Below are 70,125 nucleotides of genomic sequence, written 5' to 3' on the forward strand. Positions count from 1 at the left end.
TAAGCTCAAGGATCTACTGCACAAGAAATTTGCCATCAAGGATCTAAGTATTATAAAGTAGTTTCTTGGAATCGAAATTGCCTATTAAAAAGGGGGCATATTTCTTAATCAACGAAAGTATGTGTTGGATCTTTTGCGTGAAGCAGGAAAGCTGGGGGTAAAACCATCTGATTCTCTAACTGACAGTGGAGCCAAGTTGGACAACACCGGTGATCTTCTTACTGACATTGGTCAGTATCAACGATTAGTTGGTAAACTAATATATTTAACTATTATCCGACCAGATATTTCTTATGTAGTAAGCTTGGTTAGTCGTTTTATGCATGCTCCAAGGACTCAACATATGAATGCAGTTTCTAGAATACTGCAATATCTGAAAGGATCGTCAGGCAGAGGTATTTAATTTAGATGTGGAAAAATGGGCATACATCTATTATTGCCTAAACAGATGCTGATTAGGCAGGATGTCCAATTGATCAGCGGTCTACTTCTGGTTATTGTACTTTTGTGGGAGGTAATTTGGTCACTTGGAAGAGTAAGAACAGAATGTGGTGGCTCATTATAGTGCTGAAGTAGAGTACAGGGCTATGACTTCCACCACCAGTGAAATCATATGGTTGTGCGCTCTTCTGAAGGATTTATATTTTGGTTTGCATCTACCAACTACACTTTACTGTGATAATCAAATTGCTATGCACATTGTTGCAAATCCAGTGTTCCATGAGAGAACTAAGCATATTGAAGTTGATTGTCATTTTGTTCGTGAAAAAGTGCAGTCTGATATTGTTACTACCTCCTTTGTTCGCAGTGACCAACAGCTTGCAAACATTTTTACCAAGGGACTTCTAGCATCAAAGTTCTATGATATACTCTTCAAGTTGGGCTCGTTGGATATCTTCGCACCAACTTAAGGGGAAGTATGGGAGAAGAAAGATACAGGGGGCGCGTGCGCCTTCAGGTTGTGCATGATGAAGAGGCATGCGTGCCCTATTCGGTTTGTGACAGCAATTCGATAAATTTGTGTGTTTCTATAAAGGGAAGATTCCACTCTTTTAAAAACACTACAGACGATTGTGCACTCATGTTGTGCCTATATAAATCCCTGTAATAGAATCCTAAATCATCTATCAAGCTATAAATCTCTTTCTTCTCCTGTGGACGTAGGTTGCCGCAATGACACCGAACCACTATAAATCGTGTGTTTTGTCTCGTTAATTGGTTGTTGTTTTCTACAATCAGGAATTCAGGAATCTTCTTCATATTATCGGGCACTCAAGAAACTACTTGACATTGTGATAAGTGAGTCCTAAGGTTATCACCTATAAGGCACTCGAGAAACTTTGCACCACCGTGTGTGAAAAGTGAAAACCTTACGAGAGACAAATGTTAGGAGGGTAGTATAACTATTTATTAAATTGGAAGACGTGTATAACATGGCACAAAATCTAGTTTTTAAGGATACAGCCATGGACTGTCGTGTGGCCACTAGCCCACTAATTTATACTGTTTAGACAAAGTTGCTATATGTAAAACCAAATGAACATGACATAAACTTACAAATTATGCCAACAGAAGTACTCAAATGAACAAGTTCATCTTTGTATTCTAGAATTTTCTCGACATGCTAATTAAGATGATGGGTAGGTCTCTTCAAGTAGATGAGAATACGTCCAAGAAGATCACTAATTTCATTCAAATACGCATAGCAGCAGACTTCAATTATGAAGAACTAACCATTATTGCCTACACATCGTGAGCTCCCCTGTTAGAGATATGCCAGGGCCTAGAATGTATACCACTGAGGCACAGAGTTGGTACAAACGTTCAATTAAGATTTCAGTAACTTCCTATCACCACGACACCAGACCAAAAATCAATAAGCATGCCATTGAGTAGCTAATCATGTATATGGTTTCACCCCCTCATGAAGGCAAACATTGGCAGACATGGGCTGCTCGGACAAAACCTGTTACTGCCGAGATAACAAAGGTTCAGTTTGCTCATCTCAATGTTTGTCAAAACGTATGCTATTTTATATGGGCATCGAGAAAATTAAAGTGTATGATATATCTGTGCCCATGAAAAACTTGATGAAGATTACTCTTATAGTCAACATATAGCTATCAATTCTAAAATCTATAAAAGAATGTATGGTTTACGTCCATTGCTCATTTAAAATTTATTTTTAAGAGTTGTATATAGTTACTAACTTACTATAGTTGCTCTATACCCAATGAAAATTATATATAGACCAAGAAGTGGCCTCCTTTTGGACCATGGAGGCCAACCATCGCAAAGTTTGATCTTAAAGCAATCTGGAGGCCACCAGCTAAGCATTGCATCTGAAGATATATATAGTCCACTACAGCAACTTCTACATGTAGTTTTCGTCGTCATCTGGACCTAGCAGTCGCTGACTTCCCATTTTGCAATTGTTCTGCAAGGCATAATAACTTACATGTCACAACATTTGGTGTTAACTAAGGGTTTTCAGGAATGCATATCATTAACACTAGATTATATACTTAGGAATGGACTCTACATATATATTCTCTCCATCAGCACTTTACGTTCTTAATGTAATATGTTTTCATCTGTGAAGAGAATACTTGGGAGATAAAAAATGAGAAACAAATATAACGAACCTAATTAAGAGTGTCTGAAACTCCAAACAACTTTAGAAATAATGCAAGGAATATATGCCACACACCCAGTAGTGCAATAGCTCCAGGTGCATGGCATGTTTCTTCTTGAAGGAGTCAGCCTTGGGAATTTACTTTCTGGGCTAAATTAATTATTTACTTAAAACTCGGTTTATAAACAATCTGTCTAGGTCCAATATTGAGTTTAGTTATATACTGGTTCCAACTGAAGGAGGAAAACTAATAACAACAGCAACAACAAAATCAATCAATAGCTAAGTCTACCCAGAACATCATTCGCCTATATATCAACGACTTTTAATATCAAAAGTCATAGATATCTCTGCATTTTTTGGTTTTTCACCATAACAAATCTTTTAATGAGAAAGAGGGGCACTGCACCGGGTGGCAGGAAGGGGGGAGGGGGGAAGTGTGCGTGGATCGAGTGCAATATTCTAAAATGCACAGACTCACCCACACACATTGAGATATATTTTCTAAACGTACACACAGTCACACACAAACTAAGAGTTGTATATGTAAACAGATTGAAATGGACGATGGGGCAGCCAGAGGGAAGCCAGGCCCTTCAGGCTATGGTATTGCTGTTAGAAATCATAGAGGTGGGTTCCTGAGGTTGTCTGCAAAAACTTAGGCAACAACACAAACTATTGGGCGGAAAGCTTGGCCTTAGTGGAGGCTATGGAGCTTGTTGTCGAAGAAGAACGGGATAACATGCAGATTGAGTCTGACGCTGCAGCGGTGGTCACAGCAGCCAAGGAGGGATCAATGCACTGGAAACTCAAGGGCAGATTTGAAGTTTGTAAAAGGAGAATTGCAAGGCTGCACATCTCTCACACTGAGGGAAGCAAACTTTTCAGCTGACTTGGCAGCTAAGCATGCTTCTTGACTTGATGAGTTTGAGAGTTTCTCTTGTAATGGGAAGCCCCCATGGATCCATAAATGGGAGGCCTCCTATGGTACCTACTTGAGAGTAAACTAGTCTGATTCTTGTGGACTTAGCAAGTTCGTGACATTGTATCTTCCCTTATACTACTTTTAATTTAACTTTTAACTTAGCAAATAATAAAAGATTGAAATTAACTTTAGACTGTACCTCGGCATGCTTGAAGATGCGGAGTGTTTCGAGATTTGTTAGCATGTGCTGAAAACCTACTTCCAACAAATTGAGATGTACAGGAATATGTCTGTTTCTGCAAATTGAGACGTCCATTATTTGATTGCTGGAACGATGTTGAGACAGATTCAGACATCGTATCACAAAGATGAAAGGTTCAGGATATATATATAGTTCCGTTTACCAGAAGTAAGTGCTAATAATTTGTAGATATGATCTACTAACTATAGATAATATCTCCACAAAAATTTATCTCATTTGAAAATCTCTAACCTAATTAAAAGTTGTTGTAAACTTTGAATTTTTTTTAACGGTTCAGATTTTTCGATTTTTGCAATTATCTTTTGACATAGTTAAACATTATCAAATGAGGTGAAATTTTATAGAAGTGATCTTCATAGACAATTGAACACATCCACAAAATACTAGGTTATAATTCATGTTGTAAATAAAGTTGTGGGACATAGTATAAACTATGGTATAAAAAATGTGGTAAACGGAACATGATGGAAGAATATATATATATCAATCAATTGATGGAAGAATGATTCCTATTTTAGGGATCATTTTTCAACAGCAGCTGTGTATATATAACTAACATAACTACATTTCATTACGAAAACAAATTTCTGAAGCCACAGCGATCAGTTATTAAAACTAAGGGTACCCTAAAACTAATCGTATTGAACTGAACCATAACTTAAACATATCTGAGAAGAACGTATTTTAGGCAGGACGTCAGTACTGCTGATAGATGAATTTCCTGAAGCCAAACATAAATAAAGCACAACAAATCATGAGAAGATAAAAATTGTTATAAAAACATATAAGAAAGTACACAAAGGACCAACTCTTACAAATACTTGTTTGTATAAGCACTTATGTTTGCAGGATTCTCTTTCGCTTCATGTGTATCCTCAGTATCTTGGATCAATTTGTCACTCCCTACTTGACTTGAATTAATTTCATTAGTTTGGGATTGTACAGACAAACATGATGATCCCGTATTTAAACAAGGACTCTTGCTATCTATTATACGCGAGCTGTATTCAGACACCTCATTCAAAAAGATTGGAGGCTTAAGAAAAACAGCCCCTAGACGGGTCTCAAAGGGATACAACAAATGTTCATTCTCAATAAGGACACCTTCTTTAGATTCAGAAGATGATTCTTGCTGGTGAAATTTTTTGACAAGATCTCTTGTGAACAACTCAATAGGCGTTAGAATATGATGATTAGTTTTCGACCTCTTTTTTGAAGGAATATAGAACCCCCAAAGAGATGTTTTAGGTGGACCTGCATAGGAAAACATTAGCAAAATTTTAGAGCATGTCGTTACTGCATTGGTGATATAACAATATATCAATATTTTGTTTACTATTTGAATGCTATGCACATCCTTCCAAAAGAAGAGTGAATTTACAACTGATGTTCTATCATAGCCTAACTGGTTCCCTCACATACATAAGCTAATTTTGAACAAATAAACATTTATCACAATTCACAAGGTATTGAGTGTCTTGCTTGATGAATACTACTCAGACAAGAGTTGAGTAGGACCCCTCAGACTCTAATAACTAAATATATTCATGCCATCACATTTATTTCCATCAGATAAGTTTAACCGTATAATTATTTTCAACATAATATATATCCAGCTAAACAAGTATGCATGCAAACATATAGTGCATATGATATATATAGCCTCCATGTTGACTGCAATACATGAGCAACTTGACAAACGCAAGCCTTGTGAACTATCCTGACCAAGAAATTAAATAAGATCTAGTTTCATAGTGTTGAGGAGAGGGTTTTGGAACTAGATGAAACTAAATAGACATTTACTACTTTAATATTTTAGAGAATCAGACTAAGAGAACAATATGTTACTCCATAGTCGTCGGAATTATAAGCATAACCCCAGTTTAAAATTTATATTAGTGTGTAGGACAATGGTGGCAAACCTGAGATATCAGTCCCATTCGAGCTTCCTAAATGAGCATTACTCATGTCAGAGATTGATAGTGCAGAGCCTGAACTAGATCTGTTGCTTGTATCACCATCAAAACCTGTATGATTTGGATAACTTGGTGCAGATAACTGCTTGTGTCCAATGATATTTTCAAAGTGCTTCTTTACATGCCAAGTTGTTGCTGAGTGCAACACTGGCAAGTTATTCTCCAATGAGTTGGGGGTTATGAGTAACTGAGCATGTAATGGAGTATAATTGGAGAGTGAACCCTTTGTCTTCCATCTCGATCCACATGCATTGCATAAAGAGGGCTTTCCTGGCGGTCCATTCCTCCAAAGGGGGGAGCCTGTTTTATTGGATACCCCTCAACAATTAGAAGGATGACGATCAGAAGGAAATAATGCTGAGTTAATTAATGAAGTCGTTAATCGTGAAAAAATTTGTGTCAGGCGGTAACACTAGTAAGATAGTATATATATAAGTATACTTGGTTGATCATTCTGTTTCTCTACCTATAGTTTCAGTTATAAAAACAACATAATTCCTAGCTAAGCAATTAAACAGGCAGAAACAGTTACCAAAGTTCAAATCACCGCAGTATGGACCAAAGACCTTGCCCTTAGTGCAACAGTAGGCAAATAAGTTAATTATGCCTTCATCAGATAACTACTACAGTCAAAATCTTTTTTATTATTTTCAATTTTAACAACATAAAACAGTTAAGACTGGAAAAGGTTTACCATGAAGGACACTGTCACTAGACCCGATATTCATATCAAGAATCATCACAAAATTATCGAATGAAACAACAAATATAACCATAATTCATTCACATTTTTGGGCCAAACAAAATAACTATGCAACATAGTTATATCCATCAAACTAAAAACAGAAGAGCGAAAACATAGCAACTATTTGCTTAAATCCAATTATGCAATCCAGACTTGTTAGTCTTGTTCTCTAACAAAAATACCATTTCAAATAAACAGTTACTATCACATTTTAGTTTCATGCAGTAGACAACAAACACTGAGAACCAAAAAGACACAAAAAAGAGGGGAAATAAAAGCAAAACTTAAGAACAAGAATGAGACTCTCACTTGTAATTCCACAATGATCACAAGGTCCTCTTAAACCCATGCAGTTTCTCTAAAGAACTTCTATCTCACTAATATTCTTAGCTGTTACCAACTAAAAACCATCCCAAAACTAGCAAAACTCATTGCAAGTTAAAACTGCAAACTAAAAAAACACATAAATGAGTAAAAATGAGCAAAAATAGAAGAAAACTTGGTGAGAAAATACCAATTTAGCAAAGATTAAAGAGACCCCACTTAGAAATGAACATGAGTTGTAAGCATAAACACAAGAAGCCAAATTAAATCAAACACTTACAAAATAAAACTTTTTCACTTCTTTTGTGTTGCATATCCCATTTGTCTGTGTTTTTCTGTACTATGTTTCTACATGTTACCTATTTTTTTTGAAAAACACTTTTTTCAAGTCAAAACTAAAAGAGTGACAACTTACTAAGATACCATTTTACAAAAACAAATCACATAGAAAAAATAAAGAAATAAAAACAAATAGTGTTGGGAAAGGTAGAAAACAAAAGGAATCCACATTTTGGGTATGAAAAATGAGTTAAGACTTAAGAGAGAGAAAGATAGATATTGGGGTGGGTTGGTGACTTGGTATATTGTATTTGCTTTCTTACTCTCTTTGTCTTTCTTGGTTTATAAGATTTTCTTTGTAATCAGTGAAGATTTTAAATGTGTTGAGTACTTATGTGGCAAGGACTACCAATCATTAGCATTCTGGTTTGTAGAAGGATTTTGTAAAATTTTGTTTTGTCCTTTTCTTTTACTAAAAATAAGCTCATGTTTTCTTTCATATGGACTACTCCAATAATACCCTCAACATTTAAAAAAATATGTATGTTTTTTATAAAAATTTTAGGAAAAAGAAGAAACAATAACTAATCTATAATTTTGGTTTTTAAACAATTGTTTTTCTTTTAGTAGGAAAAATGTGAAAAAAATAATAATGTAGGCAATCAAAAACATGCATTAGAAGACGATGATAGTAGTTGGGGGCGTCTAGCTGATAAATTTAATGTCAATTACGTATAAGGAAAAAAAATAGTTATAATTATTGTAGAATTTAAATTTGCCGAACCTTTATCGTTTAACGATCATCAACTGCTAAAAAGGTAAATTCATATCAACAGAATTACCTGACAGAAATAACAAGCGATATGTACACGTGAAAACTCGATAGAGGATGGGATAACAAAATTAATCATTTTAATAAATATAGTATCTAACATTCGGTCATTCGCAATCAATTCAAACATATTGCAACACGAGTAACATATATTATCTACATTATTTTTTTTTTTCTCTTATTAATTATTTCAAATACTAGCACGATAAGGCGAGTAGCCTTGTGAATTATATTCCTCGTTAACCCTTCTCTAGTATCCTCACCCAAAATCAATATACAAAAAAATAAAAATACTTATATTTCAACCTCAATTTTTTTTCCCCATCAATTAAAATATCACACTTGGTATTCTAATGTTTAATTGACATAAATAAACTTGGTACTAAAAAAACTAAAATTTTGCTAAATTTTGTGGATGCAATCTCTTGTCTCCACAAACGGAATACAAATGTATAGTAGTCTCCAAATAGCATTGAAGATGAATGTCAACAATTCACAAGTCCGTACCTACTAACAACATTTAATGGTTTAATTGAGATGTATGCAATAATAAGGAAATATTAATATATTCTTAAATCTCAATCGAAGTGCGCCAACAATCATGAATTTGATTATGTGTCAAACTGTATATTGGTCTATGAACCCCTCCCTTGTTTCATTTGAGTGCCTCATAGTTATGGACACATGAATAGTTTTATGACATCGAAAGTGCTTCTATTGAGTACATATCCGTCTAGAATTAGAATTGGAGGTTAAATTTGATGCAAACTTGATTAGCTCATAGTAGGCTTTATTTTTTTGATTTGTTATTTTCTAGAGGAAAATTTAAAATTTTATTCAATATACATCCAAATGATAAAGTTACACAAATTTATTTATTTTGGATAAATCTATTTCAATAGATCATTATATATGGTCTTTTTTTGAAGAGGGATAAAAGGAAGATGTCATTCCGGATTTATTAAAATAAAATAAATATAATACTATATATATATATATATTTATCAAAAAAAGAATTTTTTTTATACATTTAATAAAGAGGCTCTTTAATAAAATAGATAAGAAATTTAGAAATCGTCTTAAAATCCTTCTTCCATCATATTAAATCGCATTATTACACCATGAGTTGTCCGTGAATATTATATCCTTTTTACAATAAGTGTCCAAATCTGGAACTAAATGTCCAGCCCACATGAAAAGCCCAAGTCTAAAAAAAAAGTCCACCCCAACACTCGAGAAAACCTAAATTTTGTCTCAATTCTCTAAAAATTTGGCCATTTTAATAATATGTTTATTAGATTCTCTCCAATTTTAATTTGTTTAGTTTGGTATAATGGAGGAAACTGAGACGCGGAAAATACGGAACATTTGCATACTTGCACATGTTGATCATGGGAAGACAACACTAGCTGATCAGTTGATTGCGGGTTCGTCGGGTGGTGGGTTAATACTACACCCGAAGCAAGCGGGTAGGTTGAGGTATATGGATTATTTAGATGAAGAGCAAAGAAGGGCGATTACAATGAAGAGTTCTTCAATAGGTTTGCAGTATAAAGGTAGTTATGCTATTAATCTTATAGATTCACCAGGTCATATGGACTTTTGTAGTGAGGTGTCAACTGCTGCTCGTTTGAGTGATGGGGCTTTAGTTTTGGTTGATGCTGTTGAGGGTGTTCATATACAGACACATGCTGTACTTAGGCAAGCTTGGATTGAGAAGCTTACTCCTTGTTTGCTACTTAATAAAATCGATAGGTTGATATCGGAATTGAAGTTGACCCCATTGGAAGCTTATACTCGTTTGCAAAGGATTGTTCATGAGGTTAATGGGATTATGAGTGCTTATAAGTCTGAGAAATATCTTTCTGATGTCGATTCCATACTCGCTGGTCCAGTTGGTGAGGTGGCTGATGAAAACGACGAGTATGAGGAAGATACGTTTCAACCTCACAAGGGGAATGTGGCTTTTGTTTGTGCTTTGGATGGTTGGGGTTTTACTATAAGTGACTTTGCTGAGTTCTATGTTTCCAAGCTTGGGGCTAGTGCAGTTGCATTGGAGAAGGCTTTGTGGGGTCCTCGCTATTTTAACAAAACCACAATGATGATTGGTGGGAAGAAGGCAGCTGGTGTTAGCAAGGTTCCCATGTTTGTTCAGTTTGTGCTTGAGCCACTTTGGAAGGTTTATCAGGCAGCTGATGGGGATATAGGTCTACTTCAGAAAGTTGTCAAATCATTTAACTTGTCTATACCTGCTCGTGAACTTCAGAACAAGGACCCAAAACTTGTGCTTCAAGCAGTCATGAGCCGCTGGCTTCCTTTGTCGGAGACAATCTTGTCTATGGTAGTTAAATGTCTGCCTGATCCAATTGATGCTCAGTCTGTCCGTCTCTCCCGATTGCTTCCAAAGATAGATGTTGTAGACGAGGGTGCTAATTTGGATGTTCTTACTGAGGCAAATCGTGTTAGGCAATCTGTTGAGACTTGTAACTCTAGTCCTGAAGCACCGTGTGTTGCTTTTGTGTCGAAGATGTTTGCTGTCCCATTAAAGTTGCTTCCTCCGAGGGGTCCTAATGGGCAAGTTGTCGACAATTTCAGTGAAGGAGGGGCTGGTGAATCAGATGAATGTTTCCTTGCATTTGCAAGGATTTTCAGTGGCGTTCTTTCTTCTGGGCAAAAAGTTTTTGTGCTTTCACCTTTACATGATCCACTTAAAGGAAAAGCAGTGCAGAAGCATGTGCAGGAAGCTGAGTTGCATTCGTTATATCTGATGATGGGACAGGGTTTGATACCAGTGGCCTCTGCAAAGGCTGGAAATGTTGTGGCAATACGAGGTCTTGGCCAGCAAATCTTAAAAAGTGCCACTCTCTCATCCACAAGAAACTGTTGGCCTTTCTCAAGTATGGTTTTTCAAGTTGCACCTACTCTAAGAGTGGCAATTGAACCATCTGATCCAGCAGATATGGGTGCACTCATGAAAGGCTTGAGGCTTTTGAATCGGGCAGACCCTTTTGTTGAGGTCAATGTTTCTGCCACAGGAGAGCAGGTGCTTGCAGCTGCAGGAGAAGTTCATCTTGAGAGGTGCATAAAGGATTTACAGGACAGGTTCGCAAGGGTGAGAATGGAAGTTTCACAACCCCTTGTTTCTTATAAGGAGACAATCGATGGGGAGGGATTTAATCCACTAGAGAAACTGAAGGTGTTGACAGGAAGCTCGGACTGTGTTGAGAAGACAACTCCCAACCAAAGATGTCTTATTCGCGTTCATGTTATGAAGCTACCGTCCATGCTTACGAAGGTGCTTCATGAAAGTTCTGACATACTAGGGACCCTTTTAGAAGGCAAACGCGGACAGATAGATAAAACCTCGATATTGCAGAAAGGAAATAATGGTGCTGTTGATGACAGTCCAATTGAAGTCCTTAAGAAACGCATAGTGGATGCCATTGAAAGTGAAATTGAGTCTGGTAGCAAAGAAATTGACAGTGATAGGGCTGAGAAGTATAGAAGTCTTTGGCGTCAGTTTCTTCTCAGGATTTGGGCGCTTGGGCCACGACATGTTGGCCCAAACATCCTCCTTGTTCCAGATCCGGAGATAGAGAGTGAGGATGCCTCTGTTCTTATTCCAGGTTCTTCTCATGCATCTGAAAGATTAGGGTTCGTGGGGGAACATGGTGCACAGAGCAATGGAAATTCGTCCGAAGCAATAAGCTCATTGCACATGGAAGCCAAGAGTCTGCAAAACAGTGTGGTATCAGGGTTCCAGTTAGCCACAGCAGCTGGACCCTTGTGTGACGAACCAATGTGGGGTTTGGCTTTTCTCGTTGAAGCTTACATTTCTCCATTAGGAGGCAGTACTGATGAGTCCGAACCTTTTACGATCTCTCGGACCAGCATGGCATATTCACAGGACAGATTATGACTGCTGTGAAGGATGCATGTAGGCAAGCCGTGCTTCAGAAGAAGCCTAGACTTGTAGAAGGCGTGTACTTCTGTGAGCTGAACACACCACCACTGAGTACTTGGGTGCTATGTATGCCGTGCTTGCTAGGAGGCGGGCTCGGGTACTGAAGGAGGAGATGCAGGAGGGGTCTTCATTGTTCACTGTGCACGCTTATGTTCCGGTTGCAGAAAGCTTTGGGTTCAAGATGAGCTGAGAAGATGGACTTCTGGAGCTTGTAGCTCTACTTTTGTTTAGCCATTGGGAGACACTTGAGGAGGATCCTTTCTTTGTACCCAAAACAGAAGAGGAGATTGAAGAGTTTGGAGATGGTTCAAGTGTTCTGCCAAATACAGCAAGGAAACTTGTTGACGCCGTGAGACGTCGTAAAGGCCTTCCCGTAGAGGAAAAAGTAGTTCAGCATGGTGCAAAGCAGAGAACCCTTGCCCGCAAAGTTTAAAGATCATTACAATAGTTAATACAAGATATATCTGTATCTGTTTAAAATTCAAATTCAATTTTGAGCATGACTTTGATTCTTACAATGTGACTAAATTCATGTTACCGATACATACTTTGAAAGTTCTATTCAAATAACTCTCGGTCTTAAGCATTGTTTCTCATGTTTTAATTGATGGATAAGAGTTTATGACTTATTGGATTGTACTCGTAGTTGTTTTAGTTTCTTACTTTCTTGTGCATTATGTTTGCGCCAATCTATATGATTCATATCGACCTTCTTTATCAATATATAAGTTTGTATACATATGACTGATGGGTTCAAGTTCTTCCATTCCCAACTTACCAGAATGATATGATCAAGAACTTTTATTTAATACATTTGTCATGTAACATATATGCTACTAAGTATGATGGGTTAAAGTGCAGAATGTTTTCTGTTGGTCGTCTTTCTATAATCACCTTGGTTCTTTATTCAACATGTTAATTTTGAAAACATTGAGGATCATTTTCTACTTCTGGCAGGCGACTCGTCCTATAGATCACTTTGTGAAGGATGATTTGGCTTCTCGAGAGGTATTCTCTCTTCCCTACACATGGATGGACCTATATCTTTAATCTCCTTTGTACAATGAACTTGAAAATTTGACTTTTCTTCCGTTTGTTTATTCTCTATTACTGGAAATAGGAGGAAATGACATCCTGGCGTGCAAAAGTTGCATCTTTAGAAGAAGATCTGCGTAGATCACATCAAGAAATGTCTGATCATCAGCAGCTTTGCCGTCAGTTAGAAAAGGTGTCCATTTTCTTTTGATATTGTTTGCATTTGGGAATTTCTTAATCCCTGTATAATTTTAATTTATTTGGATTTTTTTATATGGCCAGGAATTAAAAGACGTCAAAGATCAAGAGCAGCAAATGAAGCCTAAGTTACTACTTCTGCAGGTTAATGACTTTTAAATGGATTTCCTCTATTTTCGTGATTTGTGCTTAACTATGTCTGATATCATGATTTAGCATGCTGAATCATGCACCTCCTCTTCTTAAATCTTATTGGTTTCCTGTGATCCTTAATCATGGGCTCAAAGTTTGGTGTCTAGGATTTTACTCCTTAGTTTGAAAGTTTTCTTCTATCAGCAACTTGACGCCTTCTGTTTAGGGAAAAGCTAAGTTACATTCACGCGGATACGAAGTGTCTGACAAGTCAAAATATCAAAACTTTAGGTATATCACATACAATGTGTCCGTGCTGTGGCTGACATGAACACGTATCCCCTATCCGACATGGATATTTTTTAAAATATGGAGTGTCCAGGTAACATAGGGAAAAAGTCGTTACATGACATCGAAATGGATTATCTCTTTTTATTTAATTATTTATTTGTTTTGATCCCATCAGTATTCTATGATAAGCGCTCGTTTTGATCCCATCAGTATTCTCCCATCAGTATTCTTTAATTTCTAACGGTTACTAAAAAGGTATCTACTGATCCAACATTGTCCATTCTATTTGAATGACTTTGACTGGCATGTTCATATAAAAAAATCATGGAGAATGTTTCTCTTCTGTTGGAATGCTTCTTACTTAGAGTAGGCATTATTGTTCTCTTTGATGAAACTTATCTTGCGTGTCAGTTTGACTTGGAAAATTTCACTGATAATTGGTTGGCCTGTTTGTCAACTCTGATGCAGAGAGTAAAAGTAATACCTGATCTGTTAATATCTGTTTCAAAAGCCCAGAGACAAGAAGCAAGGGCAAAAGTACAACACGATTCTTTGAGGCTTGGCAATGTGGGAGTGATCAGGTAGAGTCCGTTACGTTGTTATGATAACAAGGGGAGAGTAATCTTAAAAGTTAACTTACATTATGCGTTGATTTCTCCAATTCTACTGTCATAATTTACGGACCCTATGGGAACTAAACGGTGATTATATGATAAATCCTGGCTTACCATCTGTTCATTTCGATATTTTTATTCTGCAAGTTCATCCCCATCCATGTAGTTGAGGATGCTCTGTATTTCTTTGGCCCGCACAAGTATTTTGAATCACTTATATCTTTGGAGAGTTTTGGGATTTTCCCTCTTGTACCAAACAAAGGAATTGCATGGCTATTTGAATTTGAAACATGCTAGTGATGATGCAGATCCTTCTTGTTTTTCCGCTAGTTAGTCAACACCAAGAAAAATATGCTCAATAGCCAAAGCTTTTCTGCTGATTCTAGTAACAAAACTTTAAGAGACAACTTATCTTACTCAGGTGCAATTCTTTTTGCGCTTTCAATGTACTTATTGTCTAGTAAGCATCCCTATCACTGACTTTACTGTTTTTTCTGCTTCTATGTGTGTCATCCTCTAATTGCAGAGCTGGAACAATTATTTATGAGACATGGGAGGATGGGGAAGCACTGAAGGATCTGAATTCACATCTGGTATGTATTTTTCAGCCCTTTGTTTCTCTCAAACAGTTAGGAAGTCTAGTCACATGCCTGACTCGGGTTATATTTATAATTGTATTTTTTATTTCTGAAAATATTCTTCTTGAAGGTGAGAAAACCTTTTGAAATTATATATCTATCTTGATGGTGGGTGATTATAATGAATGATTAATAGCTTTAGAAAAGAGCTTTACAGATGATGAAATGTATCCAAGATTAGGATCTCAATGAATGAGTGGCACTTGAGTGGTTTAGGAGTTGTACTGTAGTAGCTTAGATGGACGGTATGAAAGAGATTCTATTAGATGTAGTTTCCATGCGAACCAGGTCATTGAGATTTTTTCTTTGTTCCGGTTGGCTCCCTGATATGATCTGACACACACCCAATCATGTACAGATACACTATCACTCTTTTCCCTCGCTTCTTGAGGCATCATGTACTTGGAGCAGTTCCACTGAAGCTTTTTGGCCACCCGTATGCATTTGTTTTTTCATGAAATTTTATATCCCAAATGCAAGTTTTCTCTGTCATTCCATCACTTCTACGTGCACTGGATTCATAAAACCCAGGGATAAGTAAATTCAATTCTCTCAAACTTTCCTTCTCTAATTGGGAATTTTGTATGCCGTCGTTTTTTCTTCGAGTACTAGGGAGTTTTTTTTTGCTTTCTATTCACTTAGCTAGTCTTGCAGGCACAACATTGTGGCAAATATACCGTCATTAATAAAACAGAACTGATGATTTAAGAAGACATGACACATATTGGCATCTATGCTTTTTTTTTCATTTATTATTATTGATATTGTTATTTTATTTTATTTTCCCCAGAAGCAATTGTTAGAAACAAAGGAGACTATCGAGCGGCACCGGAAATCATTTAAAAAATGACAATCTGGTATGTTGTCTCTACCCCCTCCCTCCCATTCTATCCTCTTCTCACTGTGACTGTGGCTTAGTATAACCGAAATTTCACAGTCAAATTTAAATATTTAAGTCAGGAATTGTATGAATTTTGGCAAAAAAATTTCTAAACGTATTTTTCCCCTTTTCCTATTATGGATAGTTACCTTTTGTCTTTCATATGAATTCCACCGTTCTCTGATCGCTAATGTCAGTTTCTAATATATTTATATTTTATCTTCTTTCTTGAAGATAAGGGAGATGGAACTATGGAAGTGATGCTGAAACAGTACCAGAGGAAGACTTCCTCATTCAGGATGAGATATGTAAATCCCGTCTGGCAAGTATCAAACACGTAAGATTGCTCTAGGCTTAGTTAAATCCTGCACTAAGGAAAACTATATTGTTTCTTGGACTTGTCATCTGTAGGCTTACTGTTCTTAAACCATTTTAATGCATTTATTCAAGAAGATGAAATCTTTTTGCGAGAGAGGGATTGCTATGAACTTGAGAAGGGAAGGCTTATCCGTGAGATGAAGCATATAAGAGATGAAGATGGGTCCCATTTTAATAATTATCAAATTTTGAATCACCGATATGCTCTCTTAAATCTTCTTGGGAAGGGAGGCTTCAGTGAGGTTTACACGGTTCGACTCCCCTGCTTGTTTCCTGTTGTCCTTCCAATAATACTAGGAGAGCTTTTGAATTATCAGGCCTGTTTTATGAGAACTATGTAAGTACATAATTGCTGACAGAAATCTGTTTCGTCCTCTAATTTTAGGAGAACTTTTGAATAATTAGTCGGTTTTATGAGAACTATATAAGGCCACTATCGAGTAGGCTAATTTTGTTTTCCATTTTCTGAATATTTAGAATCACCTCCTTGAGATCACCTCTTTTAATCTCTCCAATTTATTCCCCAATCCTTTAATCATTCCAATTTATTCCCAAATACTGCCGATTCTTTAGGATTTGGAGAAATGTAAATTTCTATTAGAAGAATTTGGCAAATTTGGAACTCTCAATTTCAAATTTGAAATTTCAATGAGAGTTTTCTTTCAATGACTTTCTTAGATTACGGCTAAAACCAGGGAGTTTAGTTTTCTTATTCAACTAAGACCTAGTTTCAATTTGATGATCTAAACAGGAACTAAATCCGGGAACAAATCTGGTAAGAACTAAGTTCAATTGGTTGGTCTTTTCTATATTTTTTTAGTTTTGTGGTATTAACATGAAAAATTGAATTTTTTTGATGGTATAGATGGATCTTGATTATTCAGAGTCTTCACAATAGCTTCAGGGACATGTGGTGATCATTGAATTAGTTAATAATCGAGATATTTGCTCCAAACTTAATAGTAAGTTCTTTTTATGATTATTGTGATGTTCAATTGGATTGCATGTACATTTCAGCTTTTCATCGTATTCAGGGTTGTATGTTTGCCATTTTTTGTTTTAGCAATATTATCCGGTTGAATTGGTATGACTTTTTTACGATCAAGAAGTATTCCTCAGTTAAGTTTCTCTATTAACTGCCATTGTGGCAACTGTGGCAACTATTCCTTAATAATGCAAATCTAATTTGAATGAAGAGAAATTTAAGTTATTATCACAAATTATATTTTCTTTAATGTGGATTGATACGTTATTACATAGCGAGGATAGTGTTTGTAAGCTATGGAAATGGTATGCTATACTGTGTTGCCAGGTTAATGCATTGTTAAATAGTAATGTCGCCTAATTCTTATTAAGATCATCTTAGAATTTTATGATGCTCTGCCATATGTCATTTTGTGTATTTTAATAATGCGACATCCAAAACCTCCAAGGATGGTTTGTTTGTTTGAGAGTGATAATGGCGATTAAAGATGCTGATGAATTTTTCTATTCTCTGTATCCTCAGTAGTATGATATGCTCATGAAGTGATTTTCTTATCCAAAAGCTTTGAATGGTATTTTTTTCTTTTCTTATCTATCTCATCAATTGTTTTCTTCTTTGTCAAACAGTGAGTTCTGATTAAAATTATTGAAATTATATCACTTTATTACTTTGTGCGTTTTTTTCCCGTGAAGAATCAAAGATTTGTTTCCTATGTTTTATTGCAGTCGAAAGAGAGCTTCTACTGAACATACTGGCTTAATGTCTCTTCTTTGAATTTTAACTTGGTGTACGTGTATTAAGATTCATAAGCTCACATGATATGATTTTGTTAAGCAGGTACAAGTGATTGTTCATTCACTTAAGATCAACCATTTGAGAAAGTGATGTGTGAAGATTGACCTGACGATACTCAGTGGAAAAAGCTCCCAAGTAGATGAAGCTATGCAAGAAAGAATCATAGTTCTCAGGTACACTTGAGTCTTTTTCTTTGTGCTACATTACTTTGTTGTATGTTCATTTTGCATAATCATTTGACTTCTTATTGTGTCGGCCTTTGAGCGCTTTTGTGCTTCACTGCTTGGTTTTGATAGTGTGTTTCATTGTTGTTGATCTTAAAGTGCTTATTAGACTGATATATGCCTTTCTTATATTTGATTTTTATTGCGTTTTTCTTTTTTCCATTTGTCATAGGTACTAACAACTCAATGTTGTTCTTCACCTCTTTAAAGTCTTGCAATGTTTCTTTTTGGTTAGTTTGTTTTGTGGGTAATGTCTGTTCTTTGATTTCTTGGAATACATACTCTTACCCAAATTTTTAAGTATGTATTTTTTTAAATAAACGTATCATATGGTGATCATATAGGGCAGCTAGGTTCGCCTCAGAGCAATTAGATTTAACACTATCTCGAATATATGTTCTTACCTTCTTATCTATGTACTTAATGAAGTAGATTCACAGCATCACTTGATGAAGTAACTTTTCCATATTCAAGCCTTTGGTGGAAACTATGAACAGATGGTTGTGATCACTTAGTGTGTATATTGTGTTTGTGTGATATTATAATTCTCACTATTAACCAAGATTGTTTTATGTAGCTTTAAACTAAGAAGTTTAAGGGGCCATACAAGAAAGCCGAGATATATATATATATATATAGGTTTGGACCAAACTAACTATGTCAAAGGTACTTTGCTTTCACCATCTTTCTCTCCACTAATGATTAGTGATAAGCTTTTTCTATGTGCTTGTGTAGGTCTGTTTTCTCCCTCATCTTATTAGCATATTCTAAGACCAAATTTCAGCTCACCAAATCAAACTGCTAGCAAATAATCATGTATGCATAAAAAACACAAGCACAACTCTTATAGCACATGAACAACACCACTCCCAACTAATACTAATAGCATGTGCTCACTATAGTACTCATTCTCATAAACTTCACTGTAGTTCACTAGAGATGGTATTTTTTGTTCTCGGTGAATAATACTCATTTCGGAGATCCAGTTCTTAGATTAAAGATTGTCCTCTCAGTCATCATTTTTATAGCTATACATTCTTTAAGGCAAAAGAAACATCGTAGACTATTACCTGAATGGAAGATGCAAGATGCGTTAATGCATTTGTGTAGCTAAGCGTAATGAAGTTGCTCATTAACCTTGCTCTGTGTGGCTGCAGCACAAGAGCATTGTGTAGATGTGCATAACGTGTAATGCATAATAGCCCCCAGTTTCTCATTGTAATGCATAACGCATGATTGCAATGTTTTTTAGCACAATCAAATTATGCTATTCCTCCTTTGACTATGGTGTCAGTTTCTGTAGCTAAGCATTGATAACGTATATATGGTGATGACATCGAACTAAGTTAATAATTAAAATAGCATGCTGTCAGATCAACCCTATATGCATAGTTTTCCCTGTAGTTTTCTCTACTGATAAAATTATAAAAAGTAGAGAATGGTCATTTACTGAGTTTCATGTGTAAATTAACTGATGGAACATGAAATTGATTATTTGTATACCTATGGGATAACTCTTTTGATGATTAATTGGTAGGTCATGGAGGAATACCCATATTGAGATATGCTTTTGAAAGAAGTACCTAACAAGATGTTGATGGAGTAATAGCCTCAGCCAGTCTTTCTACCTGCATTTCAAACCCCTTAATGTGACCCGGTTATAAGTTGGAGCACAACTGAAATTTAACTCATTGGGAAACGTTGAATGACCTTTTCCCTTCATGGACATGATGTATAGGTTCAAGCCAGAACACCTGAAATATAGTTATCATCATCATTAGTTAATGCCTTAATGGATCCAAGTAGGGCTGGAAATGGTGCGGGTTTTGACCCGAATCCGACCCGATCCAAACCCATTTTAACGGGTTTGGACCTTAATAATGAGTCCGAATAAGAAAATGGGTCGGATATGGATTATCCATTTTTAATTCGGATTCAAATATGGTTTTACTCTAAATGGTTCGGATCCTCCGAATCCAAAATATAAAATTTTGTTAATATATCTTCCAAATAATAATTGGTCTCTTTGTTTGTAGACATGTGGGTGATTGAGAACTTGTGGTTCATGTGGTCCATCGGGTCGGATCCGATTATCCCATTTACAGAAATGGTTCGGATATGGTATGCCATTTTGGATCCATTCGGGTCATGGATCCGGATCTGGTTTTGTATTGAAAAAATGGATCTGGGCATGGATATAGTCTGATCCGACCCGAACCCGCTCCATTTCCAGCCCTAGATCCAAGTATGGGGAAAGCATGTCCCTTGGTAAGTTTAAGGTATGGCAATTATTATTAAACGATACGCTTCTTTTATTTGATTAATTTGTTTGAGGACAGTGGAAGAATTTCTTATTCATGTGCGCCATATAGATCTTGTACTGACAAATTTAGGCTGGGTGAAGTCATATTTTGGTGGTACAAGAATAAGGGTAAAGTCTTCGACACGTGAATTAAGATATAATATATCAACTGAATAGAGAATGCAGTTGCTTCAGCCTTTGTCAATCGTTAGAAACTTTTTACATAGTACTTAGAGCATCTCTAGGTGGTGGAGGCATCAAATGTCAAGTTTGAGGCTATATTTGACGCAAATATCCACAAACAATGGCCAACAAAAAAAAAGTCACAAATTTGGAGTAGCATCTACCACATGCGACATTGACAATGGTGGGCACGACAGTGGAAATGTTGCGCGACATTACTACTGTTTGGAGTAGAATATATTTTCTCAAACAATTCCAACAAATTTGGAGTAGGACCTACCATACTCGACATTGGCAATAGCGCGCGACATCTACATCCACATCCGAAACAACAAATTTGTCTCTACAAATGCGGCTAGACACTTGATGCCGCTATGAATGTTTCCACCTAGAGTTGGAATCCATTGAAATTCTGAATGGTGGAGGCAAATATATACACTTGATGCCTCTACATAGATATGTTGTTATACTCCAAATGTGATTTTTCTTTATTTGATTTTCTTGGATGGGATATTTACTTAGCTACCACATTTTTTTTAACAAATACGAGTACAAGGAACTATATGATGTGTTTGATAGGAGCTATGGCAAAGACAAATTTTGTCACCATTTGCTAATGACAAATTTGTTATGGTAATCAAAGTGGCAATTGCAAATAGTTTGTGACAAATCTAGATTTGTTGTTGTTTGATTATACATGATAACAAATAGTTTGTGGTAAATTTGTGTGTAATTTGGTGTGGCATCAAAATCATGGCACATCACTAGTTGTGGCAAAACTCAAAAATATTTGCCACAGGTCAGAAATCATATCAAACAGTGGTAAATAGTGACAAATGTGTGAATAGTGTTATTTGCCATGATTTGTATTTGCCATAGCTCCTATCAAACATTGTCTATATTTTTATTTCAATGAATATCATGCCAAATGCGTATATTGAGCTCAATCTTTGGTAAAAACTTCATAATTGAATTTGCTTTACGATCTCATTCTCTGGATGTCCATCATATCTGCGTACTCACTATTATGTATAGTCTTAGCAGCATGTCCTCTCAATTTTCTATGTTCAGGCCATAGTTTCATATTCTGCTACAGGCTTTCGTAGAGCTCAACCATCTGGCCAATGTCCCACATTGTTTGATGGTTTAGATGATTTAGGTGCAGTTACATGCATTTGTGATGCTCTTAAGGCCAACTTAAAAAAACTCAGAATGACCCGTAAGCATTAAGTTCATACTTGCCCAAAAGCCCAGAATGCCTAGAATTTGTATTGTATATTTTTCAGGTTAAGGCCCAAGCCGACAAGGACACGTATTCTTGTATTAGCTTAATAACAAATCTTGTCGAATTCGGCTCAACTCCAATGGAAGAAGAAGAAGGCAACACGAATCCCGATGCCCTCTCTTCATCAAAAAAAGGAAAAGAGAAAATAAGTGAACCCGAAGTTTGTGGGATATGTTTTTCGGAAGAGGAAAAGACAATACGAGGATGGATAGACAGTTGCAATCATTACTTTTGTTACTTGTGTATTATGGAATGGGCTAAACTCGAATCACGTTGCCCAATGTGTAAACAGAGGTTTAAAGAAATTGTTAGAAAAGCTAAACACGCTGTTTTCATTAACGAACGCGTTGTCAACGTCCCTCTCCGTAATCAGGTTCGTCTTTTTTAACTCTATTCAAATAAATATTACACATTTTATTTTACGACCACTAATTTTTTTATTACTTGTTTGGAAACCAGACATCTCAGATTTATGACCCGTACGAACAAGTGAATTGTAGTCAGTGTCATAGTTCATCAGATGAGAATCTTTTACTACTATGTGATCTTTGTGACTCAGCGGCTCATACTTACTGTGTTGGCTTGGGTGCTACTGTACCAGAGGGCGACTGGTTTTGCCACGATTGTACTGTTTCTAGGAATGCACAACAAGCTGATAGTGAAAGCGATAAAGACCCAGTCGATTCTGACTCGAATGTTTCCATTTCGGAAATTGTGCGAGAATCATGTACGGGCAATGTGAAGAGATCTCGAGGAAAAAGAAAGCGATTGCCAACTCGTCCAGCTCGTGTGCCTGACAGAGATAGGATTTCGAAAGCTGGTAAAACTAAGTCTAGTGTGAGAACCTTGAGACACTGTCGTAATGTGCATAGTCGTATAAGAGTGATGCGTGAGAATTGGAATGCATTGAGAAACGAGTCAGTATATTTCTCTAGGAATAGGAATGTACCTAATTCTGTTGGGAAGAATGATAAGAAACAGAATGACAGACCAGCTGTCATTTATGCTCAATGGAAAGAACCCGGTTTCATCATCTTCTAATAACTGTACACAAAACAGTACCGTTGATAGTTCTACTGGTGAAAGGCTAAAGAATGCAGGTTCACAAGATATTGATAAAGCCTGGAAGATGTTGGATATTGCAAAATCAGTACAACGGGCTCGTGAGGCCACTCAGAGAGTTAATCAGAATTCTAGTCATCAGTTGTGTAAACAAGAGCCACCGAAGGAAGAAAAGAATACAAGCTCAACTATTTCCATGCCTAAGAGAAGCACGTTTCAACAACAGGATCTTGGAGTGGTTGCACCAGAGAACTATAGGCATCAATTGCTTGAAATAGCACAGAGAAAGCGCAAGTCCCAAAATTGTGAAGAGGGAAGGCCTAGTAGGGATGCATGTCATCGGAGGCTTTCAAGTAGTCACCCATCACAATCTTTTGAGGTCCCATTGGCGAGGAAGCCCCATTTGGTCGATGCGGTTGATCTTTTTCATGAACAGAATTGGGATGTCATTGGAGCCTCTTCAGATGTTAATGAAAGAAGTGGCAATACTTGGTCAATCTCTCAGACTGAGCCATCTTGTAGAGTGTCAGACCTAACTTCCAAAAGATCAAAGTTTTGTTCACCTTCTTGCTCCGAGGAAGAGATTCCTAATAAAGGCACCGTGGTCAAGAGTTGTGCCAACATTATGGTAAGCAAAGACAAGGGTGCAAAGTGTGAAGTCCAATCATTGGTTAAGCTGAATTTAAAATTGCTTAGTAAGGATAAACGGCTAGGTATGTGCTATTTGTTTTGATGGATTCTTTTTTTTTTGGCTATATCCCTACATGTTTACCTTTTAATTGTTGTTAGTTATGTAGCACTTGCATTGTCACTGAAATTTATTCCTTTGGTTTAGGTAAAGTCTATCTAACAACGACATGAACACGTGTGTCAGTGTCCAACATGCTGACTTACATTAGCATGACAAAATGACAAGAAATTTCTAAAGTTAAGATGGGCTTCTGTGCATTAGAAGGGCTGATGGGGACTTAATTGTCCCCAAACCGTAAGGAATAGATTCGTGAACCACGTAGATATTGTTTTACCATCTAATTCATCTTCATGCCCCTCTTGTCATTATGCCATTGATTGACCTTTTAAAATTACTTTGTGTTTTGTCATTATGTGTGTTGCCTGTTTTAGTTGGTGAGGGACTTGATTTTTCAGAATTGAATCTTTTCATCATAAAATGTGTTGCATCTGTAGGTGTTGATGGATTCAAGGAAGTTGCAAGGCTTGCAACACATACCGTTCTGGCAGCATGTGGATTAGAACATAAGAAATCCATCGTCCGCCCCTTTCCTGATTCAGTATGCAGACATAATAATCAGACCAAGCAGCTTCATATGTCGAATTTAATGCCAAGTTCCTGTAGAGAATGCTTTTATGCCTTTGTAAAGGATACAGTCAAAGCTGTCTTGTCCGAACAAAAGTTCTAGTCTAGCAAGGTGTTAGAAGATGAGAGGTGGTGGCTCTAGGCACAGAGTAAATTGCCTTTCTTACTGCTAAATATGAACTGAGACGGAACTTTATAGAGATTCTGTAGTGGCTTCTTGTCATTCCCCAAAACACTTTTGATTTTACCGATTAGAGGCACACTTTGCAGTCCCTTTCTTGTTTTGGCACCTTTTGAATGAGCATGTTCAGTGTGGGTTACCAATGTCATGCCCAACTGAGAGCCCGTGCTTGTTGCAGTGAGGAGCTATTATGGTGAAATACATGTATATCTTCATCTTTGTTTGATAGGCTGTTCTTATTTCTGACAGAAGGGACTTACTCTTCAGTCCATCCAGAAGGCATTTGTGTTTTTGATGCTGGAGAGTTTACCTTGGTGCTGGTCTTTGATTCTGAATATGCTGAAACAAATTGGAACTCAAGTTGTGAGGATTGTCAATAAGAGCTGGTCGTGGGCAGAATGAAGTTAAAGAATGTTGGCAAGCAGAAAGTGTGTTAGATGTTTGATTGTTTGAAGTGTAATGGTGTATTACTGTTTTGTTTTAGTTTTCAACTATTTTGATTCTTGACCTTATAGTTGCTTTAGGGGTATCCATTTTTGCTGGATGTAAATAAGTGGAGCAAGGAATTTATCCGATTCTTGTGCAAATAGAATTGTATTAGTTAAAATTCATTAACTCTCTTCAATCGAGGAACAACTCTATGGGGAGAGACTCATTTTGAAATGAATATCTACTAATCTTTTGACTAATTAGTAATCGACGTTGAGAATATATATTTTTCTCTGATCAGGAAGTTATATTTTGATTTGTAAACTTTTCTAGTCAGACTGGCACTTTCTTCAATGATTCAAATTCATTTAGCTTACAAGAGAGGTATTGTCCAGTTGTCCACAACAGATTATGCTCCTAAACAAATTAGCCTGCTGCAGTCAACTACATTGACATAATCATTTTTGCGCCAGCTTCTTGATATTGAATGGGGAGCATATATGTGATCCACTATAGCAAGTCTTCGCGATGATTGAATATGCTGCCTCAGTGAGATGATAACCGTCCCACCAGAGGTATCGGTCATCACTCATGCATGGTGGGAGAGCAGGAGTGCATGCCAAAGTCCCATCCCCAGCAATGCAGCATGGGTTCTTTGTGTCTATAAATCCTGAACAAAGACATAAAAACTCATTCAGAACAGAGATTAGATACTTAGGTATAATCATTACGATTTGAAAAACTCACCATAGTTGGATGGATTTTCAATAATATTTTTGACAAGGGCATTAATTTGTCCATTGATAATAAGTGATCCAGGAAGAACATTTGTTAGTCGATCCAGTGTCGTAGAAAGCTGACTATTGAAATGTGATATCAGCTGATTGTAGTATTCTAGGCAAGGTCCTATTGGTTTAAATCTATTTGTATACGTTGGCATGCATCCAATAGGCCCAAGCTCAAAGATTATTATCTTCCTGGCTCCCAGTCTATATAGCCTCTGCCAATTCCAAAAAAAAAAAACAAGTTACAATAGTGATTTTAAATCCGTATTAAGAAATCCTAATGACAATTAAATTCAAAGGCAGGACATATTGTTATTGGCTCAACGGAATGTATTTAAAAGCAAAAAAAATCGAGCACTTTAACCTCAATATGCAGAGAGAGTTTGCCCATGAGAATGAGAACAAATTCTTGAGTAGAGTATGTTAAACTGGTATTGAAAAATAGAGGTTGAAGATAATTGTTTATATAGTCATTAGTTCCAGTAGAAACCATGAATATGGACTTGGACAAGTAACTGTTAAGGTCTTTTTGCTTCCAAGCTTCGGTTGCAGCACTTCTTCGACGGTTTTCAGGAACAAACTTATCTGCTGATCCAAGGATATGCGCTCACCCTACATGTAACATGTCAATGAGAAAGTTTTCTTTCAAGGTGGACTATTTATAACTTGGATCAAAATGTAAGACTGTTACTAAATTAGTTCCTGTCTCGGCGAGAATGCCGCTTGCTCCAGATGCATAATTGACACCAGTGAGGTTTTGGAAGTTCTGATGATCCATATATGAGGGAGCAAAGGGTAGTCCAAGCAGTTGAGCTGTAACAGAGACAAGGATTAACTTATTCTGCATGAAACTTTAATAAGGGAAATATTTGTTTTTTATTACTAGTGTTTATGTTTACAATTGAAAGTAACCAATAAACTGAATCTGTTTTACAGAGTAATCAATATTTACCAGTGATATCTGCAACTGTTTTGCCATTAGTGAATCTACCGGAGGCACCGCCACTGAAGTCTACACCATAAGGTGGGAAATTTGCTCTGGCTAGTGTTACCAGGAAATTGTTGTTGCCACAATCAAGTAGAGAGTCTCCAAACACGTACAAAGCTGGGGCGTCAGTACTTACGGATTTCAGTGAAATTAAATGAAGAAACAGAGTTGTGAACAGAAGATAAAAAGATATATTTATCATGTTTGGTGATCAAAAAAAATTCTTTGAGACAAGTTGATCCAGTTCTAGAGCTGAGATTCAAAATAGGGTCTAAACATTTAGGATTGAGTTGAATCAGTCAGCTCCAACTATTGGTTGTTAGGATATTGTCATACAATGTTCATGAATAAGATCACGTCTTCCATGTATATGCCCAGGTTGTGTTAGGTGCTTATGACAATGATAAAATTGTTGTGGGGCTAATAAGATGCAGACCTCAAAATGCATGAATTGCCAGTTTTCTGTTAATAATGAAAATCTACACCACAGAACTCGTGCTCGAAGCCACGATCATCACTAGTATTATCTATGTGATAAAATATAATTCATATCAATGATCATAATAGAATCTGGCATTTTGTGTATAAGCCGAATACATCAAGTACGCAATTGCGAGCTTTTGATTATTAGAAGCAGTGAAGAACTTCAGAAATATTTACATGAAAGTTCATGTGTTGCATGAGCTCAAGATCCTTTATTTGGAGAACACACATCTCAAAATTTAAAGGAGTATGTAACTTATAGCTTCTGCACAAGTTGTTGAACATTTATCGGAGTACAGAATGTGGAACCACCAAAACAATCACTCGCCACAGCTTTGTTCACTACTTCAGTTGGGTGAAATGCATCCCACACTTCAGTCACACGCGAGCATGGAGGTGAGCCTCGAAGACACAACCCGTTGCCACCAACGGCACAACATGAAGTTTGTACTGTACTGATTCCTGTATAACCATTCATGTAAGTAGTCTTACACAATCTCAAGAAGGCTTTTAGGAATTGGATTTATGAGGCATTACCAGCTTCAGAAGAAGTTTGATTCATACGATAAATATCTCCACGAACAAAGGTTGAGCCAACAAGGCTACGCTCCAGTTCTGCTATCGTCCTGGGAAACTTCTTATTGAAGTACAACACTAAGTTATTGGCATCCTCTACGCATAGAGTAATGGGCTTAGGATTAGCATTATATACTATTCCTGGAGCACAACCAATACGGCCAATATTAAACACCACAAACTTCCTGGCTCCCAAACTGTACAGTTTCTGCCAATGTAGGCACAACCAATTGTGAGAGGAACAGACATTAAAAAAATATGCCGATAAAATCTTATTTAAGCAGGAATGCAACAAGTGGTATGACCATATGCCAAATTTCAAGAGGAAGAATATAACTTTTACAGATTTAAGCATTAACTGGTTTTAAATTTATATGGTATGTTTCTAATAATTTTAGGAGTAAAGCATAAGAAGGAGAGGATGTGAATACTGTTATGGACTATTAAGAGGGGCGATTGCAGCATATCAGCATATGGTTTGATTTTTACCTTTAAACCTCCTACGAGACCATTTAAAAGAAGATCTGCATATTCCTGTGGAGTGTATGTCTTGCTACTCTTGTATCTTGCTGGTTGAAGATAGTTGTTGATATAGTCATTACTGCCTATAGAGATCACAAAAATGGAGTTCGACAAATAAGTTTGAAGGTCAGCTGAAATCGTCTTGAGGAACCCAGTAGTGTCTTGGAAGTAGTTGATCTGCTTGTCGAAGCTCAAGTTTTCCCCCTACAACATTCGGGTAGACAAGCAAAGACTTCAGGGTATTCCAATTTAGATTGGCATGATGATCAGTTTAGAACCATATACACTAACTATACACGCATGTTTGTTGACAGCTTGAAACTTTGGTGCAGCAGTACATGTAATGCTCAGTGCTACATTTTAACGCACCATGCCGCTGCAGATCATTTAGTATTCTTATTCCATTAACAACAAACCATATTAATTGTCACGTCCGAATTTAGGGAAAACGAAAAATGCATGTGCTAGTACTTTTGAGCAAAGAAGAAAATGCCAGGAAGTTATATGCCGAATAAATGAATAATTATACGATGAGATCTGAAGTTAGTAGTAGTCATGGACACTCTTAAATTACCAATGCAGTTCCAGATTCCAGAAGAATGCCAGCTGATCCTGATGCATAATTCACTCCCGTCTTGATGTTAATCTTGTCCTTAGCTGAAAGACCCAAATATGGTGGTGCGTATGGTAGCCTCAACGACTGCGCTATAAATAACAAGAAATATAACTGCCGGTCAGAAATATGAAAATTCAAGTAATTTGTCCCTTCACTTTTAGAATTCTCTCCCTACAATACACCCTTAACAAGTAAGTGCCAATACAAAAGAAAATCATTACAACATACCAATAAAATCTACAAATGTTTTCCCATTAGTGAATCTTCCCGTGGCTCCAGATGGAAAATCAATACCATATGGTTTGTAATTTACTTTAGCTTCGGTTTTGAGAAAATTATTGTTCCCGCTGTCACTGAGAGAGTCTCCAAAAACATATAATGCTGGTGCAAGAGGACTTTCACACTTCACCAACAAAAAATCAAGGAAACTACTGAAAAAGAGAAAAGCAATACAATAGTAGTTGGCCATTAATTTTTCGTAAGAGAAGAGAATAGAAATGTTGCTGACTTATATTAAGGCCAATGTAATAATGGATGGGGATTGACTAGATCATTCACCAGAATTAGGACCTTATCCTTGAGTCCAGATCCTATCAGCCCGGGAAGATGGAAACTCACCCGTCCATCCTCTTTACATGAACTTCCTAGTTTCTAGGGAGAAAGATATATTTGTCTCAATTGTGTGATGTGTATATATGTCTTAGGCCTTAGGGTGTCTCTTTATTTTACAAATTATGTATGATATGTTCTTCGTTCAAATTATTTTTAAATAGTAAGAGATTTGAAATCCCAAATGTTTGTACTGCAATACTGTAAAGATTCTAATTATTCCAGGTGATGTCTTGGAAAAATATATTTTGCATAATTGCATAACACTCTTCTTATAGACTATATTGCATGGAAAGTCATGGCAAGAATGCAAGATTAATTTTTCAAATTTTAGGCTTTTATCTAGGAAACCCAATTTTTTTCTCTTATATCTAGGAAACCCAATTCGCGATATACTCTACTTGCGAAATTTCGATCTTCTATTATATTAGCTGATGAATGAGAATGCTTCCATTATAACAATAAAAAAATCGCCCCTGACCTCTAGTATCATCACCCAAAAGTTTTACAGACTTTGCTAGTTGGCCCCTGCTTTAAATGTGTGGGCAAACCTGTTTTTAAAGAGATCATTAACTCAATAGTGTGTAACGGGGTTCTAGACCTCTGGTATCATCACCCAAAAATTTTACCAACTTATTCCATTCTTAGAACGATCTATGACATCACCAATCCATTTGGGATTTTGGGCTTCGCCCATATTTAAGCTGTAACAGCGTTTGATGAAATGTCCTTGAAGCGTTGAGCATGCGTACACTTCAGTGTGTGAGGCGTTGTTGAAGCCTACGCTTTACTAGCGAGGTGTAAGCCTCCATCGCAAAGATTTTAGACTTTTTTTTTTTTTTTTTTTTAATTTTTCTAAAGTAGACTTTAGGCAACCAAATACAAGACCAAAAAACCTAATCAAAACTCGAAATCGATGGTTAAACTCTCAAATTCGTTAACCCTGCACGATTAATGAGACAGCTTCATATTATTATCTTTTATTGAGTCGTTCTTGCTTTGCGGCAAAAAACAGAAAGGAACAGAAAAAACACTACATGCACACACAGTCGCACAAACACATCTCCAAAGTTAAAGGCAATGGACTTATTGCTTCTGTGCAAGTTGTTGTACATTTATCGGAGTACATGAGCTGGATCCACTAAAGCAATCATTCGCCTGAGCATTGTTCACTGCTTGATTTGGGTGAAATGCATCATAGAATATGACTAGAGTTCTGTCTGGGCATGGAGTTGAATTTGGAACGCATAGCCCAACGCCATTCACCGCACAACATGGAGTTTGTTGTGCAGTGATTCCTGCATATATAACCATGCCTGTAAGTAGTCTTACACCTTTTTTTAACAAAGTCCTTACTTAATGGGGTAATTGAACTTTACGATGCATATATTACCAGCTTCAGCAGAAGTTTTGTTCAAACCGTAACCATCTCCACGAACAAAGGTTGAACCAACAAGGACACGTTCCAGTTCTGTTATTGCACCAGGAAGCTTGTTGTTGTACAACAACACTAAGTTATTGACAGCCTCTACACATGGAGTAGTAGGTCTAGGATTAGCAGTGTCTACTACAGCAGGAAGACAACCAAGACGGCCAACATTGAACACCGTGAATTTCCTGGCTCCCAAAACATACAATTTCTGCCAATATAAAGGCACAACAATTGTGAGAAACAAAATAATAAAAAATCATGTTATAACATCCTGATAATTAAAAATCTAATAAACTTGAGCAGTACACAAGTCCTACTACCTTATGCTTTACAATTTTTACAGTTCCCCTGTTATTTATTAAGTCCTATTTGTGCATTAAAAGCAGGAAATAAGGTTTAAACATGTGAGCATGGGAACCTGGGGCAGAACGAGATGAAGTGACATACTTCCAAGGATTTTTATGACCGATGTGCAGCATTAAAAACATGCCATGGTTGATTCTTACCGTTAAACCTAGTATGAGACCTTTTACCAGAAGATCTGCATACTGCTGTGGGGTGTAAATCTGGCTACTGTTGTAGTTTGCTGGTTGAAGATAGTTGTTGATATAGTCATTACTGCCTATTGAAATATAAAAAATGGACTTTGACAAATCATTTTGGAAGTCAGTTGAAAACTTTTTGAGTAGTACAGTGTCTTCGAAGTACTTGATCTGCTTTCCGAAGCTCAACTTTTCCCCCTACAAAATAGGTAAACAGAGAAACTTCATTTGATCTGCACTTGATGAGGAAAAAAAATCAAGTCAAGGTTCCTTGGTTTGGTTAAATGTACTCTGAAGCATCAAGCATCTTATTTTTAGTATCAGTTTATCGAAAAAAAAATCTTATTTTTAGTATCTGGTATGGATAAATGTACTTGTGCAGTTCCACTTTCTGGAAGAATGCCACCTGCTCCAGATGCATAATTAATTCCCGTCTTGATGTTAATCTTGTCACTGGTTGAAAGACCCAAAAATGGTGGTGCAAATGGTAGGTCCAACAATTGAGCTAAAAATAACAAAGATCAACAACAATCAGAAGCGACAATGTAAGTATATACAATACACTATCGTTTTTGGTGTTCTCTATAATATCTACTATGAGTCGCGGAAATGTGACTTTTGATGTCTACATTACTACAATACTACTGGTGCTACTAACGCGGAAGCTACCAACAACAACTACCAACAAAATATTCAATAACTCTCTAAGCAACAACCCAAGATTAACACAATATCAACACAAGACATATAAATTAAATAGAGAAGATAAAAGCATACTCAAACAAGACCAAGTTTTATGTGGTTAGGCAATGTGACTACGTCTACTGGCGAGCCTTTGATAGATTAGATGTACTAGATACAAGATTATAAAGAGAAACACTCTACACTCACTTAGAATGTATCACTCACACTCACAAAGAATGTTCACTCTCTTTTCTTATTGGTTTAGTTCTCTCACAATCTCTCTCATTTAGAAAAATATCTCTCACAAAGAAAGTTTAGTGAACTCGATCTCTCACTAAGAAAAAGTTAGTTAGGTCGAAACCCTAACTTATGTTTTATACTAGTCCAACATTTCAGTGTGAAATCTTAGTCTTGGTTTGCTGTGGAGAAAAAAACAACAACTACATACCAAAACAACTACATGTGTGTAGAGCCCAGAGCGCTTAGTCTCGGTTTGCTGTGGAAAAAAAAAACCGGACGCATGTGTGTAGAGCCCAGAGCGCGCCCTGGCCAGATAGTCGCAAAAAACTATTTCTTTTCCCAGGGGAGGGCGTGCGCCCCTTGGCCCAAAACAGCAACTACATACCAAAACAACTACATACCAAGAAAATCTACTTGTGTTCTGCCGTTGGTGAATCTTCCTGTGGGACCAGATGGAAAATCAATCCCATATGGCGTGTAATTTACTTTTGCTACCGTTTGGAGAAAATTATTGTTCCCGCTATCGCTGAGAGAGTCTCCAAAAACATATAGTGCTTTTGCAAGAGGACTTTGACAGTGCACCAACAAAAAATGAAGGAAAGTGCTGACAAGGAAAAGAGACATGGTGTAGTACTTAGCCATTTTTCTTTTAAGAGCCTTAGAGGAGCTAGCTATGCACTTAAGCAGTATTTCTTAGCCATTTTTGTTGTAGCTTATATAAGATCAGTTGGTGGTATGGTATTGTAATTGCACGCTGACTAGAACATTCACTAGTAAAATTAGTACTTTTTCGTTTATGGATCAGCACTACCGAAATATTGTCCCTCTCCTTTTGAAGAAAATTATGTTGATGTTCTCCATACAAAACTATTTCAAGATATTAATAGAACTTCAAAATTTGGCATTTTATAAGATCTAAGAGTGAAATTTTATTATTGCTAATGGAAAAGAAAGTTAAGAAAAGAGAGTTCGGCTTAGTTAGTTTCTGTTTTCTCTCATTTTTCTTATATAGAAAAATAATCTGTTTAAAATATAGAAAATCTAAAAAAAAATCCTGTTCGTTGGAGATCTTTGGCTGGCTATGTATCCCACCTGTCACGGCTTACAAAAAAACACTAAGAATTTGGAACGTACCATGTGCTAAATGCTAATACTCAATCCAATAGTGTTATTGTGTTATCACATTTCAAAGTGGACATGTTCTCATACTTTCTGAGTGGGGAAGCAAGTTGCAGACTAGTTGGCTAATGGAGGAAATGTGATTTTTGCTTGTGTTGGTGGTTTTCTTGTCCGATTCCATTGTCGGGCAGTTAAAACTTTGTAAAATTCCTACCTACTTAATTGATTTTTTTTATTATTAATATATCATGCATGTTTGGCAAGTTCATACTTTCAATGTCTAATGTTAGTCGCTGCATATAGTGGAATATGATACGAGTTCATCAAGTCCTGTATGTAGAAAGCGGTATTATGCTTTCTGGGTATATGGCGCGACCTGCAATCAGATATAGTGTGTATAGGGCGTGACCTGCGCTTAGATATAGTGTGTATAGGGCGCGACCTGCGCTTCAGGCTTTCGAGACTCCAGTGATTTGGGTGCGACCCGCGCTCGTCTCAAGTGTAAACAGAGCGCGACCCGCGCCCCGTGTTTCTCAAACCACCAAATTTTGTTGTTTTCTATTTTGTAAACTCTATATAAACAATTGTAATCTCTTTAGAATTCAATCAAGTAAATATATACTGAATTGAATTGAATCCTCTGGTTCTACATGGTATCGGAGCCAAACCATTGAAATCCGCTACATTGAATCCTTGAATCTTAAACCCATTATTGAATTCTTGAATTTTAATCCCCTCTCACAAAGTTTTATTTTTTATTTTCTTCAAAAACCTAAATTGTTTGTTTTTTTTTTTCTGCAATGGCTGAATCTGACAACAATTCTTCAAGCATCATTCATCACCACTACTGCACTACACCTCACAAGACAACTCAGCGTTCCCAAAAACTGTTCCATTAGATGAGTCCAACTATACCATCTGGGCACCTCTCATGCGGATGCGGATTGGAGCAAGGGGAAAGCTTGGTTATTTGACTGGCGCAAAGGTTGAACCGCTTATGAATTCGACAGAATATGAAGTTTGGGCAACAGATAATGAAAAGGTAAAAAGCTGGCGTATTGATTCTATGGAAATTTCTCTTATGAACCGTTATATTCATCTTCCTACTGCAAAAGAAATTTGGGAGGCTGTGGAGAAGACCTTCTATGATGACTCTAATGAAACTCAAATTTTTGAATTGAATACGAAGTGTTTTGAAGCGAAGCAGAATGGGAGACTTATTCCTTCCTATTACAACGAATTGGTGGCTATGTTCCAAGAAATTGATCAGAGGGTGACCTCTCAGAATAACAGTGTTGAAGTTGTAGTCCATGAAACGTCCACGATATCCAGAATGCGTGTTTATATGTTTGTATGTGGCCTAGATTAGGAGTATGATCAGGTGCGTGGAGAGATCTTTCAGAAAGAACCTAAATTTTCCTTGGAACAAAGCTATGCTTACATTTGTAAGGTACACTCTGAGAAACAGGCTATAGGGCGCTCTGTATCAACTGAATCCTCTGTCTTGGCTGTTCATAGCAAGACAACTCCAGTTTTTTCTAGTCCTCCACGCCATCCTAAAGGTAAATCAAATCCTTGGGCAGATAAAAAATACGGTGTTTGCAGAGACTTGGGTCATAGCAAGGAGACATGTTATGAAGTGATTGGTTATCCTGATTGGTGGGACTTCTCGAAGAGGCCACGAAAGAATTTAAGCAAGGCGGCCATTGCTAATGTTGTGAATGGAGAGAATGCTTCGGCTAATGACGCACAATCAAGTATGAATGGTAAGGTTATTTCGAATAATACATGGATAATTGATTCAGGTGCATCTGACCATATGACAAATGACCCTAACCTTGTGAAAAGTCTTAGACCTTCACCTCAGACTGCTGTTTCTACTGCTGATGGTACTCCAACTCCGGTTAGCAGAGAAGGGTCTATTGAGTTATCTAACACCCTCCCTCTTGAATCTGTCTTAGTTGTTCCATCCCTTGCTTATAGCCTATTGTCTGTTTGTCAAATTATCTTCGCACTTGCATGTACTGTGACATTATATCCATCTTTCTGTATTTTTCAGGACATTCTGACTTGATGATTCTTGGTTATGGTGTTAGAAAGGGAAACCGCTACACCCGGACTAGACAAAACCGGCGAGAAACAAAAAATTTTTACGGGGCAAGCTAATCAGGTTAATAGGGTCGAGAATGCAAAAGAAGTTGTGTGGTTATGGCATCGTAGGTTATGTCATCTATCTTTTAGTTATTTGAAGAGGTTGCAATCTCAGTTATTTTCAGTTGTTAGTGAGTCTGAGTTTCATTGTGACATTTGTGAACTCGCCAAGAGCCACCGTATTTTATATTCACCAAGTATTAATAGATGTCATGTTCCTTTTATGAAAATTCATTCTGATGTTTCGGGTCCTGCCAAAGTTTCTTCATTTTCTAGAGTTAGATATTATGTGACTTTTATTGATGATTGCACTCGCATGACGTGGGTGTCGTTACTGAAAAACAAAAGTGATGTATATAGGATGTTTACTGATTTTTACAAAATGGTGGCGACGCAGTATCAACAATCTATCATGGTCTTTCAGTCTGATAATGGTGGAGAATTTGTGAATGACCTAATGTCTAAATTTTGCAAAAGAATTGAAATTCGTCATCAAACCTCCAATTCTAGTACCCCAAACAAAATGGTTTAGCCGAACGGAAGAACAGGCAGTTGTTGGAGGTTGTTCGTGCTTCCTTGTTTGGCATGAATGTACCTCGATCCTATTGGGGTGAAGCAGTGAAATCAGCAGCCTATGTTATCAACCGTACTCCCTCACGGGTAATTAAGTTCCAGAATCCTTATCAGAAATTCCATACACTTTTGTCCATCCCATCTATGCCTAACTTGGAGCCTTGGGTGTTTGGATGTACAACTTATGTTCATATCCCACAACCAGAACGAAATAAACTTGATCCTCGTGCGAAGAAGTGTATTTTTGTGGGTTATGCTGAGTTTCAGAAGGGGTATAGGTGTTATGATCCGATTAATGCCAAGATGTATATATTTCTTGATGTCTCATTCCATGAATCAGACCCGTATTACTCAGGGAGAGTTTCCCAGTCTTCCCTTCAGGGGGAGAGTGGCGGTGAAGGGAATCCTGATGTCTTTGAAGAATTGGAACACTTGGAGGAACGATTTGAAGTTCCTGAAGCAGAAATTGATCCTGTAACAGTAGAGACAGAAGCACATGATCCGGATGTATCTGAAACTGTAGTATATGACATTTCCCCTTCTATATCAATAACTGAAGATCTCGATCAGAATGTTCCGCCTCAGGTACCTCCTATAACCTTTAATGAGTCTATTGGGGTAGAAAGTCTTGAACCTTGACAATCACAAAGAGCTAGTAAGGGAGTTCCTAAGAAACAATATGAACCAGACATCAAAGCCAATGTTAAATACCCTATAGCTAACTCTATGCCTAACCATAGCCTTTCTGAAATCCATGTACTTGTCATAAATCAATTGTCTACTGTATCTATTCCTAGTAACGTGCAGAATGCTTTGAAAGATTCAAAATGGAAAAAAGCAATGAATGAAGAATTGGAAGCCCTTCAAAAGAATGTAACATGGGAGATAGTTGATATGCCTGTTGGAATGAAAACTGTTGGATGTCGTTGGGTGTTTACTGTGAAGTTTGATGCAGATGGAACTATTGATAGATATAAGGCGAGATTGGTTGCCAAGGGATACACACAGCGTTATGGAATTGATTACGATGAGACTTTGCAGACCAGAAGCAAAAAATCAATACAATCGGATTTTAATTTCACTTGCAGCAAATAGAGATTGGTCCTTGCACCAGCTTGATGTGAAGAATGCATTCCTGAATGGGAACTTGGAGGAGGAAGTATACATGGATATGCCTCCAAGTGTGAAGAACCATCCCAAAGATGTTGGGAAGGTGTGTAAACTGAATAAGACTTTGTATGGCCTGAAACAGTCTCCAAGAGCTTTGTTTGGAAGACTTACACAGTCAATGAAAGTTTTTGGGTACAAACAAAGTGATTCTGACCATACCTTATTTATCAAACACAAGGATGGTAAGATTACAACTCTAATTGTGTATGTTGATGACATGATCGTTACAGGAGATGATCCAAAGGAAATAAATGCATTGCAGAAGTATTTGTCGAAGGAATTTGAAATGAAGGATCTAGGACAACTAAAATATTTTCTGGGTATTGAAGTTGCAAGGTCTAAAAAGGGGATTTCACTCTCACAGAAGAAGTATGTCCTTGATTTGCTTGCTGAAACCGGGATGTTGGATTGCAAACCAATGGAGACACCCATCAAGATGAATCACGGACTCGCCATTCATTCTAACCAAGTTCCTACTGATAAAAGCAGGTATCAGCGTCTTGTAGGAAGGTTAATCTATCTATCTCATACTAGACCTGATATTGTTTATGTTGTGAGTGTGGTTAGTCAATTTACGTATTGTCCTAGTGAAGAACATATGGATGCAGTCTTTCGTATCCTGAAGTATTTGAAAAAAGCACCTGGCAAAGGTTTACTATTTGGAAAGTATGATGCATTGGATATTGTTGGATACACAGATGCAGATTGGGCTGGTGATAAAACTGATAGACGGTCTACATCAGGATATTTCACTTTTGTCGGTGGAAATCTTGTAATTTGGCGTAGTAAGAAGCAGAAAGTTGTTGCCAAATTAAGTGCAAAAGCTGAATTTCAAGGTATGGCACAGGGAGTATGTGAATTGTAATGGATCCGTACTGTCTTGGTGGAATTGGGCTTCGAACTTCAAAAGCCTATGGAGTTACATTGTGATAATAAAGCCGCCATTCAAATTGCACATAATCCAGTTCAACATGATAGGACAAAGCATGTGGAGGTTGATCGTCATTTTATTAAAGAAAATATTGACAGGAAGGTTATTCGTTTTCCGTTTGTAACCTCTGAGGAGCAATTAGCTGATGTTCTTACCAAAGGTGTATCCCACAAGGTGTTTGACAGCTCAGTTGACAAGTTGGGCATGATTGACATCTATGCACCAACTTGAGGGGGAGTAGTGTAGAAAGCGGTATTCTGCTTTCTGTGTATAGGGCGCGACCTGCGCTCAAATATAGTGTGTATAGGGCACGACTTGCACCTAAGGCTTTCGAGACTCTAGTGATTTGGGCGCGACCCGAGCTAGTCTCAAGTGTAAACAGAGTGCGACCCGCGCCCCGTGTTTCTCAAACCACCGAATTTTATTGTTTTCTATTTTGTAAACTCTATATAAATAATTGTAATCTCTTTAGAATTCAATCAAGTAAATATACACTGAATTGAACTGAATTTTCTGGTTCTACACTGTACACCTTGTTCACTTGATTTTATTAAAGTAATGCAACCCTTTTGCATTACTACAAGACATCCTTTATATTAAGAACAAATACACAGATCTTCGAAGTTCAAATCAATGGACTATGACTTCTGCGCAAGCTGTTGAATATTCGGAACACATGTAGAGCCACTGAAGTAATTATTGGCAATGACATTGTTCACTACTTCCGTTGGGTGAAACGCATCATAGAATATTGCTTTCGTCCTGTCAGGGCAAGGAGTTGAATCTGGAACGCACATTCCATCACCGCGAACTTGACAACATGGAATTGGTATGGTACTGAATCCTGTATAACCACAAATGTAAACAGTTTGAAACGAATTTATGATGCAAATTTTTAAGAAGGGTTTAATTAATAAATTAAATACATAATATGTTGCAATACCAGCTTCGGATGAATTTTGGTTCAAACCAAATGAATCTCCTTGAGCAAATGTGGAGCCAGGGAGGAATGTTTGGAGAGCTGTTAGCATGCTAGGAAGCCTAGAATTGAATAAAAGTACTAAATTATTGACATCCTCTACACACGGGGTGGTGGGTTTGGGATTAGCACTGTTTACTACTCCAGGAACACAACCAACTCGGCCGATGTTGAACACAACGAACTTCCTTGCTCCCAAGATATACAATCTCTGCATATATATATTGGCACACAAATTGTGAGAAAAGTGGAATTACTATGCATTATTATCCTCTAATCATAACGAAATCTATTAGAAGAAGAATTTTCTGGTCTTTTTTTAAGCAATTAACGAGAACTCAGCATGTCGATCTGCAGGTGCCAAAACATGTATAGTGCAATAAACTGTATAAAGAACTTATTAAGTAGCATAATAACACAGAAGTAATATTAGACAAATGTCCACCCTTACTTGATTTAATCACATGATTCACATCCTTATGTTAACCAAACAACACCATGCCACTTGACCACGCTGTAAGTTCCTAGCGGCACTAGATTTTGGGTGCAACACTGAGAAATTCCAGTATTGGTGAATCGCGCGTTGTACTAGACTAGAAGACAAAATTCCAGTATTTTCAGTGCAATTAAATTTTCAAATCTTCCTACTGCTACTTTTATGTTCTCAAATATCATGTTTGATATCCTAAGCAAGAATTAGATAGATCAATATGCATGTTTCTTTGCAAACAGCAAGGACATTGACTTTCAAGAGGGACGTGAAGCATAAAAATACATGGTTAAGTCATCCTAATTTTCCATCTAAGTAGGAAAAAATCTTAATTGGCTCATCTAGTAGAATAATACTAGTTAACCCAAAAAATACAATCAGCTACTGATTCTTACCTTTAAACGAGATCTAAGACGCTTAACTAGAAGATTTGCAAATTGTTGTGGTGTGAATATCCGGCTACTGCTGTAGCGTGCTGGTTGAAGATAGTTGTTGAGGTAGTCATTATTACCAATTGAAATCGCAAAAATAGACGTCGCCAAGTACTTGGAGCGTTCAGAAGGAAATATAAAGTTCTTGAATACATTAGTTAGTAAGGTGTCTTGGAAGTATCTGATCTGCTCGTCGAAGCTCAAGTTGTCCCCCTACAAAAACCACATAAGGAAAACCTTATCGTGTTAAAATGCACATGAATTATTGGATAATAAACTTAAGCAGAGATCATTTTAGTTTCACAGTAGCTTTTGAATTTTATGGATTAGTTTGGGAATGTTCAAAGAGAATGCGATGTTCATCGTCTAGAAGCTGGTATTTAAAATATCAATTGTAGCTCTAAACTGATAATTTGAATACAAATATACGTGACAAGTTATATGTCAACTTTGAAAACTTCTGAGCTAGACACGTTTATTTGCATTCGAAAGATTTATTTCAAAGTTAATTTCCAAACATTAATAAGCTTGGTAGGTGTCATTTTAAGCGTCTTAGACATAGTTTTGAGCAGTCTCTCACTAATGCAGTTCCAGATTCAGGAAGAATGCCAGCTGCTCCAGATGCGTAATTCAGTCCGGTTGTGATGTTGATCTTTTCATTAGCTGAAAGACCCAGATATGCTGGTGCAAGTGGTAGCCCCAACAATTGAGCTGAACACAACAACAATAATTAAGAATATATAGGTAACAGACTTTACATAACTACATACATAGATAAGCATGTACAAATATTTAATTTATAATTAAGTTCGACGTACCAATAAAATCTGTAAATGTTTTGCCGTTAGCAAATCGTCCTGTGACGCCGGATGGAAAATCAATACCATATGGTCTGTAATTTGCTTTTGCTTCCGTTCGGAGAAAATTATTGTTCCCAGTGTCGCTAAGGGAGTCTCCGAAAATATATAATGCTGGTGCAAGAGGACTCTGACACTTAACCATCAAAAGATTAACGAAAAAACTTAAAAACAGAAGAGCCACGGAATATTTCTCGAACATATTTGCCATTTTCTTTGTAAACATGTTCGATCAACTAAATGAATTCATAGTATATATCTAAAACCATTATTGCACAGTGGGCGAAAATGCTCATCTGCGATTTCAGGAGGCCACATCAGCACAATTTTTAAGTAGGTACCCAAAGTTAATTAAAAAAAAAGACAGTATTTTAATTATTTACAATTCAGCCCTTACTAAAAATTATACCAAACGTTGGATTTGCTCGAGATTGGTTATATGTTTTTGAGATCCATAAAATCATGAGAAAACAATTACACGCCAATCAAAATTATGATTCGTGATATACCTACGGAACATTAAAACACACAAAATGATTCAAAAAAAAAAAAAAAGCCTCAAACTAGAATCCTCAAAAATGAAAAACCTTCATTTGAGAAAACCTTCCCATCGCCTCAAACTCCAAATCCTAAAAAACAAAAACCTTCAATTGAAAATAGAAAACTAACCCAAAACTTTTTCTTCTAATTCTTAAGTTTATGATCCGAGCTATCAACATTCATATCTCTCTATAGAGGGTTGGCAGAGAGCCGAACGGTTTTATTCACTTCCGAAGTGAGTTAAAAAGAGAGTATGGCTAAATCTTGCAAAGGGTTGGCAATGGAACCGGTAAAGTGTCTTAGTGAATCCGACTGTGTTAAGGTAACACCTCTTTTGTTTCTATAACCAAACGGCTTATTCAGTTGATAAAAATTTGGTATGTTATTGTAGGTTGAAAACAAATCATATAGGGAGTGTGTGGTGGTGAAAAGACGCCATCCATATCCACTGAGTGTGTCGGGTTAAGGGAAACTTATTTCAATTGCAAAAGAGGCCAGGTATGTTTCCTTTTCCCATTCTTTTGGAGATTTCGGTCGATGGCCAATTCCCATTTTCTTCATTTGTTTCTCATTTACACATATTTACAATGAAGAGACAAAAAACCAATGATGTGGCTCATGTATAAGTTTTACGGCCGTATGTTTGCCACTACAGACAGTTGAAGTAGGCAAAGAGTGACTTTGAGAACTCTTGCTTTAAGGATGTCACTGAAAATGTTGACTATGAGTGCTTTGTGATTGTATTCATCTGTAATTAGAGGCAGGAGTTTCGAATTTGACAAAGTACATTGTGTGTTTTCATCTATAATCATAAACTAGATATTTAAGAGTTTGTTCGTGGTCGTTGGCCAACCATTTTTACTTCTAGGACTACGTTGGTCACTAATAATAGAGTCCCGTGTTATAGAGGGATGATCGTTTAGTGTGAGCAAGTGGCTCAAATTTTATAGTAACAACAGATTTGAGAGGATGAGAACCGGATCTGAAGGGATTTGATACTTGAGTTTCCACTTAACCGGATTCTCGGGCCGTCGTTGGTTTTATCCAGTAAACTGCTGCCATCCGTTTCATTCATCTTAAACACAATGCCAGAGGTTTGAGGATCTTCATGTTTAGGATCTGTAAGGTTAAAAAGAAAGATTATTGTGATGTTATTGATACAAATCATAACATATTTATAAATGCTACATGGTTTGATAAGTTTTCTGCTCTTATCATATGGTGATCATGTGGTATATATAAGCTAAGGTGGAGATTGTTGTTAGAGAAGGTGATCAAGATGGTTGAACTATTGCGTCTACAATTAGCGAGGTTAGCGCATCTGATTTGGTTCTAGGTCTCCATGATCAAAGTTTTTTACATAGGTAAGTCAATTTGGATTTTGTCAATTGTATATACAAATGTGTTATGAGTTTCATTTTTGAGTTTGTTAAATGAATCATCACTAATTAGGAGGCTTTTAATGTTTGATTTAGTATGTTCCCTTTTTTTTTTTTCCACGATTACAATTTCTATTGATTCGTGACCAAAAGCCTTTTAATGCTTCGAAATGAGCATTATTGGTTCTTATTGAATGTGATGTGAAAACACGTATATAGGAAGGAGAAGGGTATCGAAGTCAAGTCAATCGATATTACTAAGAGGATGTGCACAACTGCACATGCATGTCACTAATGGTTAGACCCATTAATTTAGGATCTTCGCACCGGTTTTTCGAAAGTAGCCGGTGCACACGTGGTATTTTAAGAAAATTCTGCTCAAGGATCATTATATGAGCAATTATTATATACACTACCCTGTCTCATGGTATATGTTTGGGCCGGAGGATTGAGATTTGATTCGGACTAAAGTTTTTTTTTCCGTAACACAACAATCGATTTTATTGATAGATTTCTAAATGGATTCATAGATAATTGTCTGAAATAACTTTGTTTTACAATCGTTTTTAGATAAGACAACGCTCTTTAATACCAAAAGGAATGATATACAATGTAGGAGGCCTCAGCAAGTGAAGCTGGACTGGGTCTTGGCGCGTTAGTGGAAGCGATATGTTGGTCTCGTCTCGAGAACCACTTTTGGCATGTAGAAAACATTGTGTCGAAAGTATTAATGATTAGGCCAATGAAATTACTCGATTGATCGTCTCAAGCTCATTATAGTTGCAATTTGCATTGGACTTTCACGATTAGTCTGCTACTCTGAATTTGAAATGGCTGGTACGGTGATAGCCCCGATACATTGCCACCGATATATATAGCACGATGTTACCTACATGGGTACCTACATAACTACAAATAGCACACACACTTAACATACACGATACACTTAACACACTTACCATATATTCCACGAATTACATAATTGGGTACTTTTGTTTGCCTGATTGGACTCCACATGGGCATCGCGGCATAACATACGATACTACGTGGAATGTAGTAGTGGTCGATCTTTCCATCTTGGACTTAAACAAATGTGTATATCGGTTTCACCACTGTAAAAGTATCGGGAGGATGTTCTCAAGGACATACCTATTGACTGCAGGGGTTTGAAAAAATGATTGTGGGTATTGTTCATCTTCTAAATATATTTCGAGGACAAAGAAAATATTTCTGCAAAGCCCGACAAAAATACTCTGTTATGGAAGGTTTCAAATCGATATCTTCCGGTTTATGCCGGTTCAAGAAGATGTTGAAGGAAGGGAGTCTTTTTTCTCCCCGATGCCTCCCCGTGTGAGCTTCCGGAGAAGTTGCATCATTAAAATCATTTAATCTAATTACCAATAACATTAGTGAAAATCATTTATGGAACTAGGCTTTTATTAAAAGGACTGAAAATAATCTACTAGCTAATTTAACATGTATTTACTTTTAAATCTTTGATTCATTTTAATTTTCGGATAGTGTTTTTGTGTTCAAGTGTTTCTGTTTTCGTTTGTGATTTGTCCAGGTGTGTGGTTGGAATTTGCATCAGCCACTAATTAACAGTTTTTAAATACAATATGGATGTTAAGGATGAGTAAGGAAAAGTAAGAAAGAAATGTGCACATGTGTTTTAGAGAAACTTTAAATATCTAAGGGAAATATTGATTCTTTCGTTATGTTAATATTTTTCTTCCCGATGTCGCAATTTATTGTAATCAAGGTGGTTTTATAAATGACATTAGTTCGAAAGTAGTAATCAGGAGGATATGTCTGAATTCTGTGCTCATCTAACTATTGCATCTTGATTTCTATGGGGGTATGAGTGTATGACCCCTCCCCCCACAATCTGAAAGTGGGAGGGGGGAAAGATTAAGAGTTTCTTCATTTAATAATTTCAAATATCGGACGGTAATAAAATGATTCGACAGGAAAAATTTATGAACTGGAGCGGGCTACTTCACCAAAAGGAGAGCATTTGGGTGGTGTCGGTCGCGATCGTGCAAGGGGAACAGAATGAACAAAATGTTACATATTCCAAAAGGAAACTATTCCTATATGTCTAGAAACTATTTTAGCCCCTGTTGTGCATCATCTTTCTCTCATGTCGAGCAAAGTATGAAGCGAAATGCTGAATTGGAGCAGCCTCTCTCAACCTACACAAGATTCTGCAAAAGTTTCACAAATGTGGTCTTAAACGAAGAATTCAAGGAAGATCACGAATGCTTTCTTTCTTCAGGTACATTTAGTGCCACTTGGGCGCAGCCAAGAAGGATGGATAAACTTGGCATATATGGTACACAATGGCAGCAGATTGAGTACCTTAAGGCAACTAAAAACACGGACCAACTATAAAGCAGAGCCATATGACATAGAAGGACCGAATTTGGACTCAATGGAATTTTCAGAAGTCCCGGATGTGGAGAAAACTTCATCTTGGCAGGAGAAATTCCCAAAACGTTGGGTGATTGTACTACTATGTTTTTCAGCATTTCTCCTCGCAATATGGATCGTGTAAGCTATACCCCTGGAGTCCTTACCTTCCGTCAGTAGTTACCATTGACCGTTGAACCTACAAATTGTGCGTACTCTGCATTGTGTATAATATAAACTATCCATGGCGGTGAATATGAGCATTGCCATACTTCCGATGTCTGCAGAGTACAACTGGAATCCCGCGAACTGTTGGTCTAATTCAGTCATCCTTTTTGGGGCTATCTACTCACACAGTCCGGCTTGGTATATGACTGAAACTATACATGAACAGATATGGGATTAAATTTTGCTAATCCATTTGCGATTCGCGATTTTGTAGTTCAAAATGCAATGAAACTGATTGATTAGTTGAGTTTTGTAGACCTGCTGAAACTTATGTGGGATATCCTAATCTCACGTAATTGGCCAATGGAACTTTTTTTTTCAATTTCTTACATGTGGAAGACAATATTATGTAATACTCACACAAAACAACCGCAATTTATTTAAGAATTTCGAGAGTTAACTAATGTACGGAAAAGAAAGTGGAATTCAAGAAACCAATAAACTGAAATAATTCTCAAAAGCATTTCTAAGTAGCGAGAATCAAGAACGTAATTTTTGTAGTACCTTGGTTTCAGATCTCTTCTTAAAATCGAAGATGACTCCTTTGGAGGAGTGGAGGACAAAAAGCAGAAGGTTATAGATGTACCTTTGATAAAAGTACAATGGGGTAGCAATTCTTGATTGTTTCACCAAAGATATAGGCTTTTATATACCTATACAGTCCACATGATCACCATAGAAGTACTTATGCTCATACTTTTAGTTCTATATACACGAGGCTTAAGTCATAGGCTGCACATTGTATTATATGAACTGTTTGTGACTGAAATATACATGTATTTGTATTCTCATGGATCCACCTAGATACCGTTGCATTTTTTTCTGATTGGTACAATCTTTATAACTTTGAGAAACTTGCACAAATTACAGAGTACTTCATTGTATGTCTATATATACATGTGTGTATCAAACACATAAGAAATGGAAGTAATAATGGTTTAATTCCCTGCATAATTTTGATAGATCATATGTGCCAAGCTTATAAGAAATTAAGTGATGGATTAAGCCTTCATACTTACTGTTTATTTATCTTCCTATTTTTTTATATAGATCATTTGGACGCATCTTTGGAATGGTTAAGAACTTTATTTTAGGCGCTCTTCATACTTCTGTTAACATGTCTTCCTGTTTTTCAAATAGATCATTTGGAGGTATATGGGCGCACAAGATTTAGATCTAATTTTATTTTATTTTTATAATTTAATCTTTTTCTTTTTCTGCTGATTTATAAATAATCGATTGTTGGTTTGCAGATATGGCGGGATTAGCACCGAAGGATCTCAGTTCGATGGTAGTCAGTATGATTCGAAGATGAATGATTTGTATGTTTTACTGGATTTATATATTTGAGCTTTTATTATTAGATGTGGAATATGATATTGTATTTTTGGGTTTTTGATTGGATGTGTGTAGACTCACTCTTGACGGGTTTTGATGCAATGAATTTGCAAGAGAACCTTCTCAGGGAATTTATGCTTATGGTAAGTATCGATTCGCGCCTTTCAGTTTTTTCATAAGCATGTGAGATATTTTCTTTGGGAGTTTGAGAAATATTGAATAATATTTTTTTAAATGGTAGTCTTGGTTGAATTTACAAGGAAAATCGAGTTTGTTGGGTTTTTTTTTTGAATGATTATTTGGCGGTATGTGTTGCATAAGTGCCTGCTCTCATTGTGTTGCATTATGTTGTAAATAGGTGTTTTGCATATTGTATCTTGCATCATGAGTAGCTCTTGGTTCTCCTAGAAATAAGAATTCCATGTGATTTACTTTTCTTTTTGTTTTTGTAGGTTTTGAGAAGCCCTCTCGCTATTCAAAGAAAGGGGAATGTACCCCTTCGCAAGGGGCTTGATGTGATCCAACAAGCACTGAACAGAAAAAGACTGCTACTCCCTCATACGATATAGCAACAAGATGTTTGTATCTTGGATGAGGGCTGATGAAATTCTCTCCAAAGGTTTTAAGGATCAGGTCATTCCTTTTATCCCTTGGACTCTTTGTGTATGTTATCATTAATTATAATTTTTTGTCACGTCTTTCAAAAATTATAGGGTTTACATTTGGCACATATAATAATCAACTTTGTCATTGAGAGGGAACATGAATATGATCATTTAGATGAACTGTATGTATGATCATTTAGGCAAAATCGTGTATGTGCACCTCAATTAGTAAATTAAAAATGACATTTGGAATAGGAAAAAAAAAAAAGAATACAGTTTTATCAAAAAATTAGCACAATAAGGATTTAAGCTTACGTGGCCACCATGAAAAATGCCAACGTCTCTTTCTTTAATTTCTCCTCATATATATCATCATTAGCTGCATAATCATCCTAATGAAAATACACATAATTAAAGCATGACACGCCAAACTTTTAATAGATTTGACATCCCATAGAGATAGACAAAATACATGTAAGACATACCAGGTCAACTACTTTGACAACTGTTTTTTCGTACCTAGCCTTAATCTCTTCTGCCAATGCTGTCACAAAAAGTGATTCAACAACATATACATAGTATTATTACAACATATACATAGTATTATTCTTATTTTTTATAAACAAACTTGGAAGTGATTAGTAATAGAGAATGAAGATGGTTGTGAACTTAAATCAAATATATCATTCTACTAACAATCATAACCTATACTAACATTCGCCATTGCCACCTCCATATTTTTGAAGAAAATAATAGTTCAAACAAAAATTTCAATTTGAGTCCACTATACAATATACTACATCTTTCTGCAGCCTGATAGACCAGATGAAATTGATAGAGTAGAAGCCGCTGGTGGAAGAGTCATAAATTGGAATGGCTATAGAGTACTTGGAGTGCTTGCTACTTCTCGATCCATAGGTATGTCCAATGATTTATCCTTTAAGAAATGGAATTAGTCTTACTTCCTGCTGTTTATGCTATCTTCTGAACGTAATTAAGATCTAAATATGATGAATGTAGGCGATCAATACTTTAAACCGTATGTGATTTCTGTACCGAAGGTCAGCATAACAAAGCGAACGGAGAAAGACGAGTTTGTCATATTAGCAAGGGACGGTTTATATGATGTTATGTCAAATGAGATGGCTTGCCAGGTTGTAAGGCATTGTCGAAATGGTCAAATTGGGAGAACATTTGCAAATTCCACCAAGGTTGTAGTTTTATAATTTTTTCTTCTACTTGAGCTTTGAAGTTTCAATTTTGAAAAACAAATTGTACAATGATACTTTCCATATGTATTTATGTTTCCATTTTCGGCTTCAAAAGGGTACCAACTCGAACTACTCCTGTGAGTAATCTTATGGTCCAACTCGAAGTAGCATGTAAGCGTTTAGAAGAGATTCACCTTATTAGCGATACTGACAGTACATCCCAAAAATGCAAATAACGATTGAATGTCCTCGACTACTAGGTGAACGTATAATTTTCATTCTTTCTTTTTCGTGAAGCTTTCATGCTTTGGTAGGACTCCAGTATAAGAGTTCACAAATAATTCACGTTGTTTGTTTGTTTTAGAAAAAGGACGAATATTACAAATAAGGTTCACTCACAACTGCTGTGTGGTGATGGAGGTTTTCACCGACCAAACAAGTAAAACCAAGGCCGATTGCCTAAGTAAAAACTGAATGTGGATCTTTAGTTTTGGTTATGTTGCAAATTGGCATTTTAAAGTTGATCTTTAGCTCCATAGAAGAGCACTTGAATGTGAAATACATCCCAAGAGACGGTGGTTCAAATCCACCAAGATCTGTACTATTGTCCATAATTTGAGTAGTATATTAAGTAAGATTCGTCATTGGTTTTTTAACAGATATTATGTAGTTATTATTCTTTTAGATTGTTGAAATGTGAGGTTCGACTAATTTATTTTTTTTATATTTTTTTCAGAAAATTTCAGATTTTCTCTTTTTTTTTTTTTAAGCTATAAAGGTTCCCTAATGATCTATCATTCCATCTCACTGTTTTTCTTCCCGTTTTTTACATCCCCATGTCGCCAAAATGGACTAAGCCAGTTAAGTATAGTTGACTCTAATAATTTTATAAAAATTAAGCCTAAAATACAGGTAAACCCAAACGTTTAAAGCATACAATAAAACAATCCCGGCCATGCCGGGTGAAATGCTAGTAGTGATTGGTTAGCTTGGACCAAATCATACACGCACTGATTGGTACTTTGACATCATGAGAGAGACTCGGTTTTAAAGAATATCATTCCGTTCTTAGTCAAAATCAGGGTCCGGCTATTGCCAATGACCAAATTGTTTTTGCCAAGGGCCAGATACATATTTGATAAAAATGCCCTCGCCCCATAATCATAATTCATAAATCCACCATATTTCGTCTTTTCCAAACTTTTTTCTACTTCTATTTCTTGAAAATTTTAATTCTTCTACAATATCCGCTTTACATTAAAAACATTCTCCAATTAAAATTTAAAAATTCTTCATTTTTTCTATCTTTAATTACTTTTTCCTAAAAAATTTGAAAATCTATTCGGACCATGAACAATGCATAAACAAGATAACTTCCTAAACTCATATCTTCTTATTGAATAAACATTATATAAAATAATTTCTTGTTCTCCTATGAAGTCAATAGTAGTATTTATTTAATCTTGTCATAGCTATATATGTTAGCGGGAAAAACCAATTTTTCTAGAATTACTTACTTGTAGGTTTTGAAGTTATCTAATTTTATTTGATTTATTTTTCACGCACCATTAAAATAAATATTATTAAGTCGAACTCAATATCTACTGATTATTCATCATAATTAATTAAAAGTGAATGGGGTGCGACAAAATCTTAACAGATTATTCATTCAAATGAAAAGATATTAGATATGTATCAATAGAAAAGAAAATTTATTTTATTGGATTGAATGAGTTGACCGAAAATTCAAGACAAACCTTTTTATACTGTCTTCTTCAATTCTGTATTTGCAAATATAATAGTTGTATGAGGTGAAGTCTCTCCTTTCTAAACTTTTTAAGCTTTAAGGGTATTTTTGCCAAAAATTGTCTTGGCCTTTGGCAAAAGAAATTTAGTCATTGGCAATAGCCTCAAATAAAATATTAAAAAAAAATACTAGAAAACTAATTTGACCAACGTTTCTAGCTAGTTTTATAATAAGAAATATTACAAAAGTATCTATCTACCATATCATCGCGGCATGTACAAAATAGTATTTTGCTCGAGTATGCTCAAAACCGGGTGGGCAAGATGTAACTGTTTTGCCATAAATGCTAATTTTTAAATGTCGACACATTCTCATAATCTCATTAAATTATGTATGTATACAGAATAAGTCATGCTCTGGGGTGGCGACTGGCTATGGTGTAAAGCATTTGGAATGGAACAAAATATGAATGATGTTAGGTTTTTTGTTACACGCTCAATTCAAAGACTAATGTGGCTATGTCTATTTTTTTGTCATGTTTGTACCATCATTCGTCGTTGCCCGTATTATGGGACATTAGGTAATATAACGGAACAACTCTCCATTGGTTGTAAGAGTTGAAATCTTGTGTTTAAATATACATTTTCCATTAACAATTCTCAAGTTGTCAAGACTTTAGTAAATGGAAAGAAACACAGTGTTTGGATCTCATTTTTTCAAAAAAATATTTTTTCTTAAAAAGTATTTTTCTAAAAATATATTTATTCCAAAAACAGTTTTTGAATAAACATATTTGGTTGTGATTTTTTTTTAAAACTCTTTTTATCAAACCAACAGATTTCGCATGATATTTTTCAAAATATTTTGGCATATTGTGGTATTTAGTACTAATACATCCCGATTTTTTTAAAATATTACGGCATATCGTGGCATTTAGTAATAATACATCCGGGTAGTGAATTTGCCTTGAGGTGCCCAAAGTGATAAACCACAAAAAACACAGTTTTTTGTCACAAAAATCAAGTTTTACCTAATTATTACAAAACACTTTTTTTGGACCAATAAATGTTTTTTGGAAGAAAAACTATTTTTTAGAAAAATATAGACCAAACACATTTGTTTTTATTTTCAAAAAATGATTTTTCACTAATAAACATTTATTGACAATAAATAAATAGGATCCAAACACATGTGTCGACATCCCGCATTGTTATGCAATAAATAACTATCTTTATTTTTTTTTTAAATGTGTTTTGTACTCCAATTTTGAATGGTGTAGATGCACAAACTCTATTTTTGCACCAGTAAGAGTGTAAGACACAATAAATGGAATGAATTCATAATTTTAGACGAATTAAGTTTGTTGGACGATTGTCAACACCCCAACTTTCTATGTTTGTTAATGGATTTGCTGATGTAGAGGTTTGGTGTTTACTGGACAACGATATGATGATTTGTGTGATAGAAAATGGTTGCACTCTTTTTGGGATAAGAGTTGCCTACGTATCAAGTTTCTTGGCGTAAACTTGAATCAAGCCTTACGTAGTTCATCTCTCTTTACTTATAGATGTTTGAATTGACTTTCCTTATATGCTCCAGGCCATTGTGAAGTGTAGATCCACCTTGCGTGCTATCTTGATGATTCGTCATTACTCTGGTGTTACAAAGTAAATGACTTCTTGATTGTTTGAGTTAACTGAGCTCCAGGATTGCGCTAGATGATTTGCTTCCATATATGGCTGTAACTGATGGTGGGGACGACCTAGGTTCGAGTCGTTGGTACGTTCTGATAGAGTGGTACAAGCTGATGGAAAACGACCTGGTGTATGGACACGTGTACTGTAGTGCAGAACGGAAGGTACTTACACAACCCCCTTTATCTGATTCGTTCGTTGGACAGCCGTGATGTAAAAATGAGGGGAAAAATAAAGTTTTTGAAAACACGTGTCAGACAACTGGTAGGTTTAATTTGCTTTTGAAAAATGTGCGGGAACTGTTAGGTTGGATTCGTGGGCCTGAAATCACGGTGATTTGTGGGCGAGTAATGATTGTGTTATGTGGGAACATGAAACGTTTTGTATTCTCTCAAGGTTTTGGCAGCTGAGGGGTTTTGACGTGTTAAGGTGTTTCACTTCCTCATTTCTTCAATCTAGGAAAGAGCATAGCGAAAGAAAGAAAGAAGGAAAAAAAAAAAAAAAAAAAAAAAAAAAAACTTTTCCAATCTTTGGTATCAGGTGCGCCTTTTGATCTTGCAAAATTTGATCTTTTGTTTATTTTGAACTCGTAATGTCTGCTACCAGTGATAGTTTAAGTGGGGAAGTTGAGGTTGATCAGTGGAGAGAGAAAACTTTGAGTGGAGATGATGTTGAAGTTAGGGTTCGTAGTGGAGATAGGGCTTCCTCGTCTTCTTCAATGGAAATGAGGGCGGAGGAGGTGGGGCCTAGGTTGCTTTATACTAATCTGAAGGAGGAGTTCGGTTGGGTGAATGCCGACCTGGCCATATACAACCTAGGTGGAGAGGGGAGGTTGTATAATGATGACTATGTCCCTCCGGATGGAGGAGTGGTGGTTTGTTATGGGCAGTTGAAGGCTGGGATGAGGTTGTCATTTTCCCGTCTTACTGTTGAGGTTTTGAACTATTGTGGAAAAGCCTCATGTCAGTTCGTAGGGAATAGTTGGAGGGTTTTTCATGTGTTGGATTTGTTGAATGAGCAGGGTTATAATATCCGCTTAGGAGAAGTGTTGGAGCATTTCTCTGTGAAGAGATCGGTTGCACTGAATTTTAGTTTGCAGGTTGTAAGGGGGAAGTCATCTTTAATTGTGGAGGTGAGTAAGGAGGACTGGGGGCGTAGGCTTTTGTTGGTTGTGGGTAATTACACCCCCCCTAGGTGTGAGCTGAGTACCCACTCTGTAAAATGGGTTGGTAGGTAGTTATTTTGTAGGTCGTATGCAAGTATTGTACTTGATAGGTTGTACGTTCTGATATTTTTGTGTCCTTTTGTGCAGAGGTTTCCATTCGAGGTCGTCCTGAGCTTAACATTGTAGAGAAGTTTGCTTGTTTAAGTTGGGAGGAGAAACGAGCTATCTTGGGGGAGGTTTCTCACTACTTTAAGAAGCGTAGAGGGGAGAAGATCAACCGGAAGAAGGTGGAGCAAAAGAAGAGGGCTCGTAAGCTCGTTTTTTACATCTCTGATTCTAGCTCGGACGGTGAGATGGAGAGGGAGAGCCAAAGGAAGGCACCTGTTTCTAGAGTGAGAATGGCTGGAGGGGCTGCTGATAGCCGTTCTGCTTTAGTGAGGACGTCTGGAGGAGCTGCAGAAAATCGTTCTACATCGTAAACGCCCGGAGGTGGATGATGTTGAACGTTCTGCATCCAAACGCTCTGAAGTGGGTGATGTTGAATGTTCGGCATCGAAACTCTCTGAAGTAGGTGATGGTGAACGTTCTAGTCATGGTGGTGGGAGTGTTGTTGGTAATGGTGATGCTCTCACTCAGTTCCGGAGGCCTAATTTGAAAAGGCGCTTTGAAGTGGTTGAGACAGAGGGGTCGAAGAAGTCCCGAGCTGAGTCTGAGGAACAATCTAGTACTGGTGGAGATCGCTCTTCTGCAGGTCGGGCTCCATTGAAGAGGATGGATCTAAAGGAACTTGTTGTTGATGTGGGGGTTGTTGATACTCGGGGCAAGAAGAAGGCTAGTGAGAATGAGTAAGTTGCCCAGAAGTTGAAGGGATCAGGGAGTGCGGCCCCACGTGACAAGAGTGCTGATGACGTTCTGGATGGGCTTGTCACCTATGAGGACCCAGCGAGTAGGTTGAGTAAGTTTGTGAAGAATGGGGATTGTAGTTTCAAGAACTATTTAGTTGCTGGAGGGTTGCTGGAGAACGGTGCCCTGGATGGAGATAGACATAAGTTGGAGACTGGGAAGGACTTGGGGATGAATATTAAAGATATAGATCGCTCCCTGTGCTTTGTAAGTGCCTCTTCGGCCTGGGTATTGTCTTGTTTTCCATTTTTACTGCTTTGTGATTTATTTTGTTTGTTGCCAGGTCCTGGCTATGTATAGAAAGCTGAAAGAGATGGTTTTTATCTCCGACCTATACAAGAAGGAATTGGATGCTGCCAAGGAGGCCTATGACAAGCTGCTTGCCTATGATAACCTGGGGGCCTCTAGTATCCAACCAAATTTTGTAAGTAGTAAAGTATTTAAATTACTTACTTGTTCTGTCTTAATGTTGTCTTTGAATTTTTCGTGGATGTGATTGCTTTTATTGTTGTTTGATTTGTTGTATAACGACCTGTACTGCATAGTGGTAGTCCTGATGACTTGTTGTACTATGGTAGATCGTTTAATGTCCTGCACGACCTGGTTAGATGATCGTAGCTTTCACCTAGTCGCATTTTGTGCGTTTGATTGGGTCGTTCCTTTTGGGGGAACTCCGATTGTCTGATAACTAGCCTTTGATTGGTAGTTACAGTTGAGCCAAGCTTAACCCTGTTCAAAAGCCTTAAGTTGACTATGGGTTCTTTTGGGGGTCCCATATGTTTGGATTTGACTGATAATTGCGTGGAATTTACAGTTGAATCATGCTTAACCCTGGCCATGCGTTGGTGTTAAGTTGATTTAGGGTCCTTTTGGGGGACCTTGGGTTGGATTGATTGATAATTTACCACTGCGTGGTAATTGCAGTTGAGTCGTTCTTGACTCTGTCTTTGATGTACGACCTGACATTGTGGTGTCCTAGGTCGGGTTGCGCAGTGTGAGATGCATGGTACTTTATGTAATGCACAAGATGACATTTGTACTTGAAATGTTTATGAAATTTTATTCATATTGACTGATACATCTGAAAAAATTTATTGATAAAATCTCTTGAGGAGAGCTGTATTCCAAGGTCGGGAAAGCATATCACCGAGTTGCGTTTTGATCTAGTATGCTCCATTTCCAATGACTTTGTCAACGATATAGGGGCCTTCCTATGTTAGGTCGAGCTTGGCTGGAGCTAAAGTCTTTTTGAGGACTAAGTCACCAGCTTTGTCACACCCCGAATTTCGACAGAATTCGGAAAAACATTATTTGTTCCCGACTCTTCGATCTCCGAGGTGTTACGCACTCTTAACTCCCAAAAACCCATAAACAGTTTAAATATGCGGATAATAAAAAACCAATAAAAATTTTAACTTAAACAAAAGTCTTCTTCATTACAAAAATTTACAAATGAAAATACAAATAACTTTGTCTCGACTGAAACTCTATATCACCTCGAGAGAAAACAAAACATATCCTGAGATGCAACGCTAACGCAAACCACAAGCAGCAACCAATCTTCTTCAACACTAAACCTGTCAAGACTTATCAACTGTGTTCATTTAATGAACACACCCGATAAGCAAACATGCAAATCGGGTCAGCATTATAAAAATGCTGGTGTGAGTAGCTCTAAAATACAACATATAATTATACATATATTTACACAATCTACAAGGCAGTTAGTTCCTTCATCGAGGCGCCTTAACTTTCCACGACTAATACAACATCCTTAAGTTCAATAACTAAGGCAGGTAGTTCCTCCACTGAGGCGCCTTAACTTCCCACTAACCACACAACAACCTATACGCATCATAAAAAGGCATTTAGTTCCTCCACGAGGCGCCTTAGGTTCTAACTAAGCAAATAACCAACCAAGCATATACAATCATCTATCTAAAGATATATTATTAACCAACATATTACCATAATTAGATTAATTAAGGCTTTCTTTGTGTGTCCCTAAAATCACGTCGTATCTATGTTTTACCTAGTTTCCTTGGCTACCACAATCGCTACCCAACGCCGAACATGTACATCCACATGCCTCCCCTTATATAATGTACCACTCATAGGCGTAACTACCACTGGCGGGATGCGCGACACCCGTAAATCCTCACACGGAAGCCATTATGTAAGTAATGCCACTATTCGGCATAAAATATCAGCGTCTCGCTTATTTTGCTTAACGGAATAATCAAGCCACTATTCGGCTACGAAAGGGCCATTCAGATTCACCAAACGCCCGGAAGGGCCAATCACATTATTTACGCCCAAGGCCATTCAGATTCAATGAAACGCCCGGAAGGGCCAATCATTATTTTCGCCCAAGGCCATTCAGATTCACTGAAACGCCAGAAGGGCCAATCACATGAGTTGTGGTAGTCAGGTTCTAGAATTTTCGTTACGTAATTTATTCAGGTGTCATACATCTATGACTCATAATAATTCCACTATATCACATGCAGGTCAATTACCTTATTGCACTAAGCCACAGTATTTAGAAATATCTCAATTATATCTCATAACCAATTTCATTCTTTCACGTGCCAATATATTATTGCACTAAGCCACAATCCCGTGGGAAAATATTCACCAATACTATACTACCTCATAGTAGCATCTCACATATATAATAATGGAGCGTTTATACATTTATTTCTCCAAAACTATTGCATTTAATATATACATCCCAACATATCATATGATATCACAATTGCTTCAAATGTATCGCATATATTTTTATAGCGTTTTAGGAATAATATATCTCCTACTAGGGGTGGGAATTTGGCCCTAACGACCCTAACCCGGCCCTAACCGACCCGACCCTAAGCCCTATAAAGCCCTCACAACTAAAGCCCTCACAGAGTTTAGGGCTGGCCCGGCCCGGCCCTAATGTCTTCTAGGGCAGGGCTAGGGCTAAGATTCTAAAACATAGGCCCGACCCTAACCAAGCCCTAACCGGCCCTGTTTCACACTTTCACTATAAATACACATACCATAATTGTCCAACTCTTTGTTAAATATTTTCAATTAAAATAATATTGTCCTTTGTAATTTATCACTTACACCCAAAGGTACTTCCAATAACTTGTCTTATATAACAAAAACTTGTCAACTTAACAGCCATGAAGAACAATGAGCACTAGTCTAATAAAAAATAAGACTTTATTCCTTTGATCATCAAGTCAAAATCCATAACTTATTATTCTCAATTTCTTTTCTCACTTATTTCTTATAAATTATATTTTTATTCACATTCAAGCCAAGTCTAAAACTAAAGATTTCCTTCCACACCATTAAAGCAAAATACAGAGCAGACATTTGTAACATAGAAACAAAAAAACAACCTTTGTCAGAAAAATGACATTTGTAATCTCAAACTTTTCTCCATCACTTGTTCAAAAGCCAATATTTTCATTTCCATATACAAAGCTTGAATCACTTTTAAATTAGAAGAAAGGTAATATTATATTTGTTTGAATCTATTATAGAAATAATTTATGATATTACAAATAGTTTAACAACTTCCATGACCCTTAACCAAAACTATTATGTTTCTTTTTTATATCTATTACTTCTTCCTTTAAAATGATAATATAATTATTTGTCTATGTATTTCAATTTAAAATGTAATTTTAGTGAGGTTTGAGTACAAGGAAGAACAAATTCCGAACTCTCAATATACTTCAGTTCATTAGATTGTGGATGTGCATTTTAAACTTTTGGACTTATACAAGATTATTACTAGATTGGTTGGACTTTGAGTTTGTAGATTATTGTACATTTTTGTAATATAAATGAGTTTTAAAACTGATGTAGTAAAAAAAAGAAAATATATAGGTCCCGCCCTAAAAGCCTTTAAAGAGGGCTTAGGGTAGGGTAAGGGCTTGAGGTTTAGACTTGTGACCGGCCCCGGCCGACTTTATTTAGACTTTAGGGCGGGCCTAACCCTCTAATATTTGAAGGGCTTTAAATGTTTAGTATGGCTAGCCCGACCCCGCCCATTGCCCACCCCTATCTCCTACAGTTTCTATCTCATCACGGTCAAAAAATACACAACATCAATGTCAAATCTTTCTTAAATAATGACTAACCAATTATGCGAGGGCTTCCACAAAGATTTTATTACTACATTTGTCCATATAATATACAACATAAAATGTAGCACAATTAGGCGATCCCACGGTCCACAATCAAAGCCCAACATATATATATATATATATATATATATATATATATATATATATATATATATATATATATATATATATATATATATATATGTTTTACACACTACTCACGTCAAATCTTAATTAGATAATGACAAACAACGTTATATAATGTTCGACAATATTTTATTATTATATTTGTCCATATTCTTAAATATATGAAAAACTTGAAAAAGTCAACATTCCATAGTAAACGGTCAAAGGTCAAAGTCAACACGTCATGGTCAAAGGTCAAAGTCAACACGTCATGGTCAAAGTCAAAGTCAACACGTCATGGTCAAAGTCAAACTGTCGTTTCCATGTTCGACAGGTTCAGGGTCATAGCCATGGTTCATGGCTAAGGTCAAAGTGCATGGCTCATGGGCTCATGGCTAAGGTAATGGTTCGGACCCAACTGGCCAAGCCCAAACCTTAGAACCCAAAAGTCTAAACGTTGAAAGACCCATTTGGATCTCTATTTTAAGTCCTATGGATTGGCCCCAAACAATATTAGAAACTGGCCCAAAACACAATTGGATTTGGCCCAAAATTAAACCGAAAACCGCCCAATCAAAACAAATATTAGAACTGGCCCAACAATTTAGAACATAATCGGGCCCAATCAAAACAAAACAAACCGGCCCAACCAAACAAAATGGCCGGCCCAAAACAAAACCAACCAAGGCCCAAGGCCCAACTAAGATGAACAGTGTCATCTTCTCCAACAGCCACCACCAAAACCGGCCACCCCCAATTCCGATCGACCACCTATTTTGACCCCACGGTTTTCCTCCTCATCACCAACCAAACAACATTAACAAAAGCCAAAAACCAAAAATCATACAATCAAAACTCTTCCTAAATCTAGATCTGAAAATTTCGGGCTGCCATTACTGGCTTGCTTCAAGCTTTCAACAGCCCCCACCAAATCCAACCTTCAATCCGACATCACTACCCAAACCTCAACCCCTTACTACCCCAATCTTCAATCAACAACAAAAAAAACAACAACCACCGTCACCTAACTTTTACTGGCGATTTTCCTTAATGCCGCCATTACCGCCCTCTAAAAGCTTCGACAGCACCCATGACAACCTCCAACCATCAACCTACCAACATCACAACATAAAAGAAAGTTCAAACACGCCCATAGTATTTCGTTCAACTGTTCTGGCGACGCCATTAGCGACTTCTTCAGAGCTTGAACAACTCATCCAATCACCGACAACCACCCTCCAGTACTTAACCCCTGACCTCTATCAACCAATTATACCCGACTAACACACCATATATTCAACCCAAGACAAGTTTAAAAAGGCAACAGAGATGATCTCTCTGTCTTGCGCCGCCATTGACAGCTTCTCAGAGCTTCGACAGTTTAAGGCTCAGTTCAACAGTGTTTCAAAAGACCGTTTAAACACATTTTAACAACTACATAACTACCGGACGATTAACAGTAACCGAATAAATGAACAGTAAAATCTAGTGAAAACATTGGAAAGTACAACGATTTCTGTATACTGGTGAAGTAGAAAACTAACTACTCACCTTAATCCCAAAGCTCCACAAATTTCTCCGAGTCCGAGTCGTCGCACTCCGACGCTCTAGCCAACGAGCTTTCATCTCCGCCTCCATTTTTATCATTTTTTTTATTCTTCCAGAACCCTATTCTCTAGAACAATGTGTTTATATACTTGGGTCTGAAACCCAAGCCCAACACAGACTCGGGCCCACAAATCAGGCCCACAAATCTCAAATCCAATCCAACCGATTTTTAAATAAATAAATAATTAATTAATTAATTAATAAATATGTATTTTAAATACGGACGTTACAAGCTTAGAAAGATCTTGGGACGACCTTCTTATTGTAAGATCGTTGGATTGTTTGGTGGTACCGAGCTAGGGATATTGCAGCTGTTTCCCTTCGCTCTTCTAGGAGATCGACTTCTTTTGCCAAGATAGTGTCATTATCTCTTGTTTCGACAACGTCAGAATGTGTGGTTGTGATTGTGAGTTCTGATGGTATGATTGCCTCTGTTCGAAGCAAAGTGTGAAAGGAGATTCATTGGTACTGGCTCTGGCTGTTGTTCTGTAAGCCCATAGAATGTTTTTAAGTTGCTCCGGCCATTGGCTTTTCTTGCTTTCCAACTTCTTTTGGAGATTTTCTTTGATTGCTTTGTTAGTAGCCTCTGCTTGACCATTGCTCTGTGCATATCTAGGTGTAGAAAATGCTTGAATGATGTGCCATTTTTGCAGAAATGCCTTGACTTGTAAGCCAGCAAATTGAGTTCCGTTGTCCGTGACAAGGGTGTGGGGGAGACCAAATCTTGTGATGATATTGGTCCATATGAAGTTGATGACGTGGACCTCTTTAACTTGGACTAGTGGGATTGCTTCTACCCATTTTGTGAAGTAATCTGTGGCTACTAAGACGTATTTGAGTCATGTTTTCTTTTGTGGGATAAATGGTCCCATGATGTCTAACCCCCACATATGAAAGGGTCATGGGCTGGCTATGTTGATCAACTCTCGTGCTGGACTCAGATGGTTATGTCCAACTGTTTAACATTGGTGGCATTTGAGAACATATGTCTTTGCCTCGATGTGCATGTCTGGCCAATAATACCCTTGAGCAATTGCTTTGTGAGCCAGAGATCTTGCTCCTGCATGGTTGCCACATTCGCCTTTGTAAATTTCGACAAAGATGAGTTAGCCTTCGTGTGGAGTTATGCACCTTAGGTGAGGTCCTCCTGCGGATTTGTGGAACAATCGTTCGTTGATTATGGTGTATCTGGGAGCTTGGAATTTCACGGCACGAGCATTCTTTGCTTCTACTGGGAGTTCCCCATGTAGGATAAATTACAGGAATGGGCCCATCCAGGATTGAGTGATCTCTTCTTCAGATGAGGACTGAAATTCTGTGAGGTTGTTGACACTTTCTTGCTGGTATGCAGGCTTCTCCAGGATGTCAATGTAGACTGTGGTTAGACATGTTTCTTGTGTTTTCGAGGCTAAGAAAGCCAGGTTGTATGCATGTGTCACACCCCAAATTTCCAGACAATATTTAAAACAATTATATTTAATTATCTGGAAACTCGGGGTGAAACAAAACCCATAACCCTGTTATCAAACACGATATATACAAAATTGAAATCAAAAGAAAACTTAAATCACATTATTAAACTACAAAGAAACTAACCAACTCTATTACATCTGTCTCAAAACAAAATTGTACCTTTCAGAAAATCTTAAACCAGAAGACTCCAAGAGCAACTCCAAATCACGTGTCCTTATCCACAGCACTCCACCATCTATGTTCCCAATAACACACCAACGTTGCAAAACAAAGCAAACATGGGTCAACAAATTGAATTTGCTGGTATGAGTAGACTAACAACAAAATATATATAATAATCTTTCAAATATAACATTATCAATCATTTCAACTTGGAAGACAATATAGTTCCGTTTTCCAAAACGGTGTGTAGTTTCTTCCTAAGTAAGATTTCACCCCCAATATACAAATTCCAAAAATCTCATATAACAGTACTCATCATTCCCACTTTTCAAAATAACTCACAACATAAATATCACTTACATTCTATTGATTAAATGCACATATGATAACCTAATTAAATATGAATTTGGTATACCTTACCTTTAAGCCAACACGTCGTCTTAGGGTAGGATATTTACGTCCTTGCAGAAAAGATTAATAGATCCTACCCTCCTGCAAAACAGAGTTAGACATCACAATAAAATGATTTATCTCAGCCAGTCAAATTTTCATTCATAACCAAACCTCATTTAAGACATTTAAGTCTAATTGATATATAACTGGTTCGTCTCCAAGATATTCAGGGAATACCACTTATCATAATACCTATATCAAGGGTAGTCATTCATATGACATCATTCGTCATAAAGTTTCGTGCATAACCATAGATCTCGGACTATCACAAGTCATTAATATTTAAGTAATAACATATCAAGTTATAGTCATTTCGCAGTCACATAGAAATCACAATCATTTACTAATATTATTCACAGTCACACTTCACATCTATAACATCACACAATTCATATACTTTTACTTAAAAACCACTCGTCTACTTATGAGAACGGAGAAATATCACACCCAAGGAGTACATTCATCCCTTGTGAGTATCAACTCATACAAACCACGTATATATTTCTCATAAAAAATCATATACATCATAATATATAAATATTCGTATGCAATAACTCAGTCACACATAAAATCAATATTTTTCTTTAATATCACTCATCTACTTATGAGAATGAGGAAAAGTCACAACCAAGGAGTACATTCATCCCTTGTGAATATCCTCTCATACAAACCACGTATATATTTCTCATAAGAAATCATATACATCATAATATATACATATTCGTATGCAATAACTCAGTCACACATAAAATCAATATTTTTCTTTAATATCACTCATCTACTTATGAGAATGAGGAAAAGTCACAACCAAGGAGTACATTCATCCCTTGTGAGTATCAACTCATACAAACCACGTATATATTTCTCATAAGAAATCATATACATCATATGCAATAACTTCATCATACGTAAAATCAATATTTTACTTTACTTATTAATTATCTCATTGACTTATTTATTAAAAGACACAACCGAACCTTTAGTTCCTACTCCACGATTTGCACTACACACATTTGCCAAATCACACATATCCGTGCACCTCACTCACACCGAGTACGACCACTACAAGACATATGTCCAAAGCGGGATATCACCTCCAGGAAACATACTTTCATCTTGTAAACTCGTAACTTGTGAGTCACAGCCATCTCTGGGCTTTCCATACACATAATCACAAAGCCTCCTTTGGACATAACAAAATATCAAGTCATTCATGGCACATTTAATGAATACCTTGGGTCATTCCCGCCACATTCAAGGAATACCCATCATAATACTAACAGGTCATTCATGGCACATTCAATGAATACCTTAGGTCATTCCCGCCACATTCAAGGAATACCTATCATAACACTAACAGGTCATTCATGGCACATTCAATAAATACCTTGAGTCATTCCCGCCACATTCAAGGAATACCTACCTATATTCCCATACATTCAAGGAATACAGCCCACCCGCAAGGTGAATGCCTTAGTTTCTCTCTAAGACGGCTTTTCACATGACATCATTAGTCATAAATATTTCTTTTTCATTTCAGGTGTGGAGAGATCTAAAGATGTGGGCGACACATTAAATTTTCACCGGACATTTTTACACCAGATTTTAACACTCAAAAGTTATCATTTATTATAATATTTTCATTATATTATAAAATATACATCGTCTCAAGCAATATAATCATTAATAAATATTCTAAACACAATAACCAATCAACTCACTTCATTATCCATTATATAAATCATAAATATCAAAAGATTCAATCAAGAATAACGCATTAGTTAAATGTCTCGTGAATACATTTTAAACTACCACAATCACGTACACAATTAAGTACTAACATTGTACACATATAGTTAATTATCACAATAACTAATAACTAATAACTAATATATAATATAGTGTAGTGGGTGCACTTTTGCTCAAAACTGCCTGCGTATCCAAATCTTTTAAGATTGGAATTAAGCCTTCGTAGTTCTTATCCGCCACATAGTCAAAGCTATAGTTTTTCCTACATTCATCCAAATGATATGTAACTTAATTATTTAGAAACTAAGGTATGTAAATATACTTTTTCATGTAGAACTCGAAGTCCCAACCTCAGCCCATCTAGAAGAAAACTTAGGTCGAAAACGGTAAAAATCCTAATTTTCAGCAAACTAGATTTCTGACGGACTATCTTCCAAATTACACAACGCTTTCCATAGGTGTCCAAATGTATCGAGGCTTTTTGCGTTGAAACGCTAACACATAGAAATTACTTTCTTATGTTTTACAAAAATACTCAATCTCATTCTAAATATTCAAAAACTAGGATCGAACAGTGTGCAGAAACTAATTTCTGACGCATTGTTTTCTGCCAGTTAAACTTCCAAACACTATAATTAATTCCACAGACCTCGGAATGCGATGAGTCCAATTGGAATAGAAATAAGACTTCCAAATCTTATTTTTTCATGTTTTCAAAAAAAACTAGTTCAAACTCTAACTAAATTAAAACTGGACTTGAACACTGCACATAAACTGATTTCTGACGCACTGTTTTCTGTCAACCAAACTTCCAGACATCATATCTACCACCCCAGATCTCAGAATGCAACGAGGCCAATTGGAATAGAAAGAAGACACAGAAAACTCACTTTTTAAAGTTTTGGCAAGAGTTTGAATCTAACCCTAACTAGGTGAAAACTCAATTCCAACACAGACATAGATCCTGATTTTCAGAAGACAGATTTCTGACGGTGTAACTTATCGACGGCATAACTTTTCACACTCACGAAAAAATGAAGAAAGACTTCTTGTTCTAGAAAAAATATACTCAAGCTAGGAACATGGTTTTTCATGTTTTAACAAGGTCCAAAATAAACTCGAGCAATGCACAAGATTAGCTCAAAGTCAGGGAAAAACTAGGCTTGAACGTAAACAATGGTCATGTATATTACCAATAGCTATAACCGAACCTTAATGAAAATAAACCAAACTCTGACATATACTTCAATTAAATCACTAACTAACTGTTTACCCATTTCCATAATTATATTTCCATAAAGACACATATTTCACTAGAGAACCTTGGCGCCAGTAGCTATAATCAAATTAACATTCCTTAGCAAAACCCACCCATACTTCTCATACATATAAGTCATTTCAAAACAACCAAAGGCATGCAAAAGGTCAGTAACACAAAAACAAGATTTCTCATTTATATAAGACACTTCAAATCAAATTAAGTCATACAGAGCTATAACCGATCTTTTACTTTGAAAAGCAAATTAAGTTCGCTATATATACATTAAACACTTCAAAGAGTTATGATTGTCCTGAAGACCACCAATGTCCACACAACACACCCAGATAATCTCAAATATACCAAAAGTGTATAGATTGAACCGTATCATATTTTGTACATTTTCGAAACTTATACTCGGATTTTAATAACGACTGTTTTGATACAATCTAGAATTTTGCGCAAACGCACCCATGTAATGTCGATTTGTCAGCCACATATTTTGCACTCATGTAAAGTCCATTTATGTCAGACAACATATAATCTATACCCAAAAACAATAAAGTGGACTCAAGGTAACAGAAATAAGAATTTATTTGCCTTGATAAAAACTTTCAAATCAGTCACACAATATCACCATATAACGTATATGACATTTATCAAATTAATATGTTTTGTTCCTAATGTTCCAATAAATAAAACAAATACATATTTAAGATAATTCCTATGATAATCATTCAATAAATTTGGAGAGAAAATAAGGTTTAGTTAGACTACTCACTTGCGAATTGATCGGAAAAGCGAAAACCAACGAAAAGAAATAAAACCAAAAGTCACACCGTTGCGCGTATGTGAAGGTTGTCCTCTCTCTCTCTCTCTCTCTCTCTCTCTCTCTCTCTCTCTCAGAGCCCGTCTTGTATTTCAAAAAAAACCCAAAAAAACTAACAAAGATGAAGAGTTCGACTGTAACCAAACCCCTCTAACTCTCCCACATTTTTATCTTATTTTATTTTATCTTTATCCTTTTCTTTTCTTTTTAATATTATTATTACTTTTTAAATCCTAATAATAGGGAAAAATAAAGAAACTAAACGGGATGTTATAGCATGTTTGTTGTCTTCTCAAGGAATATGTTCCAAAAAGAATGTCTTGAACGAGCTGATGATGTTATTAACGACTTGGCGTATTTGGGGGTTTGCTCCGTTTGTTACATACTCTTTGGTGATCCGCTTGACGATTAATTTGTGAATCCTTTGTGAGCTTTGAGTTTCTTGACTTGTAGCTGTTGTTCCATATGGAGACCTGTAATTAATGCTTCGTACTCCGCTTCATTGTTGGATGTTACAAAGTCGATCTTGATTGACTTTTGTAGCTGTGTTCCTTCTGGTGAAGTTAACATAGCCCCCTGTCCACTACCGATGTTGTTGCATGCTCCATCCACATATAGGTGCCATGTGTCTGGGATGGATGGTTGATGAAATTAAGTAATTGGCTCGGGTTCCCAATTGACATCTTCGACGTGGAAATCTGGTAAGAAATCAGCAACGACCAGACCTTTGCGAGACGTTTTGGTAACGAAGTCGATGTGATGTTCTCCGAGTTCTTCAGCCCATTTGGCCATGCAGGCTATTTTGTTGCTAGAACTCAAGACCTGTTTGATGGGTACATCTATGATGACCTTAATGTTGTGAGCCTGGAAGTAAGGACGGAACTTCCGAGCTGAGTACAACAAAGCTAACATTGTTTTCTCCATTGGGGAGTAATGTTTTCCTAAGTCGGCCAATGTCTTGCTAGTGAAGTAGACTTGTTTTTCGATTCCTTCGTGCTTGTGAAAGAGGACCGAGCTGATAGCAAAGTCGGTAGTCACAAGGTAAAGCCCCAGTGTCTCTCCTTCTGTTGGTTTGGACAGGATGGGAGGAGTTGATAGGTAAGCTTTTAGGTCATTGAAAGCTTTTTGACATTCATCTGTCCATGTGAATGTTACGCCCTTCTTCAGTATTTGCAGGAAAGGTCTGCACTTGTCAGATGCATGTGAGATGAATCTGTTGAAGGCTGAGACCATGCCAGATAGCTTGTAGATTTGCTGCTTGGAGGTCGGTTTTGGCATCTCGAGGGAGAGCTTCGTATCCGATGCCGGGTTTGCTTCGATCGCCTTTGTGAGACTAGGTATCCTAGGAACTTCCCTGAAGCTACCCCGAATACACATTTTGCTGGGTTGAGCTTCATTTTGTTTTAATGTAGTCGTTCAAAGGCTTTTTGTAGGTGAGAAATGTGATCTCTAGCTTTTTCACTTTTGACTATCTTATCGTCTATGTAGACTTCCATAGTGTCGCCCAACAAGTCTTTGAACATTTTTGTGACCAGTCCTTGGTAGGTTGCGCCTGCATTCTTCAAGCCGAATGGTAGGACGTTGTAGCATAACGTTCCCTGTTGGGTGATGAAGGACATCTTTTCCTGGTCTTCCTCTGCCAGTGGTATTTGATTGTATCCACTGTAGGCTTCCATGAACGAAAAGAGTTCGTGACCGCATGTTTGATCGACCAGAACGTCAATTCTTGGCAGGGGGAAGCTGTCCTTGGGGCAATGCTTGTTGACGTTGGTGAAGTCTATGCAGAGTCGTACCTGGTCATTCTTCTTGGAAACGGCTACGATGTTAGCTATCCAGGTCGGGTGATAAAACGCTCTTTACACACGAACGTTTATTGGTTTTCAGTTACTTATTTTCTTAAGTCCGAGGTCCACAGTCCAAAGTCCGAAGTCCACAGTCCAAAGTCCAAAGTCCAAATTCCAACGTCCGTATAGTCGTACGTTTTAGTCAAGTTACCTTACTCACGTGGGATTGGTAGGATAGGTCGAGTAAGGGATCGTCCAAACCTTAGGGCTCGGATAGGTTCACAACTGGAGTTACACTTTAAGTGAGTAGGATTTTTAGGTTTCTTTTTTAGTTGGTTTTTAATTAAAATAACGGTAATGTAAATAAATTACTACGGTGATTATATATAGGTAAACAAAAGTAGAGAAACAGGGAGAGAGTTAATCATGCTCATGCAAGAATCATTTTTCAACAGTTTTTATTACCAAATCACTACATCTCTAATTCTTCTCGTTTCGGAGACGACGTCGAGTATTGATCCCTAGTGCATGCCCACATCTCTAGGTCGCATTTCACTAGTATAAGGAGTTTCGATAATACCTCATCTCTGGTATATTATTTCAGCTCCTGGCACAAGTTCACATCAGCTGGACGAATTGGAGAGCTGTCTGACACCAGAGAGTCGCACGCGAGACTGTCTTGGAGCATCAGCACTCCAACTTTGTACAGTCTCAGTCATTTTGGGACCGGATGTTAATTCTATGCCTAATTCCTAAGTAGTGATTCTAGAATATTAACAAGTCAATCCGGATTTTCACACGAAGCAAAGATAACCCCCCCCCGGGGGGATTAGCTCATCATCATAGAAGGAATAATAAAATTTCTTGTATACATTAAGTAAATAAATGCGGGAGAAATTAAACAAAAAAAAAAATGATCATTTATTAAGGGTAAAATAACTTATCGTATTAAGGCTGCTTTGAAATAAAAAATGGCGGAAGGTAAGTCTTGAAGAAAAACTAAACGTAGCTAAAGCATTAATATCTTTGAAGACCTTATAATGATGGCCCGAACCCCTCATATATATAGGCGCGGATGTCGGAGGATGATTTAATTCGGTTTTGGTACATTTACTCCATTTGAGACATTCAAAACTTTGAATGTCGAGGTTTTGTTTTCATTGACCAAGTTTTGTTTTATTTAAACAAAGCTTATTTAATGTTTTTCGCCTGCCTTTATATTTGTCCCTTTGCTTAATTTCATTTCCATCTTGAGCAGTGCGTGTCTTCTCTCATTGCAAGGTGGCATCAATTTGAAACCATTCTCTGCCACCGCCTATCTTTGACTCATCATGCCTTCTGGGCCCGCAGAGTGTGTCCACTTAGTGTGTCCAGTGGCGGCGCCGAAATTGGCGTTTTTACGACTTTTTGTCCTTGCGCAGAGTTCGTTGCCCGGGTCGCTATGGCAGCTTCACTAGCCAACGTCGGCACCTAGATTTATCCGATTTGAGCTTCGGAAGTTCCCTGCCTCTTTATATGTGGGCCCGTCTTGTACTGGTTCTGTTCTTTTGGAAACTTCGGCTCTAGTCAGGCTTTGTTGGGCTTTACGGGGATTGAGCGGGAATTCCAATATTCCCGTATTCTTGTACTTGGCAGCTTCACTAGCCAACGTCGGCACCTAGATTTATCCGATTTGAGCATCGGAAGTTTCCTGCCTCTTTATATGTGGGCCCGTTCGCGACCGGTTACGTTTTTTTTGGGAACCCGGCTCTAGTCGGGGCTTTGTTGGGCTTCACGGGGATTGGCGGGAATTCCAAATATTCGAATTCTTGTACTTGGCGGCTTCACTAGCCAACGCGTCGGCATCTAGATTTATCCGATTTGAGCTTTCGAAAATTCTTTGCTTCTTCATATGTGGGCCCGTTCCGACCGGTTATGTTCTTTTGGAAACCCGGCTTCCGCGGGTCGAGTGGGAAACTCCAAATATTTTCCGTATTCACGTACTTTGATGCATGTTTTATCACTATATTCATTTTAATTGCGGAAACCCGCAAAAGTCACGAAAATATAATTATTATATGATTATTAAACACATAATCGACCAAAATGCTATGTCTACCGGGGTTTAATATTACGGTTTTGGGTGCTTATCACACCACCCCAAACAGCACTTTGCTTGTCCTCAAGCAAAGAAGAGACATTAAAACGATAAGTGATCAAAAATGTGTTGTCCTAAGCTAAATCTCATTTCGCAGAGTGTGGTTGCATTGACCGTATGCAACAAGGCCTTGAACCACTAGGAATTCCCTAG

At 37.0% G+C, this 70,125-nt stretch overlaps 8 protein-coding genes, 1 long non-coding RNA gene and 1 pseudogene across 14 annotated transcripts; 5 read left to right on the forward strand and 5 right to left on the reverse strand.

Annotated features, from left to right (window-relative positions):
* Positions 1–4,633: 4,633 nt before the first annotated feature.
* LOC147521779 (GATA transcription factor 26-like) lies at positions 4,634–6,892 on the reverse strand. Its single transcript, XM_086566321.1, has 3 exons — positions 6,853–6,892; positions 5,745–6,098; positions 4,634–5,076 (listed from the first exon to the last, which is right to left on the reverse strand). Exons 1-3 carry the CDS (start codon positions 6,890–6,892, stop codon positions 4,634–4,636), a joined length of 837 nt encoding a protein of 278 aa, XP_086422447.1.
* A 2,311-nt stretch (positions 6,893–9,203) lies between these two features.
* On the forward strand, positions 9,204–12,581 carry LOC147521780 (uncharacterized; annotated as a pseudogene).
* Positions 12,582–12,727: 146 nt separating this feature from the next.
* Positions 12,728–16,529, forward strand: LOC147521781 (serine/threonine-protein kinase TOUSLED-like). The gene is made up of 7 exons (XM_086586797.1): positions 12,728–12,950; positions 13,063–13,170; positions 13,260–13,319; positions 14,067–14,179; positions 14,739–14,805; positions 15,641–15,707; positions 15,965–16,529. Exons 1-6 carry the CDS (start codon positions 12,855–12,857, stop codon positions 15,698–15,700), a joined length of 504 nt encoding a protein of 167 aa, XP_086442923.1. The 5' UTR covers positions 12,728–12,854; the 3' UTR covers positions 15,701–15,707; positions 15,965–16,529.
* Positions 16,530–16,803: 274 nt separating this feature from the next.
* On the forward strand, positions 16,804–19,883 carry LOC147521782 (uncharacterized). Of its 6 annotated transcripts, XR_015210286.1 has the most exons (6): positions 16,804–16,883; positions 16,974–17,070; positions 17,616–17,664; positions 17,931–18,061; positions 18,690–18,778; positions 19,650–19,883. It is a non-coding gene; the product is annotated as an uncharacterized LOC147521782 (long non-coding RNA). The 6 variants fall into 6 exon arrangements; XR_015210257.1 differs by having other exon boundaries at positions 16,809–16,883; positions 16,974–17,664; XR_015210276.1 differs by lacking the exon at positions 17,616–17,664 and having other exon boundaries at positions 16,809–16,883.
* A 2,008-nt stretch (positions 19,884–21,891) lies between these two features.
* On the forward strand, positions 21,892–25,051 carry LOC147521783 (uncharacterized). The gene is given in 4 exon segments (XM_086587267.1): positions 21,892–22,255; positions 22,342–22,860; positions 22,862–23,657; positions 24,130–25,051. Coding segments are annotated over 4 exon segments (1,842 nt in total). The 5' UTR covers positions 21,892–21,961; the 3' UTR covers positions 24,363–25,051.
* Positions 24,250–26,844, reverse strand: LOC147521784 (GDSL esterase/lipase 7-like). The gene is made up of 5 exons (XM_086566328.1): positions 26,607–26,844; positions 26,346–26,467; positions 25,617–25,869; positions 25,402–25,539; positions 24,250–25,135 (listed from the first exon to the last, which is right to left on the reverse strand). Exons 1-5 carry the CDS (start codon positions 26,842–26,844, stop codon positions 25,062–25,064), a joined length of 825 nt encoding a protein of 274 aa, XP_086422454.1. The 3' UTR covers positions 24,250–25,061.
* Positions 26,845–27,243: 399 nt separating this feature from the next.
* Positions 27,244–29,400, reverse strand: LOC147521785 (GDSL esterase/lipase 7-like). Its single transcript, XM_086587188.1, has 5 exons — positions 29,068–29,400; positions 28,798–28,928; positions 28,191–28,427; positions 27,663–27,909; positions 27,244–27,587 (listed from the first exon to the last, which is right to left on the reverse strand). Exons 1-5 carry the CDS (start codon positions 29,306–29,308, stop codon positions 27,382–27,384), a joined length of 1,062 nt encoding a protein of 353 aa, XP_086443314.1. The 5' UTR covers positions 29,309–29,400; the 3' UTR covers positions 27,244–27,381.
* Positions 29,401–30,403: 1,003 nt separating this feature from the next.
* Positions 30,404–33,298, reverse strand: LOC147521786 (GDSL esterase/lipase 7-like). Its single transcript, XM_086587104.1, has 5 exons — positions 32,748–33,298; positions 31,797–31,927; positions 31,387–31,620; positions 30,842–31,088; positions 30,404–30,746 (listed from the first exon to the last, which is right to left on the reverse strand). Exons 1-5 carry the CDS (start codon positions 32,986–32,988, stop codon positions 30,535–30,537), a joined length of 1,065 nt encoding a protein of 354 aa, XP_086443230.1. The 5' UTR covers positions 32,989–33,298; the 3' UTR covers positions 30,404–30,534.
* A 5,446-nt stretch (positions 33,299–38,744) lies between these two features.
* Positions 38,745–41,274, reverse strand: LOC147521787 (GDSL esterase/lipase 7-like). The gene is made up of 5 exons (XM_086587370.1): positions 41,009–41,274; positions 40,771–40,901; positions 40,155–40,403; positions 39,234–39,480; positions 38,745–39,134 (listed from the first exon to the last, which is right to left on the reverse strand). The coding sequence occupies exons 1-5, from the start codon at positions 41,271–41,273 to the stop codon at positions 38,929–38,931; spliced, it is 1,098 nt and encodes a 365-aa protein (XP_086443496.1). The 5' UTR covers position 41,274; the 3' UTR covers positions 38,745–38,928.
* A 6,173-nt stretch (positions 41,275–47,447) lies between these two features.
* Positions 47,448–48,811, forward strand: LOC147521788 (protein phosphatase 2C 51-like). Its single transcript, XM_086559191.1, has 3 exons — positions 47,448–47,577; positions 48,362–48,467; positions 48,570–48,811. Exons 1-3 carry the CDS (start codon positions 47,521–47,523, stop codon positions 48,773–48,775), a joined length of 369 nt encoding a protein of 122 aa, XP_086415317.1. The 5' UTR covers positions 47,448–47,520; the 3' UTR covers positions 48,776–48,811.
* Positions 48,812–70,125: the final 21,314 nt, after the last annotated feature.

This window comes from Coptis chinensis, chromosome 1 (assembly GCF_015680905.1).
Source record: "Coptis chinensis isolate HL-2020 chromosome 1, ASM1568090v1, whole genome shotgun sequence".
NCBI lineage: Eukaryota > Viridiplantae > Streptophyta > Magnoliopsida > Ranunculales > Ranunculaceae > Coptis > Coptis chinensis.

Excerpts from the sequence above, each read along its gene's own strand:
- LOC147521779 (XM_086566321.1), bottom strand. The coding sequence starts at position 6,892 with ATGGGTTTAAGAGGACCTTGTGATCATTGTGGAATTACAA. Across the intron at positions 6,099-6,852 it reads TGATCATTGTGGAATTACAA|GCTCCCCCCTTTGGAGGAAT; the intron begins GTGAGAGTCTCA and ends CCAATAAAACAG. Across the intron at positions 5,077-5,744 it reads GAATGGGACTGATATCTCAG|GTCCACCTAAAACATCTCTT; the intron begins GTTTGCCACCAT and ends TTTCCTATGCAG.
- LOC147521781 (XM_086586797.1), top strand. The coding sequence starts at position 12,855 with ATGTTAATTTTGAAAACATTGAGGATCATTTTCTACTTCTGGCAGGCG. Across the intron at positions 13,320-14,066 it reads CTAAGTTACTACTTCTGCAG|AGAGTAAAAGTAATACCTGA; the intron begins GTTAATGACTTT and ends ACTCTGATGCAG. Across the intron at positions 14,180-14,738 it reads GGCAATGTGGGAGTGATCAG|AGCTGGAACAATTATTTATG; the intron begins GTAGAGTCCGTT and ends CTCTAATTGCAG.
- LOC147521784 (XM_086566328.1), bottom strand. The coding sequence starts at position 26,844 with ATGATAAATATATCTTTTTATCTTCTGTTCACAACTCTGTTTCTTCAT. Across the intron at positions 25,870-26,345 it reads CCGAGACAGGAACTAATTTA|AGGCTATATAGACTGGGAGC; the intron begins GTAACAGTCTTA and ends TGGAATTGGCAG. Across the intron at positions 25,540-25,616 it reads TGAAAATCCATCCAACTATG|GATTTATAGACACAAAGAAC; the intron begins GTGAGTTTTTCA and ends GTCTTTGTTCAG.
- LOC147521785 (XM_086587188.1), bottom strand. The coding sequence starts at position 29,308 with ATGGCCAACTACTATTGTATTGCTTTTCTCTTTTTCAGTAGTTTCCTT. Across the intron at positions 28,929-29,067 it reads AACATTTGTAGATTTTATTG|CGCAGTCGTTGAGGCTACCA; the intron begins GTATGTTGTAAT and ends TGTTATTTATAG. Across the intron at positions 27,588-27,662 it reads TCAAACTTCTTCTGAAGCTG|GAATCAGTACAGTACAAACT; the intron begins GTAATGCCTCAT and ends ATGGTTATACAG.
- LOC147521786 (XM_086587104.1), bottom strand. The coding sequence starts at position 32,988 with ATGGCTAAGTACTACACCATGTCTCTTTTCCTTGTCAGCACTTTCCTT. Across the intron at positions 31,089-31,386 it reads GTCTCATACTAGGTTTAACG|AAATTGTATGTTTTGGGAGC; the intron begins GTAAGAATCAAC and ends TTATATTGGCAG. Across the intron at positions 30,747-30,841 it reads CAAAACTTCTGCTGAAGCTG|GAATCACTGCACAACAAACT; the intron begins GTAATATATGCA and ends TTATATATGCAG.
- LOC147521787 (XM_086587370.1), bottom strand. The coding sequence starts at position 41,273 with ATGTTTACAAAGAAAATGGCAAATATGTTCGAGAAATATTCCGTGGCT. Across the intron at positions 40,902-41,008 it reads AACATTTACAGATTTTATTG|CTCAATTGTTGGGGCTACCA; the intron begins GTACGTCGAACT and ends TGTTGTGTTCAG. Across the intron at positions 39,135-39,233 it reads CCAAAATTCATCCGAAGCTG|GATTCAGTACCATACCAATT; the intron begins GTATTGCAACAT and ends GTGGTTATACAG.
- LOC147521788 (XM_086559191.1), top strand. The coding sequence starts at position 47,521 with ATGTTTGTATCTTGGATGAGGGCTGATGAAATTCTCTCCAAAGGTTTT. Across the intron at positions 47,578-48,361 it reads CCAAAGGTTTTAAGGATCAG|CCTGATAGACCAGATGAAAT; the intron begins GTCATTCCTTTT and ends ATCTTTCTGCAG. Across the intron at positions 48,468-48,569 it reads TGCTACTTCTCGATCCATAG|GCGATCAATACTTTAAACCG; the intron begins GTATGTCCAATG and ends TGATGAATGTAG.